This window comes from Anomaloglossus baeobatrachus (genome assembly GCF_048569485.1).
Source record: "Anomaloglossus baeobatrachus isolate aAnoBae1 chromosome 5 unlocalized genomic scaffold, aAnoBae1.hap1 SUPER_5_unloc_15, whole genome shotgun sequence".
NCBI classification, from domain to species: domain Eukaryota; kingdom Metazoa; phylum Chordata; class Amphibia; order Anura; family Aromobatidae; genus Anomaloglossus; species Anomaloglossus baeobatrachus.
In genome coordinates this window covers 173764-245852 of record NW_027441790.1, presented here as the reverse complement: position 1 = coordinate 245852, position 72089 = coordinate 173764, and the positions used below count along the sequence as shown (strand labels likewise).

The window sequence follows — 72089 nt, the reverse complement described above, 5'->3', positions numbered from 1 at the left end:
ATGTCTCTCTCTGAAAGACCACCCAGCTGTTGCTGGCTATCAAATCCTAACCCAGGGAAAGAATCTGTACAAGACACCTGTTTCTGGTTTTCAAAGCTTTTACTCATCATTTGTCTGGGATCCTCAATCCCAGTGATCGATCCCGTCACTGGTGACAAGGGTTTTTCCTGTGGAAAAAGACTTTTAGATGACAGAAATTGGGGTGGATTGTATGGTTTGTAACACGTATGCATCTTCCTCCGAACTGCATACACCCTGTCACAGAAATATCTGGATCTGGGAGACACTGTTGGTTTTTCACAAAAACTCTCCCTTTTTTGTATTTGTTTTTCATAATTAATTAATTTCTGTTTTGATTGACTTTGGCGACTTCTAACAAAATCGATAAATGTCGTACATTCGAATAGGGACTTTTTATTTAATGCCACCGCACTGGCTGCATTGTCAAGGAAATGAAATTTCTTGATGAATAAACGTATCATTCCATCCAATCTGACATTTGGAATGACCGCCCTATACAAACGTTCAAAAACGGACATAAATGAGAACGTACTCTCATTCTGTTCAATTTGTAATTCCTTCAACATCTCATAGTTTGGATCAGATTCATTCCTTGTACAGAAAATGAGATTTTTCAGCCTTATGATATCATTATCATTTGAACAATCCAATGTCTCATTGTCAGAACAAGTAAAATATATCTTTGTACCGTGTTAGCCAGTAGAGATAAAAAAAATTGTTTAAAAGAACAGAGAGTCCTCAGTGGTTGATACCTTTTAATGGCTAACTGAAAAGATGGTAATAATTGCAAGCTTTCGAGACTACTCAGGTCTCTTCATCAGGCATGGTATGGTAATACCATGCCTGATGAAGAGACCTGAGTAGTCTCGAAAGCTTGCAATTATTACCATCTTTTCAGTTAGCCATTAAAAGGTATCAACCACTGAGGACTCTCTGTTCTTTTAAACAATTTTTTTCATTGTCAGAAGACTTTTTTAATGCCAATTGTCTAAAAAAATGCTGAGGTATCCACATACGGAATAACTGATTCGTCTCACTATTGGTTAAATTTAACTTCTCGATGGAACTTTCAAATATCTCTGAATTTCTGCAAACATGTATTTTAGGATTATATGCGGGAATTAATTTGCATATGTCCAATAAATTTTTTCTAAGTGTAATCCCTAACTTAGCCTGTTCTATTTTTAGAAACTGATCGTCGCCATTTTCTCTCTCCACGTGTCCTTTCTGCACGTCTCCCACTCTGGCTCCTCCCCCTTCTGGCTTCTCTACGTCATTTCCTGCTTCTTTCCCAGTGTCCTGAAAATGACCTTGATTACGTAACACATGTCTGCCGCCATTATCAAAATTCTGATTTACAAAATTACAGCCAACATTACAGTCAGAATTCACCATATCACTGACTGACATTCCAAGTTCTAAGCAGTCTTTGGATTTCTCTGTCACTGACTCTCCTGACAATTCAGGTTGTCTATTTCCACCATTTTTACACTTTTCTACGATTAACTTGTGAAAATCATAGACTAAATGACAGACATTTCTGATTTTCTGTTTCTCTCTATTAAAAGACCTTGCACATTCTATACGTGAATTCTCAAGTTCACACTCCTCATAAAAGCGTAACCAAATCTCTTCCACATTAGAAATATCTGGATAAGTGAACTGAAGTTTACTTTGCTTAACATATGAAGAGATAAAATCAATTTTCTTACCTGAAATGATCAGATGATCTGATGGATGATCCTGTAAGACTTGATTCACCTTGTTCAACCCGTCCAATACTTCTTATGGACTGACTCTATCTTTCTTGCTCAAAAATACGTCAAAAGTTAACTTCTGTGGCTTTATAAAGTCTTTAAAGTTCATTTAAAAAAAAAAACATTCATGCAACTTGACTTATACGTATTTCCTAGGTTCTGCGTGATTTTTATAAATTGTCGATTCCTGATCTTTTGCAGGAGATATATGTCTCTGTCTCTCCCCCCGTATGCAAAGTGAAGGAAGAAGCACAAAAAATGTAGAAAAAACACGAATGACCTGGCTCGCCAAAATGTTAAAAAATATACTCTTAAATATATTTTTCGTCAAATACGTAAAAGCGCATGAAAGAAAGAAACTTCAAAAATGTAAAAAATAAATATATTTTATCTATTTAAAAATGGTTGCCAGGGTTCAGTTACAGAAAGGAAAAATAATATACTTTGATAGCTTATGTAAAAAGAGTTCATTTAGTCCATACTGAACAATGGGAAGTCTTTACCCATCTCTCTTTGGCTCCTGAATGGCAAGGCAGGAGATGTCATCTCTTAGCGTGTCTTCATCTTTTCAGCCTCGAGTCTTCACACAGCAGGCAATGTGGAGCAGCCCCCCCAATACCCCCCTCCATCGTGTATTATATACCAGCTGCTCAGTCCATATAGGGTGTTCTAGTGGAACATAGTTGAATATAGTTCCACATTACGTAACCTTCTGGAAGCTTCGGGAAGAATATATAAATATCCTTCCATGTCAGTACACAAGTATACTCATTATAGATATTTTAATGCTTATCCCTTATAAAACTTAATTAATAAACTATGCCCTCCAACATAAACAGAAGTGTGAATTTATATGTCTTACTATAACATATTTGATAACTAGATGTATTAATTTTAATGCTTTTTAACAACTTTCAAGATAATATCATTAAAAAATAATAACATTGTGTTTATTTTTAGCCGATGACCGTAATGGGAATTCAGATGGAAATCTTATATCTTCAGAATTTATAACAGATGCTGAAAGTATCACACATGATACATATGAAGAGCATGCTGCTGTCCCAGATATACCTCCAGTCCTTCCTCGGAAAGCTCTATCATCTGATCTTTTCAAAGAAGTCCAAAATTCCGATTTATCACAGACTTGTCAGCAAAATAAAACTTACGGAAGGGATGTGGAACATGAAATGGCTCATACAAAGGAGAAACCATTTTCATGTTCAAAATGTGGGAAATGTTTTACCAAGAAATCACATCTTGTTAACCTTCAAAAAGTTCAGATACATGAAAATCCGTTTTCATCTCCTGAATGTGAGAAATGTTTTGCTCGAAAATCAAACCTTATTGATTATCAAAAATATCAGACTGGGAAAAAGCTATTTTCATGTTCAGAGTGTGGGAATTGTTTTAATTGGAAATTAGAACTTGTCCAGCATCAAAGATTTCATACAGGGAAGAAGCCATTTTCATGTTCAGAATGTGGGAAATGTTTCAACCAAAAATCAAGTCTTATTAGACATCAAAGCTCTCACACAGGGGAGAAACCATTTTCATGTTCAGAGTGTGGTAAATGTTTTATTCGGAAATCAGATCTTGTTATACATCAAAGATCTCACACAGGGGAGAAACCATTTTCATGTTCAGAGTGTGGGAAATGTTTTATTCGAAAATCAGAACTTGTTGAGCATCAAAGATCTCCCACAGGAGAGAAGCCATTTTCATGTTCAGAGTGTGGGAAATGTTTTATTCAGAAAGCAGAACTTGTTTGGCATCAAAGACTTCACACTGGAGAGAAGCCATTTTCATGTTCAGCGTGTGGGAAATGTTTTATTCGGAATTCAGATTTTCTTAGACATCAAAGATCTCACACAGGGGAGAAACCATTTTCATGTTCAGAGTGTGGGAAAGGTTTTAGTGAGAAATCATACCTTGTTAGACATCAGAAACGTCAGACAAGGAAGAATCTATTTTCATGTTCAGACTGGGAAATGTTTTAATTGGAAATCAGAACTTGTTGGGCATCAAAGATCTCACACAGTTGAGATAGCAGGGACAATTGTAATATCCACTTTTGAAGATCATGAGCATTGTTCTGTCTCGTGGTTTTTGGCTTTGGTTTGTACTGTGTGGTTTAGGGAAAAAGTAGCTTGACTACCAGCTTCTGTAGTGGAGCCCAGTGTAAGAGGCGGCTGTTTTGCAGAGGATCTCACAGAGACTATTAGTAACAAGTCTAAAAGAATTACAAAGAGACAGGGAGAATTATCATGTACTATCCAAACAGGATATTCCTCAACCTACTCCGAAAAACCCTACTATTGGTGAGCCAATATGCTCCACCATGAGTGGTTCTAATCATACAAGAGGTTTCACCAACAGTAGATATAAAAAGACTAGGTTTCAGCAATTCAGTAGCATTACAGTCATGGCCAAACGTTTTTAGAATGACACCAAAATTATTTTTTCACATGATCTGTTGCCCTCTGGTTTTTAATTGTGTTTGTCTGATGTTTATGTCGTGGGCGTGGAGGGGTGCCGCTGCGCTCACCGTGCTCGGGTCCGGAGGAGCCCCTTTTGCCCGCAGGCTCTGGCCCTGGGAATTCTAGCTGTGGCGGTAGCTGTATTTCCCTTTTCTCGGTTTGGACAGTTGCCTTCTATCGGGTCTTTGCTGCTAGGAAACCCCGGAGGTTGCAGTCGCTAACGGATTTGACCGGTTTAACGGCGACTCCAAGCCTGGTCGGGGTCCGTAGGCCATGCCGGTTTGTGCTGGCTTCTCTTCGCTCCCCGGTTCGGTACCGGCGAACTACCGCCCGTCCCCGGTCCTACAGTTCCGCGTCGATCGGCCTCTCCTGCAGACGGCCACCACCGTCCGCCAACCTTGCTGTATGTGCCCGGGCCACGTACCCGGACACGGTCAGTCTGCTCTTTCTCCTCAACTACTACTTCTTGCTCCTTCACTTTCACTTCACTCTCCTTAACTGAACTCTCCTCCACTACACTGACTTCCTTTCCCGCCTCCAGGACTGTGAACTCCTCAGTGGGTGGGGCCAACTGCCTGGCTCCACCCCACCTGGTGTGGACATCAGCCCCTGGAGGGAGGCAACAAGGATTTGTGTGTGACTGATGTACCTATCTTGGGGTGTGGGGTGTATTGTTGCAGTACCTGTGACGACCTGGCTTGTCCAGGGCGCCACATTTACATCACATACAGAAATATAATTTCAATCATATTATGAGCACCAAAAGGTTATATTGACAGTTAGAATGAGTTAATGCAGCAAGTCAATATTTGCAGTGTTGACCCTTCTTCTTCAGGACCTCTGCAATTCTCCCTGGCATGCTCTCAATCAACTTCTGGACCAAATCCTGACTGATAGCTGTCCATTCTTGCATAAGCAATGCTTGCATTTTGCCAGAATTTGTTGGTTTTTGTTTGTCCACCCGTCTCTTGATGATTGCCCACAAGTTCTCAATGGGATTAAGATCTGGGGAGTTTCCAGGCTATGGACCCAAAATCTCTATGTTCTGTTCCATGAGCCATTTAGTGATCACCTTTGCTTTATGGCAAGGTGCTCCATCATGCTGGAAAAGGCATTGTTGGGCGCCAAACTGCTCTTAGACAGTTGGGAGAAGTTGCTCTTGGAGGACATTCTGGTACCATTCTTTATTCATGGCTGTGTTTTTAGGCAAGACTGTGAGTGAGCCGATTCCCTTGGCTGAGAAGCAACCTCACACATGAATCGTTTCAGGATGCTTAACAGTTGGCATGAGACAAGACTGGTGGTAGCGCTCACCTCTTCTTCTCCTAATATGCTGTTTTCCAGATGTCCCAAGCAATCGAAAAGGGGATTCATCTGAGAAAATGACTTTACCTCAGTCCTCAGCAGTCCACTCCCTGTACCTTTTGAAGAATATCAGTCGGTCCCTGATGTTTTTTCTTGAGAGAAGTGGCTTCTTTGCTGCCCTCCTTGAAACCAGACCTTGCTCAAGCAGTCTCCGCCTCAGTGCGTGCAGAAGCACTCACACCAGCCTGCTGCCATTGCTGAGCTAGCTCGGCACTGCTGGTAGTCCGATCCTGCAGCTGAAACAGTTTTAAGATACGGTCCTGGCATTTGCTGGTCCTTCTTGGGCGCCCTGGAGCCTTTTTGGCAACAATGGAAGTTCTCTCCTTGAAGTTCTTGATGATGCGATAGATTGTTGACTGAGGTGCAACCTTTGTAGCTGCGATACTCTTCCCTGTTAGGCCATTTTTGGGCAGAGCAATGATGGCTGCACGTGATTCTTTAGAGATAACCATGGTTAACTGAAGAGAAACAATGATACCAAGAACCAGCCTCCTTTTAAAGTGACCAGTGGTGTCATTCTTACTTAATCATGACTGACTGATCGCCAGCCCTGTCCTCATCAACACCCATACCTGCATTAATGGAACAATCACTAAAACAATGTTAGCTGCTCCTTTTAATGCAGGAATGCAATGATGTTGAAATGTGTTTTGTGGGGTTAAAGTTCATTTTCTTAGCCAATATTGACTTTGCAAGTAATTGCTGTTAAGCTGATCACTCTTTATGACATTCTGGAGTATATGCAAATTGACATTAGAAAAACCTAAGCAGTAGACTTTGTAAAAATTAATATTTGTAGCATTCTCAAAACTTTTGGCCATGACTGTAGATCACATTCTGCTGATCCTAGTGTGTCTTCTCCACCGCTAGCCAGTGTTGGAGACAATAGTTCACAAAACATTGTCCAAGCGACCCCTCCTGTATGGACCACTACCCCCCTACAGTCCTTGAGAAATACTCATCTCTTCCTTCTTCTATTGAGGTTATTAAAGTACACATTTCTTCTATTGCTCTTATCACTACTAGAACAACACTTATGGGGGCAAATACTCTGTCCTTGGATGTTAATAAGGTTTTTGATACCAATACAGACAAATTGAACACTGATACACAAGAGTATTTGGCTATCATTCAGACGCAAGTTGATAAATTGAGGAAAGAGAGATCTGTGGTTTCTTTGATGGCAGCTAATTCCTTTAAGGTGATGGAATAGTTGACTCTGTATCTAACCCTCTGGCATCTGATACATATACTAAACCTCTAGTATCTAACACATGTAACATTACTTCATTTGATTTGCTTGATCTCACCATTCATGATAATATAGAGGATTTTACTGCAACCCCTGGTTCATCCTCTACACTACCTGATCATAATAAACTTATCACTATTGATAATTCCACTAATGCTGCAGCATTGGTGCCTTTTTTACCGAAGGCCACCCTCGGTCAGAACAATGTGATAACCAATTATCTAACTCCCAAGTCAGTAAAAAGAAAAAACGTAACAGAGGGACCAGATCTGGAGCCAAAACAAAGCAAAAAAGGGAAAAAAGTTTATCTGCTGGATGCTTAAATAAGATAAATAATATATTTCATCTTTCAGATTATACACCTACTACTACTGAAACTTCTTTACTTAATAAGGGCTTTTCTTTTTTCCCTACTTTTAATATAAAGGAATTTGATTTATTTACCGATCTACAGACATTTATTAGAAAATTGACTCTGCAGAAACACTATACCATTATGGCGGGTAGGGCGACATCCAATAGTGCACTTTTAGGTGATTCGGTCACTGGTCAATTCTTACACACTGACCTTAGAAGGACCTCTAATTTTTATCCTACGAAAAGTAAAGGACATAATTTACACACATTCTGTGAAATGGCGCTTCAGGATTTCAACCTGTTAAAAACCCGATGCGTAAATATTCCTTATAACTTATCCAGATCTGAAAAGAGGGCATTAAACTCCCTAAAAGGGAATAATGATATCATCATCAGACCAGCGGATAAAGTGGGGTTGTCCTACAGAATAAATCAGACTGTATAGAAGAGGCTTTCAGAATCCTATCCGATCCCACAAATTACCGGCGGGCGACACAAAAGGATTATCAACTAGCTGTTTTAGAATATAACAACATGATTAAAGGAGCCATTGCCTCTAATATCTTAAGACAGAGAAGAAAATTCCTCACGGTAGTTATCCCTACTATGGCATTTTTCTACCATCTAACAAAAATACACAAAGATTTATCCAAACCTCCGGGTCGTCCGATAACCTCAGGGATCGGTTCCTTAACATCCAATTTAGCGTCATACATCGACTATATAATGCACCCCCATGTGAATAGAATGGACAGCTATCTAAGGGATTCTACCCAACTTATAGGCTTGGTTAATGACATTCTATGGAAAGATTCTTTTGTTTTCTTCTCCATGGATGTCTCTGTCTCTATTCTAATATTCCAGACAATTTAGGTTTATTATGTTTTGATTTTTTTCTGGAAACGGATGACAGGATTCCTCCAATACAGAAACTGTTTATTTTGCAAGTCATGTCATTCATTCTAAATAATAATTACTTCACATTCATTGATAACATGTGCCAACAGACATTCGGGACTGCAATGGGCTTGAAGCTGGCACCTACTTGTGCAAATTTGTTTATGGCCACCTTCAAGGCCATTTTTATCTATAACAACGATTTATCAGGTCAAATTGTGCAATATAAACGGTACATTGATGACCTTTTTATTATTTGGGACTACTCTGCCAATAATATAGATATTTTCATGTCTGAAATAGATAACAACAATTGGGGCCTAAAATTTTCACCAATCTTGAGCAATACTAGTGTAGACTTCCTAGATCTCACCATTTTTCATGATGGGAATTGCATTCTCACCAAAACGTTTTTTAAAGAGGTCGATGCTAACAGTTATGTTCACTATAATAGTGGGCACTACTATACATGGATGCGCAACATACCATCCAATCAGTTTAAGCGAATAAGAAAAAATTGTACCCTGCACGCTGATTTTGTGAAACAGTCTAAGATCCTTTCTGAGAGGTTTTTGGACAAGCAATATCCCAAAATGCTAATCAAGAAAGCTTTTGTTGATTCTAGCAAATTGAAGCAGGGGGATTTAATTACATACAAAACTGATTGTGATTATTCCCACAGTACCAATTTTGTCACTACATATTGTTCTGACAGCATACAAATAAGGAACATTTTACAAAAACACTGGGGCATTTGGACTAATGACCCAATATTGGGTAAAATGCTTCCCTGGTTTCCTGCACTTACGTTTAGAAGAGCACCAACACTTCACAATCTTTTGGCCCCCAGCAGCTTAAAGGTTGGGGGTGACAGTAGTGGACCGGTTATTAGAACAGGGGATCGTACAAATCTATGACACCGCGATGCATGTGCTGCAAATCCATTTGTCACAACAGGAACACTTTTTGTTCGCCTGTTGATACATTTTTGGGTTATCCAATTAAACACCTCAATTGCCAATCGAGTTTTATGATCTACCTGATAGACTGTGAATGTGGTAAACAGTATATAGGTAGGACGACACAACCCCTACATCGGAGGATTAATTCTCATAGGCACAATTTTGCCAAAGGGTTTATGCTCCATGGACTCTCGAGGCATTGTACTCTGGTTCACAATAAGACAGTAAAGCTCAGTTTTACCCCAAATGAGCAAATCCCAGTGGAAGCTCCTAACCGTATTCAGGCTTTGAATCGGAAGGAAACCTTCTGGATCCATAAATTGAAGACTTTGAATCCATTGGGTCTAAATGAAGTAACAGATCTTTTTAATTAATTATTTTAACTAATTAATATATGTAAGTCCTTTATCTATTCTCCATGTGGAAGTCTAATAGTGCTTCTTGTCCCCCCCCCTCTCCCCGCCCTGGACTGAATGCTGGATTCTATTGTTACATCTTTTAACTTTTTAATGATTTATCATTGCATGATATTAAACAATGAAATATATTGATATTTTTACCAACCAATTTAATAAATACGTAGATACTATTTATTTTTTATACTATTACCTTTTATTGGTCTTAATAGTATTTACTCTGTCTCTTTGAGGGTGGGTACTACTATTTGTTTTATTTTATATGATTTTGCATTCTCTTCATCAGTAGATAATCATATGAGATTTATCGCTTTTAAATCCACGCGATTGTGCGCAACTGATTCCACAAGCTGCCCCTTTAAATATTAATACAACAGTTTTGATGCATTCAAAGATCATCCTGCCTTACTACTTCTGGAATGAATGATGGATGTATACACAGGGTCTACACAGGTTCTATGTATCTCTTACCTTTATTTGGTTCCCTCCTCCAGAATGTTTCCTGCTGTGATGGTTTCATTACTATGTTGGAGCTGTTTTTTCTTTCTATCTGAATGGGGGACCACTGTGGGTTAATTGCGTTGGTTCGCTTTCTTTATCACCCTCCTGACCGGGTGAAGCCCTACACTGGTCCTGGGCTCATTCCTTTCTATACCACCTCTAAGGGACTGGCGTCACAGTTTGGGGAGTTCTCATACACTCTCCTCACGATGTTTTCCCCTTTTTATTTTTGCTTCATGTTTGTTGATACATTTTACCTGATGTTAATTAGGGGTTTTTATAAATAATTTTTATCAGATATTAATTTCCTGAGCAGATCTATAGGTTTTTGTTTTTTTTACTATTAACAAGTTCAGAGAGAGGAGAATGAGAAAAGAAGCTGTTGCTGGAGCTAAATGGCTGATTTCAGCTAATATGTGTATTTATAAGAACTATTCATTTGTGTTTGCACTAATTTCTGTTCTGGTATTCACAATTTAGTTTCTCATGATTACGAGCGATTTGGATTATAACACCGATCTTCTCTGGTGGCTCCTATGGTTAATGGATAAATACACTCGTCCTTTTTCCCTTTTTATTTTGGGGTTCTGATCCCCACTGATTTGTATTTATCTATTTTATTTATTTGGTGCTTATCACATTGTATGTCTTTACAGTGGTTTTCTGAGAATTATTAACAACATATTTGTGTTATTTTTCTGTAACGTGTCATTTGATTCTTTTTTCTCTGATCATTGTGAACACCTGCCCACCCTCATTTACTAGACCATATATATATATATATATATATATATACACACCGTATTTTTCGCTTTATAAGACGCACCTGATTATAAGACGCACCCCCAAATTTGGTGAAGGAAAAGAGAATTTTTTTTTTTATGTTAAATGGGGTCCATCTTATAATGTCAGTGTCCCTCTAACAAATCATTTAGGGTATATGTCCCTCATAGCCACCCATCCTAAAATTAGCCCCCTTAATCTGGATATGGCCCCCTTTATATTGAATATAGCCCCCTTGTGATGGCACACGTTCCCCTGTGCTGCCTATGGTCCCCTATGGATTGCATACGTTCCCCTGTGCTGCCTATGGCCCCCTATGGATTTCATACTTTCCCCTGTGCTGCCTATGGTCCCCTATGGATTGCACACGTTTCTCTGTGCTGCCTATGGTCCCCTATGGATTGCACACATTCCCCTGTGTTGCCTGTGGTCCCCTATGGATTGCATACGTCCCCCTGTGCTGTCTATGGCCCCCTATGGATTGCACACCTCCCAGGTGTTAGATAGCGCCCCCATGCTGCTGCTCATGGCCCCTATAGATCGCACAAGTCCCCCTGTGTTAGATATCGCCCCCATGGTGCTGCCCATGGCCCCTATATAGATCGCACAAGTCCCCCTGTGTTAGATATCGCCCCCATGGTGCTGCCCATGGCCCCTATAGATCACACAAGTCCCCCTGTGTTAGATATCGCCCCCATAGTGCTGCCCATGACCCCTATAGATCGCACAAGTCACCCTGTGTTAGATATCGCCCCCAGGCTACTGCCCATAGTAAAATAAAACACTCTTTCCTTACCTCCTCCAGCGCTAATCTCCCTCCGTGCTTCTCTTCCTTACTTCCTGGTTCTCGGCCGGTCATGTGATCGGCACAGCAGACTGAGATCTCTGCGTGCCTGATCACAGTGGAAGCAGGGACACGGGGAGAAACGCTGGAGGGGGTAAGTAAAGCTTTTTTATTTTAGAATGAGTAGCAGCATGGGGGCCATATCTAACACGGGTGGGGCATGTGCCATCACAGGGGGGCGCAGGGACAAATAATATGCACCGCTCCCCCAGCCCGTCACTGCGGTGCGATTTCAGCACCACCGGAGATGGACAGCGGCTGTGCATATTATATGAGCGGGAGCAGGAGATCAAACGCTGCAGCCCGCAGCGTTCACCTGCCCCCAGCAGCGTCCCCACCTCCCCTGGTCCCTGCAGTGTATGTGTATATATATATATATATATATATATATATATATATATATATATACATCCCCCCTATATTCGGCTTATAAGACGCACCCCCTACTTTCCCCCAAAATTTGGGGAACAAAAGTGCGTCTTATAAAGCGAAAAATACGGTATGTGCCTTTTACCTGTATATGATTGTCTTGATGAAGAAGCCTCTGAGGGCTTTGAAACTCATTGACCAATAAATCACATTTTATCTACATTATTTGGACTGGTTTGGCGGCGCAGGAGATTAACCCTTTTCTTCCTTCCATTGTTTGTATCTCCACATGGGTTCTGCAGCGGCCTCAGGCATTTTATGCTGGTTGTGACTTGCACAACCACACAAGCTGAGCCTTTCTGAGATGTTTCACTTTTGATTTTATTTGGATAAGACCCTATTTTGCACGATTTCTCTTTCCAGCTCCTATTTACTGCAGAGTATCTCACAGCAGATGAGCCTTCAGCTGTTGAGCCAGTTTCTCTTTGAGACCCAAGTGTAGGGAGTTCTCTCTGACTTTTCTTCATAGCTAACCCTGTTGACGTTGGTGGGCGCACACTGGAAACCGTCTCGGCACTTGTCACATCATGCAGATGCAGAAGTGCATTCTAGCCTCCAATAGACAATTGTCTAGCGCTACCTGGGACCCCCAATCGTAATGGTGGTCTAACAGATGGAGGGGCAGGTGGTAATTGTGAATGAGTCACAGTCAACTTTACCCTTACGGCAGCGGCTTTTGGAGTTACGTATTGCCTTCCAGTACGCTTGTTTATTAAACTGTTTCTTCCTATGACCTCCATGGTTTGTTTTAGATTTCCCAGTCTAGCCTTTGGTAAACTCTGGCGAGCCATGGGGGGGGAATAAAAGGTATCACAACTTCAAGATTATAATTTTGTTTCTCTCACTGCAAGCAATCAATCAGAAAATCCTAGAGATTGGCAGCACCTGTTATCTGACAGTTCTCTGTTTCTGGAGTAGCGGACTCGGTTGCCCGTCTCTGACTTCCTTTATAAACCTTATCATGGGGTGCTTTGATTGTGGTTTATAGTTGTTCCTGGCTGTGGTCTGCAGCGGTCATCTCCTCTTATTGTTTCAGAGGCTTCTGTGGTAACTGCTCTTAAGAATAGTGTTTGACTTTTTCTATGTACCTGGGCTCACGTGGTAGCATCTCTTTTTCCCCTGTATTGTTTCCTTTTGTCTCCCTTAGCATTGGTGGTGTTGACTAAGAGCTCATACCCACCATCCTTACATAGGGCCCAGATCAGGGTTTGCCTAGTGTGAGGTATTCCTGCTCGGCGAAATGTGCAGGACCACTATAGGGTTGGTGAGGGTGAGCTGCAGGTTATTGTAAGGGGTCACCACTTCCCCCTTTCCCTACTAATAGGGCATTTTCCCCCCCCTTCCCTTTGTATTGTACTATATGGCTGGTAAAGCTTTTATCACCAGCCGTGACAGGGGAGAATTGAATCATACTATGCATCTTAGATATGTGGAAGTTGTTAAGACCCTTTGGTCCCAATTTATCAAAGCTTTTATGCCAAAAAAAGTGTCAGGAAAGCTTTGAAAAGTCACAAAAATTAATAGTTGTTCCAAATTTCGGCAGCTTTTGGCATTTTCACTGCAAAATTGGCAGAGATTGGGTCGAATGTGGCATGACCGCAAAGCTCCTTAAATTCATGACAAGTTGTGGCATTCCCTATGTGAGAAATCTCACTCCAGTCCCTGATGGGAGTAATATTTCTAGCATGGTACAAGGAGGCACATGCCACTCGTCAAACGCTCCAGATTCATGAAGAGGCATACATCACTTCATGAATCAGGAGTGGTCCCCGCATAAATTGGGCCCTTTATGTTATAAAAACGATCCCTTTACAAAGGATAATTGTTGTAATAAAAAAAAGTAAAGGATTTTATATGTCTGATATCCAAGGAATTCTTTTTTTGCAGGGCTACCCACAAATTGAGATGAACGGAACCGATGACGTTCGGGTTCGGCTTTTTCAGATGGACTTTATCTAAAGTTCAGTTTGGGAACCGGACTTAACCTGAATCCCAATGGAAGTCACTGATTGGGCAGTTCAGTCTTTGCCCACATGCATCCAGCCATAAACAGAGCATTTCCAGGAGAGTAAAGTCTATAACAGACTTGGGCAAGGGGCGGCCCGCATCCGGCCCGCCTGCTCTCTGTGACCGGCCCACCCGTCTTCAGCCGGTGCAGTGGAGCCGGGCTGCAGCGTGCCGAGCAGGAAGAGATCCTGTGCAGGTCCGCACTGTCAGTGCAGGCAGCGGAACGCAGGAGTCTTTCCTCTGTTCCCTGCCGCCACTAATTGTCAGTGACACACACGCGCGCTCTGACGTTGTCAGTACTGCTCTGCGTGTGTCATTTCAAAAGTTCCCGCCGGGCAGGAGAAGAAGCAGCACAGCAGATGGAATAATTCATCTTGCAGGACCTGTGATGATGTCACGCCCATGTGACTGTGTGGGAAGAGACACAGGATGCCGGGCAGAAAGCAAAGATAGTGAATCCTGAAGGAGATGTGGACACATGATGACTGGTAATGAGAAAAGTGGGGACATGAGGGGGAGGGGGGCTGCAGGGTGAGTGGCATATGAGGGAAGATGGAGTTGCAGGGTGAGTGGCATATGAGGGAAGATGGAGTTGCAGGGTGAGTGCATATGAGGAAAGATGGAGTTGCAGGGTGAGTGGCATATGTGGGAAGATGGAGTTGCAGGGTGAGTGGCATATGTGGGAAGATGGAGTTGCAGGGTGAGTGGCATATGAGGGAAGATGGAGTTGCAGGGTGAGTGGCATATGAGGGAAGATGGAGTTGCAGGGTGAGTGGCATATGAGGGAAGATGGAGTTGCAGGGTGAGTGCATATGAGGGAAGATGGAGTTGCAGGGTGAGTGGCATATGAGGGAAGATGGAGTTGCAGGGTGAGTGGCATATGTGGGAAGATGGAGTTGCAGGGTGAGTGGCATATGAGGGAAGATGGAGTTGCAGGGTGAGGGGCATATGAGGGAAGATGGAGTTGCAGGGTGAGTGGCATATGAGGGAAGATGGAGTTGCAGGGTGAGTGGCATATGTGGGAAGATGGAGTTGCAGGGTGAGTGGCATATGAGGAAAGATGGAGTTGCAGGGTGAGTGGCATATGAGGGAAGATGGAGTTGCAGGGTGAGTGGCATATGTGGGAAGATGGAGTTGCAGGGTGAGTGGCATATGTGGGAAGATGGAGTTGCAGGGTGAGTGGCATATGTGGGAAGATGGAGTTGCAGGGTGAGTGGCATATGAGGGAAGATGGAGTTGCAGGGTGAGGTGCATATGAGGGAAGATGGAGTTGCAGGGTGAGTGGCATATGTGGGAAGATGGAGTTGCAGGGTGAGTGGCATATGAGGGAAGATGGAGTTGCAGGGTGAGTGCATATGAGGGAAGATGGAGTTGCAGGGTGAGTGCATATGAGGGAAGATGGAGTTGCAGGGTGAGTGCATATGAGGGAAGATGGAGTTGCAGGGTGAGTGGCATATGAGGGAAGATGGAGTTGCAGGGTGAGTGGCATATGTGGGAAGATGGAGTTGCAGGGTGAGTGGCATATGAGGGAAGATGGAGTTGCAGGGTGAGGGGCATATGAGGGAAGATGGAGTTGCAGGGTGAGTGGCATATGAGGGAAGATGGAGTTGCAGGGTGAGTGGCATATGTGGGAAGATGGAGTTGCAGGGTGAGTGGCATATGAGGGAAGATGGAGTTGCAGGGTGAGGTGCATATGAGGGAAGATGGAGTTGCAGGGTGAGTGACATATGTGGGAAGATGGAGTTGCAGGGTGAGTGGCATATGAGGGAAGATGGAGTTGCAGGGTGAGTGCATATGAGGGAAGATGGAGTTGCAGGGTGAGTGCATATGAGGGAAGATGGAGTTGCAGGGTGAGTGCATATGAGGGAAGATGGAGTTGCAGGGTGAGTGGCATATGAGGGAAGATGGAGTTGCAGGGTGAGTGGCATATGTGGGAAGATGGAGTTGCAGGGTGAGTGGCATATGAGGGAAGATGGAGTTGCAGGGTGAGGGGCATATGAGGGAAGATGGAGTTGCAGGGTGAGTGGCATATGAGGGAAGATGGAGTTGCAGGGTGAGTGGCATATGTGGGAAGATGGAGTTGCAGGGTGAGTGGCATATGAGGAAAGATGGAGTTGCAGGGTGAGTGGCATATGAGGGAAGATGGAGTTGCAGGGTGAGTGGCATATGTGGGAAGATGGAGTTGCAGGGTGAGTGGCATATGTGGGAAGATGGAGTTGCAGGGTGAGTGGCATATGTGGGAAGATGGAGTTGCAGGGTGAGTGGCATATGTGGGAAGATGGAGTTGCAGGGTGAGTGGCATATGAGGGAAGATGGAGTTGCAGGGTGAGGGGCATATGAGGGAAGATGGAGTTGCAGGGTGAGTGGCATATGAGGGAAGATGGAGTTGTAGGGTGAGTGGCATATGAGGGAAGATGGAGTTGTAGGGTGAGTGGCATATGTGGGAAGATGGAGTTGCAGGGTGAGTGGCATATGAGGGAAGATGGAGTTGCAGGGTGAGGGGCATATGAGGGAAGATGGAGTTGCAGGGTGAGTGGCATATGAGGGAAGATGGAGTTGCAGGGTGAGTGGCATATGTGGGAAGATGGAGTTGCAGGGTGAGTGGCATATGAGGAAAGATGGAGTTGCAGGGTGAGTGGCATATGAGGAAAGATGGAGTTGCAGGGTGAGTGGCATATGAGGAAAGATGGAGTTGCAGGGTGAGTGGCATATGAGGAAAGATGGAGTTGCAGGGTGAGTGGCATATGAGGGAAGATGGAGCTGCAGGGTGAGTGGTATATGAGGGCTGCAGACTGTCAGAAGGATGTGAAGGGGTGCAGAGTGTTTGAGAGGGGTAAGTTGGGGTACAGGCAGGGTGAGATATGTGGGCAGGGTGTGTGATATGGGGGTGCAGGCTGTATGGGGTGTAGTGTGTGTGATATGGGGGTGCAGGCTGTATGGGGAGCAGGGAGTGTGACATATGGCGGTGTAGTATATTACAGGTGTGCTATATGGAGGTGTATATAGTGGTGTAGTATATGGGGGTATAGTGATGTAGTATATTACAGGTGTACCATATGGAGGCGTAGTATATTACAGGTGTGCTATATGGAGGTGTATATTACAGGTGTGCTCTATGGAGGTGTAGTATATTACAGGTGTGCTATATGGAGGTGTAGTATATTACAGGTGTACTATATGGGGGTGTACTATAGTACAGGTGTAGTATATGGGGTGTAGTGATGTAGTATATTACAGGTGTACTATATGGAGTTGTAGTATATTACAGGTGTGCTATATGGAGGTGTAGTATATTACAGGTGTACTATATGGGGGTGTACTATATTACAGGTGTAGTATATGGGGTGTAGTGATGTAGTATATTACAGGTGTAGTATATAGGGGTGTAATGATGTAGTATATCGGAGGTGTATTATATAGTGGTGTAGTATAATACAGGTGTATATGGGGGTGTAGTATATTACAGGTATATGGAGGGAGTGTAGTATAATACAGGTGTAGTATATAGGGGTGTAGTGATGTAGTATATTACAGGTGTAGTATATGGAGGGGGTGTAGTGATGTAGTATATTGGGTAGAACTGAGGTAATTATATTAGTCCGGCCCTCTAAACCAATCCCAATTTCTCATGCGGCCCCATGGGAAAATTAATTGCCCACCCCTGGTCTATAAAGATGTTTTTACCCCCAGGGAAAGCCATTGAAACACTGCAAGCGGCTCGCACTGTGGTTAGTACCGAGTGTACCCGAGCACACTGATGCTAGATAGTGGTTAGGATACATAAAGCACCCGAACTCGATCACTGATTTATATTTTTTATAAAGTCTGTGTTCTGTACAAACTTTACTATTTAGGTCCACTCGTCTCTGCCCACAAACCTTTATGGGTGTAGAACAGACCAGAACTGAAAGGGGCCTATCTCCTAATGAAGAGTAAGTAACATTTATGATACCTATGCTGGGGTTTTGTGAAGGGATTCTGTCACTAAGTGTTTATTTCTTAATTAAAAATCAGAATAATATAAAGTCAGTGTCATGCTAGGTATGAGGAAGTACCAGGTGAAAGGGAAACCCTGTGTCTAGGGAAGAGGGAGATAGTGACCCCTGACAAAGCCTACCGCTGGGCCATGGATTCCCTCACCGCCCTTGATAGGTTCCACACCTATGCACCGAGCCGGATACCTGACTCTAGGCTGACCCTGATCTGAGCCCTAGGTGGGATGAGCTCTTCGTCAACCCCACTAGGCACTGAAGGACACAAATAGATAACAAACAAGGGAAAACAATAACTGATCTCTAGACGACTCAGTAAGAAGTTCAGTAAACTGAGCAGCAACGATCCTACTGATGCGTGCAAGCCACCTGCTTGCATCCAGGGCTTGTAATCCACCTCTTCCGACAAGCCTACAACCTGCAGTAACCTTCAGTCCATTACACCACTGCGAAACCAGCTCTGTCCTCACCTATTGTACCCTCACCCATTCCCTGTAGACTGTGAGCCCTTGCGGGCAGGTTCTTCTCTCCTGTACCAGTCTGTTTTCATAATGTTCATGATTGTTGTACTAGTTTTTTATCTATACCCTTTTCACTTGTAAAGCGCCATAGAATAAATGGCGCTAATTATTATTATTAATAATAATAATAATAATAACAACTGAATATCACAGGGAAAATTAATGAATTTAAGCGCAAGGGGAAATACAGATAATTACAGCTGAAAGGAAGAGGAGCCCCACTGGATCCTAAATGGAAAAGGATGAAAACCTGGGAGAAAAACTACCTAGTACACTGAATACTGACAGCAGGAACAATAGAAAGTCAAGGACCATTTTGCACAGTCAGACGCTGTGACCTTCTATTGCCGGACACCACAGGACTGTCTGTCACCTGTGACAGACAGAGACTCTGATTCCAATGATGTGTAATTTTCTGAGCTTCTTCCTGTAGTTTTGATAAAGTCACTGTATTATCGCTAGGGGCTTATCACTAGAGAACTAGTAAATCTGCTGCCATGTATCCTCCGTCTCCATAAGCTCTGCATGACCCCACCCCACCCCTGATTGGCAGCTTTCTGTCTGTGCTCACTGTATACAACTGAAAATCAGTGGTGTGGATGAGGTTATACACAGAGCAGTATTTCGAGAACTGGTAGATCTTAAGCAGATAAAACTGATTTTTATGAAAACTTCAGCAAGCAGCCAAGTAAGTGACACATCGCTGGCATCAGGGTCTCTGCATATACAGGTGGATTGGACACACGTTACAGGTAGCTTTGTCCCTCCTAATCTAGAAAACACATCCCGAAGCCATACACTACTAAAAGGTTGTTATATATTTAATCTGAAAAGTAGGCAGGAAATTAACTCCTGCTAGTCCGATCACTAATGAGCACATGGCTGTTCGCGTCTCCAACTCAGAAGCACAAGAGAAAGTATAGTGTGGAGTGACACAGTCTGTGGTCTGAACAGCGTCTGATGCCGCCATCACACCCGGCAAGTTTACAGAAAAACACCTTGGACATTTTTTTAAAAGTAATTTTATTGTAAGTTTATTTAAAATACCATTTTCAAACCTTCATCCAACATATTTATAAGGATTTAGAAAATACATCAGCTGCATTGATTGCAATCTACGGTAAGTATTATTGTCATATGTCATATTCTCATTTTATATAAAGAGGCATCAATAGCTCTATACATCCCGCCTTGTCTGACTTACGTATAACCAAATAGTTGTTATTTTTTAGTTCACAATCAGCATTTAATTGAATTTTTTTGTAAATTATATACTTTATTTTTATTGGAGGAGACATAACGGTGCGGAGCCAACTGGTCCTTTTCTATCATATTCTGGAACATGTGTAATGATGATACGCGAGATGTTACTGGATAATAATGAGGGTGGGAGACCTTTGGTTTTACATCATGGTCCCCATCAATTCTTCCTAATTACAATCCTCATCCATTTAGTTTAGCATTACAATGGCTTCTGTTCAGAGAAGGAGAATCCTTCCAATTCATTAAAGGTTGTAAATTTATTAGATAAATTCTGACCTGAAACATTTTTATTCTCAGGAAAAATATGCCACTGACAAAATTTAAGCCCCTATTCAGGACTTCGATCTGCTCAACCGATAAGACTGTGGGTGTCAAAACCAAAACATTATGTCACGCCAGAGCGTACAGTCACTCAGCGTGCAGTGTAACACAAGAGTAACAATGGAAATGGTAGAAAAAATAAGGCCCTTACGATAGGGAGAGGAGACATCTGCTACTCACCTGAGTCTGTACCCTATGCTCCCTAATGTCCCTATATGGGTCCTTCCCCCCCATCGTCATCACATGCCTAGGCCCTCATTCACTCGGGCTAGTGAGAAGGCCGGTGAGAGCAGTAGTCTCACCACAGCAATAGCACAACAGGTAAAGGAGATAAAGAGAAAATAGACAGAAAGGAAAAACATTTGAAGCTCTTCCAACTCAGCTAAAAACCACAGCTGCAATAGTCACAACTCCTCAGCTTCTTCCAGAAACAGGCTCCTTCTAAAGAGATCTGCATGGAATGATAATCTATAACCAACATCAGATGGTAAGATACATGACTTTTGTATATTGAAGGGAAGTGGTCACATTAGAGATGCACCTGAGATTAAGGCTACAAAGGATAGCCAGATTGGAAAGAGTCTTTAACCCTTACAGCACTAAAAAAAAGTAGATTCACTGAAATCAAGTTGTAGACCTGTGAACAATAAGGCGCTGTGACCTTCTGATCCCAGACTCGCCAGAGGTCTCCCCAGAGCGGGACACACTCATTACACATTATCCATAAATACATTCACAGGCAAGTTCATTTTTTCTTGTTCTGTATTGGAGATCTTCTCATATCCTTCGTATTGGTTCTCCTTCCTCCTCTTCATTTTTTGAATTCCAAAACCCTCTGAATGACGTATTAGGCTCTGTGCGCACTAGGCCGTTTTGCCCGCGGATTTACCCGCGGATTTGCTGCGGAAATTTCTTGAGAAATGTGTGCAATCTTTGTGCAGACATTTCCCAGCAAAACCTAGGTGAAAAAAAATAGCTGTGCGGACGCTGCGGATTTTTCTCAAGAAACTTTCTTGAGAAAATGATCATGTCCATTATTTTCCGCAGGTACCTGCAGAATACCCCCGGAATTTCACTCCATTCACTGTAATGTAATCGCGAAATTCCGGGGGTATACCGCAGGTAGCAAATGATGTGTGGCATACCCCCAGTATAGCTGCCATTTACCTGCGGTAATGCTCATCGCTTCCTGCGGTTTTGCAGGAAGCGATGTCATTATGCAAGGAAGAGGAAGCGGAGCAGAGTAAACACACACGTCACATTCCCTGGACGCCGCACAGAAGCACTTCCGTGCGACCTCCAGGTGCCCGTGCAGTCTGTGTCCCGCTCCAGCCCCGCCGCTGCCTGCACAGCAGTGTCAGTGTCTGCCCGCAGAATCGACAGCTTGTCACGCGGCAGCGCAGGCAGGAGGTGAGATCATTACCTGCTGTGACGATCTCCTGCCTCCTGACGTCACCGCGGTCACTGCTGTCTATGCCCGTCTCGCGGGCGGCCCGAGACTGTCACTAGCGGTGATGTCACGGGCTCTCGCGATACTTCTGACAACGCGGCGGGCATAGAAGTCAGTGACAGCGGTGACGTCAGCAGTACAGGAGATGATCACAGCAGGTAATGATCTCATCTATGCTCCTGATGGCAGCGCTCGGCATCCCCTGCAGTGATCTGGGCTATTGATGTTAGCTCAGGTCACTGCATTGCTCTCCCTGCCAATGGTGAACATTCTGTTCTTCATTGACTGGGACAGCGACTATGGTATGGATCGCCGTGGGACCCCCCCCCTTTATTGGATTACGCCGGACGTGGAATTGATTGTTCTTTTCAATAAATTGGTGAAAGAGGGAATGTGGGGAGTGTTTTTTCAAATAAAACTTTTTTTGTTGTCTATTTTTTATTTCTTACTGACTGGGTTGGTGATGTCGGGTATGTGATAGACGCCTGACCTCACCAACCCCAGGGCTTGATGCCAGGTGACATTACACATCTGGCATCAACCCCATATATTACCTCGTTTGCCAACGCACCAGGGCAACGGGATGAGTTGGGGCGAAGTGCCAGGATTGGCACGTCTAATGGATGCGCCACTTCTGGGGCAGCTGCGGCCTGCTATTTTTAGGCTGGGGGGTGTCCAATAACAGTGGACCTCCCTAGTCTGAGAATACCAGACCACAGCTGTCCACTTTACCTTGGCTGGTGATCCAATTTGGGGGGGACCCCACGTTTTTTGTTTTAAATTATTTATTTAATGTAAAATAACAGTTTTGGATTACCAGCCAAGGTGAAGCTGCCATCTGTGGTTTGCAGGCTGCAGCCGTCTGCTTTACCCTAGCTGACTACAAAAAATGGGGGGACCTCACGTCGTTTTTTTTTTTTTAAATTATTTATTTATTTTATGGCTAAATACAAGGCTAAGCACCCTTTAGTGCCACATGAAAGTCACTAAAGGGTGCCAGCTTAGAAAATGCAGGGAGGTGGGACATTATATAGTTCTTTCTCATCTATCTATTCATCTATCCATCTTTCCCTCTATCCATTATCTGTCTATCGATTATCTATGCGGGTGGTGTTCTTATTCCTGTAGGGGTCATTTGGATTGTCTTTTATTACATGTGTTGTTTACCTATTCTTTTAAATTGAGCGTGTTTCTTTTAAATTTTATATGTCTAACATATGTCCTTTATCCACATGTTTTATATGATTGTAATCAACATTTCTTTTTCACAGATAATGTTTTTATAAGTGTGTTTGTTTTAATGGAGCATCGTGTGTTTTCAGTACCCAAGTGTACATGTATTTCTTTTTCTTTTTCACTATACATTTTCCTCTTTGTTCAAACCCCGCACATCTGTATTTCTATCAGGTATTTTTATACCCTTATTCTGTTCTCTCTCTTTTTGTTTTAATTCCTTAACACCCTTTTATCTGCTTTCTTTCCCTGCTCCTGAGCAGTTTCATTCCCTACCACGGGCATATGCTGCAAAGCAGCAGCACCAATTGAAATTTTTTTTTTTTTTTCTTTGAACTCCGTTCACCCCTTAAGGAGTGCCGGTGTTCTAGCAATGAGCGTGGTGCGCACGCGCATTTCATTTTTTCCCACGCTCCTGACCTTTTTTTACCTTTCTCAGTCAATTGGTCTCCTTCTTTCTAGGAACCTTTGCCTGCGCACGAGCGATGGGTTTTTCATGTTACGTTTATCTTTCTCACTCAACACTTCTGTCTGGATACACATGCATATTGCATATTTCACATTAAATTTATCATGATTCCCCCTTTTTATATGGAAAGTTTTTTTACCTGTTCCTTTTTAAAGGTTTAATACTTGAAAATTGGGCACAGCTTTTCTCTAGTTCACAAGGTTTCATCTTTTCTGCACTTTAAACCATCATAGGACACACTCACTGTATATGAATATGTATATATATATTTTTATATGTATATATTTTAAAAAAAAAAAAAAATTTCAATATTTTTTTTTTCATTTCATTTTTGATTTTTATTTTTTCTTATTTATATTTTTACTGGTAACAATTTCTCTTCACTTACACCAATTTACTTTTTTCCCTTATGCATAGACTTCCCCTATATTTTTTTCACTCTTTTCTGTTTGCTTCATGTGCAGCTTAGTCATTTGACAGATGATGTCATTTCTGCATACATGACCACTCCCTTTTAGTGGTATATATGTATCCTCTGGGTGCAGCATGTGTTAGGCTGTTCTTTTATTTTTCCTTGTCCTGATGAAGAAGGCGGACATGCCTTTGAAACGCGTAGACCTTTGGAAATAAAGAAAAAGTTTTTTTACAACCTTGGATATTGTGGTTTTTAGCGCAGCATCAAACCCGATTCTTTATCTCAATTGTTTTTTATCGATTATCTATATTATTTATTGCAAAACCGCAGGGACCAACCTGCGGTAAATCCGCGGCAAATCCGCATGCGTTTTTCCCGTGGATTTTTCCGCAGGTGCGGAAATCTTCAACTCCCAGAAGTTTCTCAAGAAATTTTCTTGAGAAAAATCACTTTTCTAGTGCGCACAGAGCCTTAGAATGAACATTTTCTCTTTGATAATCACTTAAATTCTCAGGATTACAGTCTGAAGATTCCAGATCTGTAGATTTTGCAGCGTCCGTGCAATAATTATTGTGAGGGTTTTTCTCCAAGATTTACTTCAGTGAAAGAAGGTGTTTGCCCGACATTGTGCTATGAGCCAAATGTCTATCATGGTGCAGAGAAAGGCGGCAATCGATCTCCCCCTAGAAGTGGGACTCCTGGGACAAACAGGGGACAAATGTGGAGTGGGAAATGTGTGATCAGTGTTGGACAGAAATAAAATCCATTTTAGTATAGGTTATTACTTATGTTGTGCTCTGATCTGGAAGAACAGGAATTGTGAGCACTTTGGGAATGTCACAGAATGGATTGATAAAGGTGTAACTAGATTGTCCCCATTATTAGAGGAATGTGATATGTACATTGTGTAATGTTCAGCAGAGATTTGGGTAACAGAAGAATGACTTTCACTATCTGCAATTATTATTTTACTTGATAAAGGATAAAAATAAATGGTATTCACTGATAAAGGAGAGAATAGATCAATAGAAAATTAATCAATAGATGTAAGGGGAAGAAAATGCAGAGTTGTCACAATTTTATGGCTCATTGTTGGAGATTTGGCTGACAACATCCACTTGTTACACGCCTGTCCCGTGTCTGGGATCTGCCCCTTCCCCCGCTCTGCTAAACTTTCCTGTGCTCCATGTTGGGCTTTGTAAGTAGCCGGACACGCTCCATGTGCTGAGCTTAACTGGCCTATATAAGGCTACCAAAGTACACACCTGTGTCCTGGTATTAAGACTATTAGTGTGTGTGTGCGCACAGCGACCTGTCTGCAGTCTCCAGAACATCTCCAGACTATCTGTGGCCTCCAGCACCTCAGCTACCAATCTGCCTGTGGCTTCCAGTATGTCTGCACCTGTCTGAGGTCTCCAGGACGTCTGCGGCTTCCAATACCTCAGTTACCTGTCTGCCTGTGGGTGTCAGTACCTCTGCAGCCTGTCTGCAGTCTCCAGGGCTTCTGCTGTATGCCTGTGACTGGTAGTGCCTCTGCTACTCGTCCCAGGTTTTCCAGGATATCTGCTCCATGTCCGTCCACGGCTTTCAGTCTCCTGTCTCCCTACAGCCTCCATTACCTCACTGTGACCCCCTGACAGAAAACCAAGACCATGGCTCCCAATGACGCAGTTACACACTCTTTTGGAAGAGTCTCTACACGGCTCCGCTCCGTACACCTCATACACACACGGCTCCGCTCCGTACACCTCGTACACACACGGCTCCGCTCCGTACACCTCGTACACACACGGCTCCGCTCCGTACACCTCGTACACACACGGCTCCGCTCCGTACACCTCGTACACACGGCTCCGCTCCGTACACCTCGTACACACACGGCTCCGCTCCGTACACTTCGTACACACACGGCTCCGCTCCGTACACCTCGTACACACACGGCTCCGCTCCGTACACCTCGTACACACACGGCTCCGCTCCGTACACCTCGTACACACGGCTCCGCTCCGTACACCTCGTACACACGGCTCCGCTCCGTACACCTCGTACACACACGGCTCCGCTCCGTACACCTCGTACACACACGGCTCCGCTCCGTACACCTCGTACACACGCGGCTCCGTACACCTCGTACACACACGGCTCCGCTCCGTACACCTCGTACACACACGGCTCCGCTCCGTACACACACGGCTCCGCTCCGTACACCTCGTACACACACGGCTCCGCTCCGTACACCTCGTACACACACGGCTCCGCTCCGTACACCTCGTACACACACGGCTCCGCTCCGTACACCTCGTACACACGCGGCTATGCTCCGTACACCTCGTACACACGCGGCTCTGCTCCGTACACCTCGTACACACGCGGCTCTGCTCCGTACACCTCGTACACACACGGCTCCGCTCCGTACACCTCGTACACACACGGCTCCACTCCGTACACCTCGTACACACGCGGCTCTGCTCCGTACACCTCGTACACACACAGCTCCGCTCCGTACACCTCGTACACACACGGCTCCGCTCCGTACACCTCGTACACACACGGCTCCGCTCCGTACACCTCGTACACACACGGCTCCGCTCCGTACACCTCGTACACACACGGCTCCGCTCCGTACACCTCGTACACACACAGCTATGCTCCGTACACCTCGTACACACACGGCTCCGCTCCGTACACCTCGTACACACACGGCTCCGCTCCGTACACCTCGTACACACACAGCTATGCTCCGTACACCTCGTACACACACGGCTCTGCTACATCCACACTGTAAACCCCTCCTGACCCCACACATAAAGTTCCCCTCATCCAGCACCATGACAACCAGCACAGCAGAGTCCTGCATACACTGAGGAGCTGATGATGTGACCCCTGACTCCTCCCCTCCATGTGACATCATCACAGGTCCTGTAAGCACAGAGCAGCCATATATCTAGTGTGCGGCTCTGCAGGTGGAGGTAGGTGCAGGGTATTATATATCTAGTGTGCGGCTCTGCAGGTGGAGGTAGGTGCAGGGTATTATATATCTAGTGTGCGGCTCTGCAGGTGGAGGTAGGTGCAGGGTATTATATATCTAGTGTGCGGCTCTGCAGGTGGAGGTAGGTGCAGGGTATTATATATCTAGTGTGCGGCTCTGCAGGTGGAGGTAGGTGCAGGGTATTATATATCTAGTGTGCGGCTCTGCAGGTGGAGGTAGGTGCAGGGTATTATATATCTAGTGTGCGGCTCTGCAGGTGGAGGTAGGTGCAGGGTATTATATATCTAGTGTGCGGCTCTGCAGGTGGAGGTAGGTGCAGGGTATTATATATCTAGTGTGCGGCTCTGCAGGTGGAGGTAGGTGCAGGTTATTATATATCTAGTGTGCGGCTCTGCAGGTGGAGGTAGGTGCAGGGTATTATATATCTAGTGTGCGGCTCTGCAGGTGGAGGTAGGTGCAGGTTATTATATATCTAGTGTGCGGCTCTGCAGGTGGAGGTAGGTGCAGGGTATTATATATCTAGTGTGCGGCTCTGCAGGTGGAGGTAGGTGCAGGTTATTATATATCTAGTGTGCGGCTCTGCAGGTGGAGGTAGGTGCAGGGTATTATATATCTGTGTGCGGCTCTGCAGGTGGAGGTAGGTGCAGGGTATTATATATCTAGTGTGCGGCTCTGCAGGTGGAGGTAGGTGCAGGGTATTATATATCTAGTGTGCGGCTCTGCAGGTGGAGGTAGGTGCAGGGTATTATATATCTAGTGTGCGGCTCTGCAGGTGGAGGTAGGTGCAGGGTATTATATATCTAGTGTGCGGCTCTGCAGGTGGAGGTAGGTGCAGGGTATTATATATCTAGTGTGCGGCTCTGCAGGTGGAGGTAGGTGCACGGTATTATATATCTAGTGTGCGGCTCTGCAGGTGGAGGTAGGTGCAGGGTATTATATATCTAGTGTGCGGCTCTGCAGGTGGAGGTAGGTGCAGGGTATTATATATCTAGTGTGCGGCTCTGCAGGTGGAGGTAGGTGCAGGGTATTATATATCTAGTGTGCGGCTCTGCAGGTGGAGGTAGGTGCAGGTTATTATATATCTAGTGTGCGGCTCTGCAGGTGGAGGTAGGTGCAGGGTATTATATATCTAGTGTGCGGCTCTGCAGGTGGAGGTAGGTGCAGGGTATTATATATCTAGTGTGCGGCTCTGCAGGTGGAGGTAGGTGCAGGGTATTATATATCTAGTGTGCGGCTCTGCAGGTGGAGGTAGCTGCAGGGTATTATATATCTAGTGTGCGGCTCTGCAGGTGGAGGTAGCTGCAGGGTATTATATATCTAGTGTGCGGCTCTGCAGGTGGAGGTAGGTGCAGGGTATTATATATCTAGTGTGCGACTCTGCAGGTGGAGGTAGCTGCAGGGTATTATATATCTAGTGTGCGGCTCTGCAGGTGGAGGTAGGTGCAGGTTATTATATATCTAGTGTGCGGCTCTGCAGGTGGAGGTAGGTGCAGGTTATTATATATCTAGTGTGCGGCTCTGCAGGTGGAGGTAGGTGCAGGGTATTATATATCTAGTGTGCGGCTCTGCAGGTGGAGGTAGGTGCAGGGTATTATATATCTAGTGTGCGGCTCTGCAGGTGGAGGTAGCTGCAGGGTATTATATATCTAGTGTGCGGCTCTGCAGGTGGAGGTAGGTGCAGGGTATTATATATCTAGTGTGCGGCTCTGCAGGTGGAGGTAGGTGCAGGGTATTATATATCTAGTGTGCGGCTCTGCAGGTGGAGGTAGCTGCAGGGTGTTATATATCTAGTGTGCGGCTCTGCAGGTGGAGGTAGGTGCAGGGTGTTATATATCTAGTGTGCGGCTCTGCAGGTGGAGGTAGGTGCAGGGTATTATATATCTAGTGTGCGGCTCTGCAGGTGGAGGTAGGTGCAGGGTATTATATATCTAGTGTGCGGCTCTGCAGGTGGAGGTAGGTGCAGGGTATTATATATCTAGTGTGCGGCTCTGCAGGTGGAGGTAGGTGCAGGGTATTATATATCTAGTGTGCGGCTCTGCAGGTGGAGGTAGGTGCAGGGTATTATATATCTAGTGTGCGGCTCTGCAGGTGGAGGTAGGTGCAGGGTATTATATATCTAGTGTGCGGCTCTGCAGGTGGAGGTAGGTGCAGGGTATTATATATCTAGTGTGCGGCTCTGCAGGTGGAGGTAGGTGCAGGGTATTATATATCTAGTGTGCGGCTCTGCAGGTGGAGGTAGGTGCAGGGTATTATATATCTAGTGTGCGGCTCTGCAGGTGGAGGTAGCTGCAGGGTATTATATATCTAGTGTGCGGCTCTGCAGGTGGAGGTAGGTGCAGGGTATTATATATCTAGTGTGCGGCTCTGCAGGTGGAGGTAGGTGCAGGGTATTATATATCTAGTGTGCGGCTCTGCAGGTGGAGGTAGGTGCAGGGTATTATATATCTAGTGTGCGGCTCTGCAGGAGGAGGTAGGTGCAGGGTATTATATATCTAGTGTGCGGCTCTGCAGGTGGAGGTAGGTGCAGGGTATTATATATCTAGTGTGCGGCTCTGCAGGTGGAGGTAGGTGCAGGGTATTATATATCTAGTGTGCGGCTCTGCAGGTGGAGGTAGGTGCAGGGTATTATATATCTAGTGTGCGGCTCTGCAGGTGGAGGTAGGTGCAGGGTATTATATATCTAGTGTGCGGCTCTGCAGGTGGAGGTAGGTGCAGGGTATTATATATCTAGTGTGCGGCTCTGCAGGTGGAGGTAGGTGCAGGGTATTATATATCTAGTGTGCGGCTCTGCAGGTGGAGGTAGCTGCAGGGTATTATATATCTAGTGTGCGGCTCTGCAGGAGGAGGTAGGTGCAGGGTATTATATATCTAGTGTGCGGCTCTGCAGGTGGAGGTAGGTGCAGGGTATTATATATCTAGTGTGCGGCTCTGCAGGTGGAGGTAGCTGCAGGGTATTATATATCTAGTGTGCGGCTCTGCAGGAGGAGGTAGGTGCAGGGTATTATATATCTAGTGTGCGGCTCTGCAGGTGGAGGTAGGTGCAGGGTATTATATATCTAGTGTGCGGCTCTGCAGGTGGAGGTAGGTGCAGAGTCTCTGTTATTTTGGGGTCATCATTATCATTAACCCCTTCGTTTCTCAACTATTTTCACCTTTAACCAGTTCAGGACCAGTTTCCCGCTCTTCCTGACCGGCTCATTTACATTCACTTTAACCCCTTAAGGACGGAGCCAGTTTTGCACTTCATGACTCGGCCATTTCTTGCAATTCTGACCTGTGTTACTTTGCTTTGACAGGTTGTGGACCCCACGGTTTATTACCCACTTTCTTAAGAGCGCGGTAATACCCCACATATTGTCAGAAACCTCAGTTTGGACAAATGGGAGGAGCCGGAACAGAAGGAGCAATATTTGAATTTTGGAAAGCAAATTTGGCTGAAATAGATCGCGGGCCCCATGTAGCATTTGTAGGGCCCTTAAGGTACCTAAACAGCAGAAGCCCCCACAAGTGACCCCAGTTTAGAAAATAGACCCCTCAAGGATTTTATCTACATGTTTGGTGAGCACCTGGAACCCCCAAAGGCTTTACAGAATTTTATAATGTTGAGCCGGGAAAGTAAAAAAAATACATTTTTACCACAACATGATTACTTCAATCAGACAATTAGTCACAAGGGTAACAGGAAAAAATGCACGATACAATTTATTGTGTAGTTTTTCCTGAGTTAGCAGATACCTCATATGTGGTGGAAATCAACTATTTGGGTGCACGGCAGGGCTCGGAAGGGAAGGAGCGCCATTTGACTGTAAAATTGGCTGGATTCATTAGCGAATGCCATGTCGCGTTTGGAGAGCCCCTAAGGTGCCTAAACAGTGGAGCTCCCCCACAAATGATCCCATTTTGGAAACTAGACCCCTAATGAATTTTATCCAGGTGTGTATGGAGCATTTGAATCCACAGGTACTTCACAGAATTTGATAACCTTAGGTCTTCATATTGAAAATGTTCATTTTTTTTTTTTTTTACACAAATGTTGCTTTAGCACCAAATTTTTCACTTTTTCAAGAGGAAACACCAAAAAGTGGACACCACAGTTTGTTATACAAATTTCTTTTGAGCTCATTGATATGTCACCAAAAACCTATGTTTAGACAAACGAGAGGGCTCAGAACGGAAGGAGCACCATGTGAATTTTGGAAAAGTTGAATTAAATTGCGGGCACCATGTCGCATTTCAGCGACGCAGTGTTATCCCTTCTGCAGAGATACGAGTGTTGTCCACACGAGAATGCAGCTGCCCGTGCCCACGATCCGGGTTCAGGCCGCTGCAGACTTTATTCTCCCTGCGAAGAACACTCTCATCTCCACAGCATAATCTGACATCCTGCGTCTCAGGAAGACGCACCGCTGGTGAGTTTATGCTGCAGAGAAAAGAAGCACAATGGGCATGAGATTTCTAAACATCCCGCTACTGCGCTTGTACTGCACAACATCGCAGTCAAACCACTTCAAATCCTGATCATGGGCACACACCCTAATAAGCTAGGATAGATAGATGGATAGATAATAGACGTCAAACACATATAAAGTCCCACCCCTCTGTATATTCTAAGCTGGCACCATTTAGTGACTTTCATGTGGCACTAAAGGGTGCTTAGCCTTGTATTTAGCTAAAAAAAAAAAAACACAGCTAGGGTAAAGCAGACGGCTGCAGACCACAGCTGGCAGCTTCACCTTGGCTGGTATTCCAAAATGAAGGTCTCCCCATGCTGTTTTTTAATATATAAATAATTAAAAAAAAAGTGGGGTCCCCCTGTGAAGGGGTCTTTTTCCCATATCACATAATTAACAGAGCGAGAGATGAGTGAACAATCCAAAGCATATTTATTCCTTGCAATATAGAATGACCATCAAATAATCCACCACACGGAGGGTAAAACGAGTCCAGGAATGGCATAAATGTCCTGGAGTTCAGTCACACTCCTCCAGCAGTCCTTCTCCAGGGAAATCGGGGTTTCTCACAGCGTCTTTGGGGTGCTGGCCGCAGCCTCGGCGTCTCACTCAGAGGTTCAATCTAGCTTCCTCTCTCTTGTAAGTCTCACCCAGAATCACTAATCTCTCGGGTAAACCATGTTTAGGTGGATTCCAGGCCCCCTCCCCCAGACCTAGGCACAGAATTACTTCAAGGGAATATAACCTGACTTAACAGGACAAGCAATATATCGAATAGACAGACCACCACGCCCAAAATATGAACCCACACAAAATGGTACATAATGCACAATATCACAACATGACACCCCCCAAATTGGATTTCCAGGCAAGGTAAAGTGGACAGCTGTGGTCTGATATTCTCAGAGTGGAAAGACCCATGGTTATTTGGCCCTTCCCAGCCTAAAAATAGTAGGCCGCTGCCACCCAGAAGTGGCGCATCCATTGGATGCGCTAATACTAGCGCTTGCCCCAACACTTCCCATTGCCCTAATGCAGTGGCAAATGGGGAAATAAATGGGGTTGTTGGGGTTAGGGTTAATGATGTCACGGCGTCTATCAGATACTTGACATCACTAACCTAGTAAGTAATAAAAAAAAGACAAAAAAAAAATTTATTTGAAAAAACACTCCCCAACAAATTCCCTCTTTCAGCAATTTATTGAAAAGAAAAAAAAATCCGGTCCGCCATAATCCATTTTGGAGGTCCTACGATGATTTTGTACCTTCCACAATATGGGTGGTACACTTTGAGAACGTATCCCCCATTTTTTGGAAGTGCAAACCCTCCATGTGAGGAGTGTGGGTGCAGTGATACTGCACTCACACTCCCCGGGTCCAAAGCATGGCAGTGTGAGCTGCAGTAAGCTCAGTGTCACTACTAGCAGCCAGCCGGCTGAGAGCCGCTCTGCACATGTGGCCAAAATCTTCTGAGAAGGAAGAGGAGGGATCGTGGGGTATCGTCGCTGCAGGAGGTAACGGGAGACCGGGGATTGACAGGGGGTGATCTGGCTGGACCTGGGGAGAACTTTGATGTTGCATCTGACAGACACGACAGAACTCAGAGGAGGAGGATGATCCATTTTAGTTGATTGGGTGGGGGGGCATTTTGGCCACATTCGGGGACCGGGGGAGGCGACTTATCTCCCATCTGACATGATTAATCATGCCAGGTGGGAGATAAATCATTTTTTTCGGCCCGAATCGTGATCTCCAGGGTCTGAGCTTCCCTTGGTAGCTGAAACCACTGAAATTTTCCGATGCTGGGGGCGGTATACACTTGATTTCTTTATTGATTGCCGGCAGCAGTGGGAGGGGATTAACACTGACCGCTAGGACATAATTTTACTGCCCACGGTTGTTAAGGGGTTAAAGAATACAAGCTCCGAAACCAGTTTAGAATATCTAAACTTTTTGGGGAACTGGGAAATTATTTGTTTTTGCACTTTTTTATTTTCCTACTCTTATTCCAGGAGCAATTACTCTTTTATTTTTACATTAACATTGTCGTGTGAAGGATTGTTTTTTATAACGATAATGTGCTACTTTTACAGTTATACTATTTACATAGCACATTTCATATTGAATATTTTTTAGTACCCAAATGATATCTCACCTCCCTTATCTCCATTAATTTTACATATCGGCTCATCTCCTTCCCATTCAGGTCCCTACAATATCGGATCCTCTCAGTGGAGATCTTCTATAGAAGAGAATTCTCCTGATTACCCCGTGAAGGATGGATATGGACAGGGACAAGATGGCGGAGAGGATATTACACCTCACCCTAGAGATCCTCTTCCGGCTTACTGGAGAGGTGAGAGATTCTGATGACGTCACATTACATCATTCTTATCTATGGGAATAACAGATGGACAGAACTGGAGAGGTGAGGACTCTGTAAATGTCTGGAGTGAGATTTATTACTGTGTCTCTCCATAACCAGGATTACACAGTAGTGAAGAAGACCTCTAGTGAGCGCTGTCAGGCCCCTGTGTCTGAGGGATGGGGAAGACCCCTGAGCCCAATCACGGGGCCTCCACCTCACCCCCCGATACAAGAGGACATCAGTGATCAGAAGATCCTAGAACTCACCTACAAGATGATTGAGCTGCTGACTGGAGAGGTGACACTGCTGGGAATGCTGGGACATTATACAGTAACGCTATGAAGGAATCGGGGGTGACGGTATCATTGTATGTGTCAGGTTCCTATGAGGTGTCAGGACGTCACCGTCTATTTCTCCATGGAGGAGTGGGAGTATTTAGAAGGACACAAAGATCTGTACAAGGACGTCATGATGGAGGTTCCCCAGCCCCTCACATCACCAGGTAATAGACAGGACTAAATACACACGGCCTATAATTATCTGTATGTAAGGAATGAATTCAGTCCCTGTATGTGTTTCCTCCAGCTCTATCCAGTAAGAGGACAACACCAGAGAGATGTCCCCGTCCTCTTCTCCCACAGGACTGTAAACAAGAAGATCCCGATGTTCCTCAGGATCATCAGGTATATGGAGAGAAGGTGCCATGAAATCTCCCTATGATGTGTAGACGGCTGTGAAGGTCTTGTGCTCAGTCTTGTTTTATCGTCCAGTATTATATGTTTTGTACTTCTGTAATGAGAGCGGTGGAGATGGCAGGATTATTGCTGAACATAGATGGGACTTCTCCATCTGGCTGTAACTTTTGGATCACATTTATCCTGTTCTCTACACTGAACACTTACATCAGGGTTTCGACACCACGTTATCAGAGAGAGAGATAGGTCTCCCCTATCCCATGGGTCAGAAGGTCACAGCGCACGCCAGCACTAGTTGGATCTCCTTTGCCTTCCACGTAGCTGTGCAGACTATCCTTGTGCTGGTGCTGCTAATGTTAAGAAGACCCTTGTGTCTTTCTTGGCTTACCATCCTGAGTAGAGTTGATCGGACGGCCAATAATCCGGTACCGGCGGATCACTGCCAGATTTAAAAAAAGAGTCCGATTCGCTCCGGAATCCGGTGCCCATATAAGTCAATGGGGACCGGAATCCGGAGGTTAAAAACGTTTGTGGAGAGGCTAGGGGGCTAGGAGCAAGCGTGGCATACTCACCGAGGCACTGTCATGGCGGTACACTCCTTCCGGGTCACGCTGTTACCTTCCGGAGCCGACACTTCAATATTCATTGTTTTCCCCTCCCACCGGCGCGTGTTGGTTGCAGCTAGACGCGCCCCCCACCCTGAGTGTCAGCGTGTCAGCTAACTGCAACCAATCACAGGCGCCAGGACGGCCGGTGGGCGGGGAAGGCAGTGCACTGTCGGTCAGTTCACAGTGGTAAAGATAAACACTCGGCAGCACAGTTATAGCGCGCGTCTGCAGCCCCAGCTGTTGCGCTGTATCTGTGCTGCTGTGAATACAGTGCCCAGAATCACACGTGCAAGGCTTTGCCGGGTGCTGCCATGGCAGACTCGCATGAGCCTCTCGCATGTGTGATTCCGGTGAAAGTAAAAAAAAAAAATCGACGTGTGGTTTCCGCTATTTTCATCACCAGGCAAGATAACGCCGGCTGGGGGCTGGTATATCCCCAGCCCGCAACCGCCCGGTATTGCCGCATCTATTGGATGTGACCATACCGGTGAGCGCTACTGGCTCTTCCCGCAGTCATGATGCGGTGCCAGTCGGGGTAATAGCAGGGGTTAATAGCGGCACATGGCTGCTACTAAACCCTAGCTTTGTTCGTTGGCACAGGCGTCTATCAGATACCTGCATCACACTAACCTGTAAGTGACAGTAAATAAACACAGACACAGAGAACAATCCTTTATTTGGAATAAAATACAAACATCCCCTGCTTCACCACTTTATTAAGCCCAAACACCCTGCAGCGCCGACGTAATCCACAGGAGAAGTCCCACGCCGCTTCAGCTCTGCTACATCTGAATATCACAGAGAGCGGCACGACCGACCGCTCTCTGTGAGCTCCAGAGAATGAATGAGCTGCGCAGTGAGCGCTGATGTCACTCAGGTCATTTGCGGTCACAGCTGGAGATTCCCAAGGTCCTTCATCTGTGATCGCAGGTAACCTGACCTCAGGTGGAGGTCACTGAGTTCACAGACCTGCATCTCCTAGCAGAAAAAACGCAGTTTTTTTGGCCAAGAGATGCAGATTTAGTGCTGAAATTTTTATACCATATTTCTGCATCCAATCTACACGTTTTTGCCTCGGTTATTGTTAGGCGATTTTTGCTGCGGTTTTTTGCCAGGAGGTGCACATTTGGTGCTGAAATCGTCTGCACCAGCTTTCAGCACCAAATTTCCACCTGCTGGTAGAATTATTTTTTTTTAATTTTTGGGGGCCAAGGGATGCAAATTTGATGCTGAGATTTTTTACACCATATTTCTGCATCCAATCTACACCTCCTGGCAAAAAAATGCGGTGTTTTGACGCAATTTGATTGCCGCGGTTTTTGCTGTGGTTATTTTTCCGTGATTTTTGCCGCGGTTTTTTGCCAGGAGGTGCACATTTGGTGCTGAAATCGTCTGCACCAGCTTTCAGCACCAAATTTCCACCTGCTGGCAGAATTTTTTTTTTCATCCCCAGTCATGATAACGTCGGCTGGGGGCTGGCATAATCTCAGCCTGCTGCTGTCTGAACATGAGCGTGCATGTACCTAGAAACACATGCACGCTCCTGTCAGACGTTTGCAGCTGTTCTGCGATGTCAGACTCGCGGGAGTTCCTCACAAGTGTGACTGCGGTGTAGAAAAAAACGCTTGCTTTTTTTTAAAAATAAATAATTAAAAAAAAACGACGTGCGGTCCCCCCAGTTTTCATCCACAGACATAACGCCGGCTGGGAGCTGGTATATCCTCATTTCGCAGCCGCCCGGTATTGCTGCATGTATTAGATGTGACAATACCGGTGTGCGATACCGGCTCTTCCCGGAGGCGTGATGAGGTGCCAGTCGGGGTAATAGCAGGGGTTAATAGCGGCGCACGGGTGCTGCTAAACCCTAGCTTTGTGTGATGGCACAGGCGTCTATCAGATACCTGTATCACACAAACCTATAAATGACAGTAAACAAACACAGAAACAGAGAACAATCCTTTATTTGAAATAAAGTACAAAACACACCCTGTTTCACCTCTTTATTAAGCCCAAACACCCTGCAGCTCCGACGTAATCCACAGGAGAAGTCCCACGCCGACACATCCAGCGCTGCTACATCTCAGAGCGAGCAGCTATAGAGAAGACTGCCCGCTCTGAGTACAGCCTATTACTGAGCCGCGATAAGCGATGACCACAGCTGAGCTGTCACAGGCTGGGGGGCGCGTCAGCCTGCAACCAATCACAGCTGAGAAGACGGCCGGTGGGCGAGGAAAACACGGAAAGCTCTGCGATTGGGTGCACAGGAAGTGAAAGCACGACCCGGAAGCAGTGTGCCGCCATGACACCGAGTCTCGGTAAGTATGAAACGCTCATTTATTTATTTATTGGGTTTTTTTTTTCATTTTTATTAATTGCCGATTCCGGATCGTGCACCCGGAATCCTGCGCCCGGGTCCGGCCCGGAGATAGCGCTGAAACCGTGCGGATCCGGATGTTTACGGTCCGGGTCCGCTCAAAACTAAACCGGAGTTGTCTCAGCTGTTCTGATTTCTGCAGTCCCCCGTTATAAGTACTCACCACTTTACCTCAGTAGTTGCCAGTGATAACTTGCTTTTCCATGGTGCTGGCATGGAGGTGAGAGCCATGGAAAGAAAAATTGTTTTGAATTTGATCCTGGAGATTGCTGCTTGGAAATTTTCTTTGGTGTCTTCCTATTGATCATCTCCCTTTTTATTCATTTCTCTTTCCATCCCCCTTTTTTACCACTTGTTGTTTGGGAATGCAGTTTCTTTTTCCTTTGTCGTTTTCTTTTTGTGTCATTATCATAAAGCAGGACTAGTGTTCCTCCTGCCCTGCTCACTAGACACAGTTGTGATTAGGGTAAGACAGGGATAGACACGTGATTGCTGCACAAGGGGAAAGAACCTGTCTTGGGACATCGGGGAGCTCAGGGTTGCTCAGAGTAACTGACAGGGTTTATCCTTCCTGTTCTTCCCTAGAGGCAGTGGTTCCCACCCCATCTTTCTCATGATACACCGCTCAGCCTCTTGGTGGAACACAACAACCAGGGACTACCCTGTATTGGTAACTGGTACCTACTGTCAGCAAAGTCCAACCTCAGAGGCTCTGGTGATGACTGGGTAGGCATTTAATCATGTCCCTCCGGGTAAGCCTGGTTCAGGGCGCAGTGAGGCTACACCCTTCTCCTAAACCTATTAGCATGACTGGTTTACATGTAATTCTTCAAATGACATGATTCAGAAGAAACTCTCAAAGGATCCATTCACTGTAATAAGGCAGCAGAGTTAGTCTGGACTCCTCATGGCAGCGCGGCAATCATCCCTATGTAGTGCATGGTTATCTCCAGTAATTGTATTATTACAGCGGATTCTTTATGATGTTACAACGTTATCTTCTCCCCATTCAGGTCCCTACAATATCGGATCCTCTCAGTGGAGATCTTCTATATAAGAGAATTCTCCTGATTGACCCATCAGGGATGGATATGGGCAGGGACAAGATGGCGGAGAGGATATTACACCTCACCCTAGAGATCCTCTTCCGGCTGACTGGAGAGGTGAGAGATTCTGATGACGTCACATTACATCATTCTTATCTATGGGAATAACAGATGGACAGAACTGGAGAGGTGAGGACTCTGGAAATGTCTGGAGTGAGATTTATTACTGTGTCTCTCCATAACCAGGATTACACAGTAGTGAAGAAGACCTCTAGTGAGCGCTGTCAGGCCCCTGTGTCTGAGGGATGGGGAAGACCCCTGAGCCCAATCACGGGGCCTCCACCTCACCCCCCGATACATGAGGACATCAATGACCAGAAGATCCTAGAACTCACCTACAAGATGATTGAGCTGCTGACTGGAGAGGTGACACTGCTGGGAATGCTGGGACATTATACAGTAGCGCTATGAAGGGATCGGGGGTGACGGTATCATTGTATGTGTCAGGTTCCTATAAGATGTCAGGACGTCACCGTCTATTTCTCCATGGAGGAGTGGGAGTATTTAGAAGGACACAAAGATCTGTACAAGGACGTCATGATGGAGGCTCCCCAGCTTCTCACATCACCAGGTAATAGACAGGACTAAATACACACGGCCTATAATTATCTGTATGTAAGGAATGAATTCAGTCCCTGTATGTGTCTCCTCCAGTTCTATCCAGTAAGAGGACAACACCAGAGAGATGTCCCCGTCCTCTTCTCCCACAGGACTGTAAACAAGAAGACCCCGATGTTCCTCAGGATGTGTTTCCTCCAGCTCTATCCAGTAAGAGATATCTACTCATGTACTTTCTGCATTAATTTTGTGTTTACATTTTTAGGCTTTCTGCTCTGTTTTTTTCAGCTGTATTTTCTTTGTTTTTGCTTCTTCTGCTGTTTGTTTCTAGTGTCTTCTCTATGTTGTTATGAAGGCAACTCAAAGACCTGCAGAGGGTTCATGAATAACCTGTTTCCCCGAAAATACGACCTGCACCGAAAATAAGACCTAGCATGATTTTATGGGATTTTAAGAGAATACTTGAAATATAAGCCCTAGTCCAAAAATAAGCCCTAGTTACAGTCAGGGCCAGTGTTGGGAGAGTCAATTCTCCTAGCGGCCCCAGTGTTTATATGCCAATTATAGGACTGCTTAAGGACCTTTTTGACATAACGTCATGTGACCAAAGGCTGGTGTGTGTGTGTGTGTGTGTGTGTGTGTGTGTTTTCACGCCAATTTTAACCAGCTTTGCCAAAATGGGTAGAGCTTGGCCAGAAGAAGGGTGTGATGCTTCCGCTTCTCTAATTCATAACAAACTGCAGCGTTCCCTATGCCAGAAATCTCACTCCAGTCCCTGGTGTCATTTGTCAGTGTCCATTGCCGGTATTGATGAATTGGAGCACTAATGTTTATCTGCACAGACTGCAAAACCCTGCTACTTGCTTTGGTTACAAAGCCTAATGTTAGGCCATCAACGTTATAGTCCCGGACAATCCCGTTAAATATCCAGCATCTGTCTCTAACTATTTTATGTTAGTTTTTAAAAAAAAATTCTTTGAAATTGTCTATGTTGTGGATCAATGTTACAAGGAGATTGTTGCAGGTTTTGCCAACTGTCATGGCGGCGTCAGAATCTGTGGAAATGATAGATTCTGGTACTCTGCATGTTAACTGCTGTGATGTCTGTGAGTAGCGCAGGGAGACGCAGGCTTTAAACTACAGGCTTGGGCAGGCTAGCAAAAGTTATTATCTGCTGGTCTGATTGTTAATGTCTTTGATCACATGCTGTAGAGGAGAAAGTATCTATCACTCCCTTTCTGTATATGCTGGCTGGACTATTTCATTAATGCCAGCTATTGGTTACCTATACTGATCTGGATAGGTGTTGAGATCCAGACTTATGGGTGGTTGTTTTGTATTATTGCTGTGAGCTGTTGTGGTTTTAACCCTTGTTGTGTTTTTGTTGCTGCCTTTCTGCTCTTGCTTTTCTCCTTAGTCTCTCACTGTTTATTTCTGTGAGTTTGCAATGTGTCCTGTCTGTCTTAATATTTGTTTCCATCATATTCCTGCCCCATCCTTCCCCGGGGGATAACAGATTAGATCTAGTCAGGAGAATAGTAAGGCATGGGACTCGGGCATCTCCATATTCAGGGGTAATCAAGAGGTTAGAAACAGTTTAGGGTCCCCTAGCGTGAGGGACGGTATAGTACCCCCCTATCCCTCATTATCCTGCAGTCACATTGTGACAATCAATCAGATTATTTACTGTAGCACATTCCAGAGAACTGGTGCTAGTAATGGGAGATTCAAATTAACGAAGATGTAACTCTTAGATAGGGATGGGAGATCCCGATTTGTAAAGATCGGAGATCGTACCGATCACATAGTGATCGTGTGCACGATCCCACTCATGAGCTTTCCTGGAAAGCTCGTGTTACAGATCGGTCCAGATCGGGACCAGGGGCTGTAAAAAGAAAGCACATTATTAAAATAAAAAACTTTATGATCATACTTACTGGTCACATGACTATGACGTTTTCAAAGGTCCTCTTAACTTCCGAGGGTATTCACTGCACTGCTCGTCACTTGGCTGTTTTCGGCCGTGTTCGCGGTGATGTCAGGGTTCACCCGAGTCCATGGCTCATAGACTCGATTGAACTTTGACTGTGACTGTGTGAGTGTCGCATCGCATCACGGCGCTCATTCTCAAGACAGCAGCGGGTCTGCTGCTTGTGTTTCCATGCAGCTGAAGCGCTCCTGTCCTGAGATCAGTCCGTGAGGGGTTATGCCCATGCGAGACGCAAGTGCAATCATCCCCTCACTGTCAGCCTGCTTCTTGCTCTGTACAGAGTGATTTACCAGAGCTGGCAATGCTCTTCTTCTCACTGTGTAAAGACTGTGTCTGTAAAGAGTGATGAAGCTGACAATGCTCTACCTGTGGATTACGTCGGACTAAGGATTTTTTTTATTATAAAGATGGATTCTCTAAATGTTTTTTTTTGTTATATTTCTAATAAAAAAAATTCTCTGTTGTATTTTTTTTTTGTTTACTAGAAATTCATGGTGGCCATGTCTAATTTGGCGTGAAACCATGAATTTTGGACTTAGTACCATCTGAGAATACAAAGCTGGTATTAACCCCTTTATTACCCAGCATGCCACCTCCACGAGGGCCACTGGATGATCCGGGTAAAGCGCCTGGAAAAGGCGCTAAGGAACAATGAGCCATTTCCAGGGGCGGGTGCGGACTGCCGAGAATCCCAGCCCCCAGCTGACTGGCTGTACTTGACTGGCGATCAAAATACAGCGGAAGCCCACGCATTTTTTTTTATAATTTTTTTTTAAATAATTAAAAAATAATAATGGGTTTCTCTGTATTTTGATTGCCAGTCAGGCAAAGCCAGGCAAATGGGGTGAAGGTGGCAGCCCGTAGCTGTCCGCTTTCATCTGCGCCGAGTATCAAAAATATAGCGGAGCGCTACATCATTTTTAAAAATCATTTATTTTCATAAAATTATATATTGTGCTCACTTTTTTTTGTTTTTATGTATTTTTTTTTTGTATTCAGTACAAACAGGGAGTGGCCCCTTTCTCAGTGAGCTGGGCATTTCATTCTGTGCATCCCCTGACTGTGTGACCTGTTGGGACCCGGTCACTCTCAGACCTTAGCCACATTGAGGCCTATTTTAGACCTATGGTAAGGTTTTAATATTAGAGTGTAGGTACTATCCCAACTGGGTACACCTTGACGTTTGGTGGGATAGCTTTATGCTTTTTTTTTTATCAAAAACAGTGTTTACTAAGTACCCTATGTTTATATGCACTATGCTTTTATTTAGTTACAGCAGGGTATGTTTTCACAATTTTTTCCTTGGTTTCTCTTTATTAGAAATAAATACACAGACACACTTAGGGAGTCCATCTTTATTACTCCCTCTCACCCCTCCACGATCCTGGTCTTCTGTTACTCATCTAGCTCTGCTATATCAGAATGCACGAGGGGGAGGAAGAGCGCTGCTGCTCCCGCACTGTCTAATCACTCAATGAGTGATCAGAGGCTTTGGGTTGGTAAGCGGGGATTTCACCGCTGCCACCGTTGCCATAGTAGTCTAACGAACGGGTTACTATACTATAGTAACGGTGATCTCTGATTACCTGATTCTGGCGCCGCTAGTCATCACCGGCTGTGGCAACCAATCCCTGCATGTGGGCTGATTGTGTAAAGAGCGCCAACATGCAGGGAGGGGGAGCCGAGCATGTGCCTGAGCATCTCGCCGGTACACTGCGGTCGCTGAGTTTACAGAGTACTGAGCTGCTTGGAAAAGCACCGTGTACCGGCGAGCATGCTGACACTACAGGACCTTTGCACGATGTCATAATCATGTGACCCAGTCTGTAGCCAATGGGATAATACAACATTCCCATGTGACTGATCATATGGCTATGACGTCACGGAAGGTCCTTTGGTTACCGGGAGGACACCGCGATGATCGTACTCGGAAGCAGAAGCAGCGGGAGACAGAGTGCAGGATACGTCGCGGGACCTGTAAGTATAATGATAATGTTTATTATTAACTGTATTCTTTTTTTTACAGCCCCCCGCCCCATCCCATAACTGTAAAGTCCAAGATCGGTGATTGGATGCACGATCATGTTATCTCGATCCCGATCTCGAACTTCACAAAATGATTCGATGAGTCTCCCCGATCCCGACCATCTGGGGGGATCACTCATCACTACTCTTAAGCCTGCTTTACACGTATCAATTTCTCGTGCGATAGCATTTGCGATCGCATCCGCTCCCTTCGTTTGTGTGATATGGGTAATTTGTTGCCCGTGTCGCACAAAGTCGTAAACCTCCGTCACACGTACTTACCTTCCAAACGATCTCGCTGTTGGCGGCGAACATCCTCTTCCTGAAGGGGGAAGGACTTTCGGCGTCACAGCGACGTCACACAGCGGCCGGCCAATAGAAGCGGAGGGGCGGAGATGAGCGGGAAGTAAACATCCCGCCCACCTCCTTCCTTCCGCATTGGCGGCGGGACGCAGGTAAGCTGCAGTTCAGCGTTCCCGGGGTGTCACACGGAGCGATGTGTGCTGCCCCGAGAACGATGAACAACCGGCGCGCAGTAGGACGTGCGATTTTTAGAAAATGAGCGACGTGTCAACGAGCAATGATAAGGTGAGTAATTTTGCTCGTTAACAGGCGCTCGTAGCTGTCACACGCTACGATATGTCAAATGGCGCCGGATGTGCGTCACTTACGACGTGACCCTGAAGATGTATCGTTTCATATATCGTAGCGTGTAAAGCCCGCTTTAGATCGAAATTGGACAACAGATTCAGGATACATTTATTTCTAATTTAATTTCTGATGTTATGGTTTAAAAAAAAATGTACTTTCAAGATAATATCATAAAAAATTATAACACTGTGTTTATTTTTAGCAGATGCCTGTATTGGGAGTTCAGATGGAAATCTATTATCTTCAGAATTTAAAACAGATGATGAAAGTATCACACATGATACATATGAAGAGCATGCTGTTGTCCCAAATATGCCTCATGTCCTTCCTCGGAAAGCTTCATCATCAGATCTTTTCAAGCAAGTCCAAAATTCCGATTTATCACAGAATTGTAAGCAAAATAAAGGTTACAGAAGGGATGTGGAACATGAAACTGCTCCTGCAAGGGTGAAGCCATTTTCATGTTCAGAATGTGGGAAATGTTTTATTCAGAAATCAAATCTTGTTATGCATAAGAAAAATCACACAGGGGCGAAGATATTCTTATGCTTGGAATGTGGTAAATGCTTTACTAGTAAATTAAGTCTTGACCATGGAAAACTTCACACAGGGGAGAAGACATTTTCATGTTCAGAGTGTGGGAAATGTTTTATTCAGAAATCAGATCTTGTTAGGCATCAAAGATGTCACACTGGGGAGAAGCCATTTTCATGTTTAGAATGTGGGAAATGTTTTATTCAAAAATCAAAACTTGTTCAGCATCAAAGATCTCACACTGGGGAGAAGCCATTTTCATGTTCAGAATGTGGGAAATGTTTTATTCAAAAATCAGATCTTGTTGTGCATCAAAGATGTCACACAGGGGAGAAGCCATTTTCATGTTTAGAATGTGGGAAATGTTTTATTCAGAAACCAAATCTTGTTGTGCATCAAAGATCTCACACCGGGGAGAAGCCATTTTCATGTTCAGAATGTGGGAAATGTTTTATTCAAAAATCAGATCTTGTTAGGCATCAAAGATGTCACACCGGGGAGAAGCCATTTTCATGTTTAGAATGTGAGAAATGTTTTATCCAGAAATCAAAACTTGTTCAGCATCAAAGATCTCACACCGGGGAGAAGCCATTTTCATGTTCAGAATGTGGGAAACATTTTAATTGGAAATCAGAACTTGTTGTGCATCAAAGAATTCACACAGGGGAGAAGCCATTTTCATGTTCAGAATGTGGGAAACATTTTAATTGGAAATCAGAACTTGTTGTGCATCAAAGAATTCACACCGGGGAGAAGCCATTTTCATGTTCAGAATGTGGGAAATGTTTTATTCAAAAATCAGATCTTGTTGTACATCAAAGATGTCACAGTGGGGAGAAGCCATTTTCATGTTCAGACTGTGGGAAATGTTTTATTCGGAAATCAAATCTTGTTCAGCATCAAAGATCTCACACCGGGGAGAAGCCATTTTCATGTTCAGAATGTGGGAAATGTTTTATTAAAAAATCAGATCTTGTTGTGCATCAAAGATGTCACACCGGGGAGAAGCTATTTTCATGCTCAGAATGTGGAAAATGTTTTACTCAGAAAATAACCTTTGCTAACCATCAAAAATATCACACAGGGGAGAAGCCATTTTCATGTTCAGAATGTGGGAAATGTTTTATTCAGAAATCAAATCTTGTTAGGCATAAGAAAAATCACACAGGGGAGAAGCCATTTTCATGCTTGGAATGTGGTAAATGTTTTACTAGGAAATCAAGTCTTGTTGACCATGGAAAACTTCACACAGGGGAGAAGCCATTTTCATGTTCAGAGTGTGGGAAATGTTTTATTCAGAAATCAGATCTTGTTAGGCATCAAAGATGTCACACTGGGGAGAAGCCATTTTCATGTTTAGAATGTGGGAAATGTTTTACTCAAAAATCAAAACTTGTTCAGCATCAAAAATCTCACACCGGGGAGAAGCCATTTTCATGTTCAAAATGTGGGAAATGTTTTATTCAGAAATCAAATCTTGTTCAGCATCAAAGATCTCACACCGGGAAGAAGCCATTTTCATGTTCAGAATGTGGGAAACATTTTAATTGGAAATCAGAACTTGTTGTGCATCAAAGATCTCACACCGGGGAGAAGCCATTTTCATGTTCAGAATGTGGGAAATGTTTTATTCGGAAATCAGGTCTTGTTAGGCATCAAAGATCTCACACAGGGGAGAAGCCGTTGTTATGCCCAGATTGTGGTAAATGTTTTACTAGGAAATCAGGTCTTGTTTACCATCAAAAAAATCACACAAAATAAATTAATTTTTATGTTCTGAATGTGGGAAATGTAATTTTCATAAATCACATCTTGTTAAACATGTGAAGAAGCCACACAGGGAAGGAACCTTTTTCATGTTGTGAATAATTGAAATGTATAACTGGTAAATCAAGTCTTGCCCACATCAGAAAACCAACAGAGCAGAGCAGCCAATATTGGTTTCAGAATTTGCCAAATGTTTTTATCATTAATCAGGTCCTGTTGTCAGATGAGTCACACGGGAGAAGCCATCATGATGTATCATAATTCAAAGGATTTTATCCTAATTTCGGCTACAATTCCTTAAGTAAGAATTTGTGAGGAAAAGAACCATTTTCTTTCTTTTTATAAATTATTGTATTGTTTGAACCATAAGACACACCTAGGTTTTAAAGGAGGAATATAGTGAAAAAATTAACGCAAAAAATGTGGTCATCAAGCACTGTAAGGCCTGTTTCACACGTCAGTGATTCTGGTACGTTTGTGCTTTTTTTTTTCTACATACCAGAATCACTGACATACGCAGACCCACTACAATGAATGGGTCTGCTCACACATCAGTGATTTGTCACTGAACGTGTCTCCGTGCAGCGTGCACGTGTGGCCGTGATTGCCGCACGGAGACATGTCCATTTTTTTTCTGACATCACGGATGTCCCACGGAACACGCAGTGGTGTGATCCGGGAAACACGTGCCAGAAAAAAACGTGCTTCTAAAATAAAAAACATTTTTACTCACCCGGCTTCAGCGTCGCTCTCTGCAGCCTGATCTTCCTGCTGCTTCTGAGCCGGCTCATTACTGTCGTGCATATTCATGATGCACGACACAGCCGACCCGGAAGCAGCTGCTGCGGGGGTCAGCGCCGGCCGGATGCTGCACCGTGGGAGCGATCAGCACCATGGAGAGCGGGAGCGGGCACAGGTGAGTTGATTTCTAAGTGCAATCACGGGCCACGGAGAACGGAGCCCGGATTGCACTTAGACAACCCACGTGTGCCGTGAATCACAGCACACGGAGGGACATGTGCGTGTTTTACACGTCAGTGAAGAACGTCAATGTTTTTCACTGACGTGTGAAACGGGCCTTATGGGTAGGATCTGCTGCTGACACTGTTACAGGGATAAAATCCCCCAATTCTGTACTAATGTCCCCCATACTGGGCCCCTTCCAGGTATATGTGTCTCCCATACTCGTATATAGGTCTTTTATCCTGGTATATATGTTGCCCATCTCTATCCCATCCTGGAATATATGATCCCCATCCTGGTATATATGGCTCTTGTCCTAGTATATATGTCCCTGTAGGGGCGTGGCCTGGACCTCATGTAGGGAGGAAGCAGCACGGGAGAGCTCCTGCCTGGATCCAATCAAAAATCCTGATTACCGGCCCTGTTGACGGCCATAACTGACCTGGACAGCTGCAATATCCCCTGGGCATCTGGGAAACAGAGGATCCTCGCACCATGCCGATTCGTTTCAGCAAGAAAGATAAGGAAGCGTTGGAGCGTGTCCCTGCAGAAGCCAGGATGGCGCCGGCCAAAACCACGTTGTCCTGTAGTGGAGCAGCGATTTCCGCGAGCAGGCTGGAGCGTTATGCTAGGGTGCCTCCTGCTAATGATATGTCCTCCGGTGCAAAGTCTGAGGGAAGCGCTGATCACACCTTGGAGCTGGAAGATCGTGCACCCAGGGAGGGGGCCGTGAGTAACTTGAACTCTGTGTGCTTAGCAGCCCAGCAAATGCAGACGCCAGGGCCTGTAATAGAGGGTGGGGGAGGGGGGGGATGTGGAACAACCAGAGACTGAACACACACTAAGAGAAATCCTTACAGCAGTTAATACTTGCAATACCACACTGGCCACTCTAAGTAATCAAATGGGAACTGTCACCTTGAATATAGCCTGTATCAAACATGAGCTGCAGGGGGCTGACTGCCAGAGTGGGAGAGCTGGAGGAACGTGTGAGTGCAGCAGAGGATAAATTGCCACCAATGACACGGGAGCTGGGAAAAGCTGCGCAAAATATCACAACACTGCTGAACAAGGTGGACAACTTAGAGAACCGTTCCCGTAGAAGTAATCTGCGCCTGGTGGGGTTCCAATGACTCACTGTTTTTTTTTTTGAAAAATGGCTAATGGACACATTTGGCAAAGATGTTCTATCCCCATTCTTTACTATTGAGAGAGAGCGCAGGGTCCCTACTCGTACCCCCCAGCCAGGACCACACCCATGTCCTATTTTGCTCAAACTTCTGCATTTTAAAGACAGGGATGCAATTCTGCGCAGATCCAGAGATATTAAGGAACTTGCTATTAATGGGAGGAAGATCTCTATTTTCCCTGATTTTTCCATGGAGGTACAACGTAAAAGGGCGCAATTTATTGAGATTAAGAAACGCCTGGGCGGCTTACAAGTGCCATATTCCATGATGTATCCTGCTAGGGACTATCAGCAAAAGTAGTGGGGATAATTGATTGCCACCAATGGTACCTCTGGATCAAGGTTAATTATCAGCAAAGTTGAAAAGAGGAATTTAATACATAACCTTTAATAAAGTATTAGTTAAAACGTTGCTCAGTGATGCAACTATACAATTTGTGCAAACAAACAGAAAACCCAATTCAAGTCCGTCTGGACCAAATCACAATGAACTAATGCAGGAGCTAGCACACCGATTAGGAGTGATTACTGTCAATAATGTATAAGTATACTTCGGACAAGCTCCATAGGTTCAAATATTCAAAAGGTATCCGAGGTTTACAGATACTCCTAATTAATTGATATGATCTGATTGCTAGGCCAAAGAAACCTATACCCGTTAATGTGCTAGTTCAACCAATATGCTCCAGTGGGAACAAAAAATAATAGTACTCTCCCAGACTTATATTAATGCTGCATGATGGTACATTGTTAGTATCATACAAGAGTACCCTCTCATAGTTATATAAAAATGCATTACATTAGAATTGTTATTTCATTCAATCTGACCCTATTTAAGCTGGCCCTTTCATAGCTTCAACAGCCTCCCAGTTGAAGCTATGACAGGGCCAGCTTAAATAGGGTCAGATTGGTACTGCCCTTATAAGGGTTGGAGTCTATGGGGTTTTTGAGGGTATATAGAGTTCACCTAGGGAGAGATCGTATGCCCGGTTGTGGACAGCTTTCCGACCCTATGGGAATATTGACCCCCTCCAACGACTGACCCGGATCCGTAAATGGGTGAGACCAACCCTTTTTTTCAAGTTATCATTTGTGTAAATGCACACTGATATGATTTTGTTGATCTGTATACATAATTATTGGGCATAAAGAACGTTAGTTCAGCCATTTTGAGATTACTTTGGATAAACCCACAGTACACCACTGTTTGGGTTTGTGCCTTATTGGTAATATCTCAGTCTCCTAGAATAATATTTGTAAAACACCTAGGTTGTCTTTTACAATGAAATAACAATTCTAATGTAATGCATTTTTATATAACTATGAGAGGGTACTCTTGTATGATACTAACAATGTACCATCATGCAGCATTAATATAAGTTTGGGAGAGTACTATTATTTTTTGTTCCCACTGGAGCATATTGGTTGAACTAGCACATTAATGGGTATAGGTTTCTTTGGCCTAGCAATCAGATCATATCAATTAATTAGGAGTATCTGTAAACCTTGGATACCTTTTGAATATTTGAACCTATGGAGCTTGTCCGAAGTATACTTATACATTATTGACAGTAATCACTCCTAATCGGTGTGCTAGCTCCTGCATTAGTTCATTGTGATTTGGTCCAGATGGACTTGAATTGGGTTTTCTGTTTGTCTGCACAAATTTTATAGTTGCATCACTGAGCAACGTTTTAACTAATACTTTATTAAAGGTTATGTATTAAATTCCTCTTTTCAACTTTGCTGATAATTAATGATGTATCCTGCTAGACTTCGAATTGAGGTGAATGGAGAAACTCACTTTTTTGATACAGCAGGGGCGGCGCTGTCTTGGCTGGATATTAATGAGAGGTCCATGAGGAGGAAGAATACTTGAAGATCACCCTTTCTACCGCCAGGTGCTGCTGTTTCTTATTGTCTGAGACGCTATGCTGGTATTATTACTACTGATCATTTCATTTTGGATCCAGGGCGGGAGATGACCGGTTCACTGTGGACACTCGTTACGGGAACAAGCTGTGGACCCATCTCCCTGCAAGGACTCTGGGCGAGTTTTTTAGCCCTGATTCTCTCTTTCTGAGAGAAATGTGCAAGATACACTTGTTTTTGAGGGCGGGGGTGCTGTACACTGGTGTGCAGGGCTCTATTTCCCTCCTTGTTTTTTTCATTTATTGTTGTATTTTGCAATTAATATGGGGGGGGTGGCGTACCTCAGTCATGCCGCTCAAGCTAATGCTAACAGGAATTGTTGGAGATTGCCTCTCTCCCCCAGGAAGGGAGTATGATTCCGGTTTATTAATTTTTAACCTGCTCTTATGGCGACATCACTTAATATTGTAGCGTGGAATGTTAGGGGGCTCGGGGATGCGAATAAGAGGTGTGCTATATTTACTCATTTGCAAAAGTTTTTCCCAGCTATTCTATGTTTATCTGAGACCCACATGGTGAGAGATAATGTTCATTGGCTGAGAAAGGGATGGATCACACATGAATATCATTCCACATACTCGACCCATGCACGGGGTGTCAGTGTGTTGGTGCACAAATCGATCCCGTTCTCATGTACCAAATCAGTGGTTGACCCTGGGGGCAGATTTGTTTGTTTACTTTGCACGCTGTATGGTATACAATTTATTTTGGTTGCGGTATACATCCCTCCACCGTACTCAGTCGAAGCAGTAAGAAGAATCTTGTCTGTTTTAGACTCCTTCCCCCTTGTGCCGACTCTTCTGATAGGGGATTTTAACACATATTTACATCCTTATCTAGATAAGCTACATTCGGGGGAACATATTAGAGGATGCTGCCCCAACTTCATTTGCTAGAATGTTGACAGAGTTGGGTTTGGTAGACCTTTGGCGTGTCCAAAACCTCACATCCAAACAGTTTTCCTGCTACTCTAGGTCCCACCACACTATGTCACGGATTGACCTGGCTATTAGGAACATACTTATGACCTCATATGTACAAACGGTGGCCTATCTACCTAGAAGCGTATCTGATCACTCACCACTCCATGTTACACTTTCATGGGGAAACCCCCTCACCTTGTCTAGACCTATCTGGCAACTTAACCCCTTCTGGATTCAGCTCATAGGGGGATCTTTACATGATACTATTTTAGAATATTTTCAACTTAATGAGTGCTCTGCACCATAACATATAGTCTGTGACTATAAAAGCCATGGTGAGGGGCATCTTTATTAGAGAAATATGCATACGTAAAAACCAAAACAGACGCTACACTCAAAGTCTGATTCAGGAAGTATCTGTTGCGGAGGCTGCGGTGGTGCTCAACCCGACAAAGCACCACCGCCTGTAGAGAAGGCACAAACGTCACTGAAAGAAAATCTCATGTTGGCGGCAGCAAATAAACGTTACTTCCTCAAACAGAAATATCTCATAGAGGGAGTAGGGCACTTACTAGTCACGGTCGTTAGGGTACAGGAGGGATCTTCATATATAAATAGGCTGAAGACGGAGTCGGGTGACCTTGTAATGGAGAGTGAGGAAATAGTGAGGGAGATAAAGAGGTATTATATGCGACTATACACATCAGACTGTGACCTCACAGAGACTGAGAGCAATATTTGGATGCTCTCTCTCTCTCCCCACACTAGCCAACGAAGAAAGGGATTTTTTGGATCGAGACATCCCGTTGGAAGAATTGGAGGAAGCACTTGGCCAGACACAAAATGAAAAAGCTCCGGGAACGGATGGCCTGCCTGGTGAGTTTTATAAAACTTATGCACCCTTACTGCTACCTAAAGTACTTAAGGTATTTGAAGTGGCTGAAAGGCAGAGGGTCCACCCGCCCTCGTATGAGGGAAGCTTTAATAGTCTTAATATTAAAACCAGGAAAAGATCCAGAGATCCTGGATTCGTACCGCCCAATCTCTCTACAACCAACAGATGTTAAATTACTGGCCAAGGTGCTCACCAATAGGATGTCCCGAGTCATCTCATCTATTATACAGAATGATCAAACAGGATTTATTCCATGTAGAGCCACATCTATGAATCTCAGGAAATTATACTTAGGGATTCAACATAATTCTGAGAAACCAGGGGAAAGGACAATTTTGTCCTTGGACGCCGCTAAGGCAATCGATAGCTTGGAGTGGGGGTATCTGTGGGCGGTACTTCGGAAAATGGGTTTTGGATACAGATTTATAAATTGGATGAAGTTGCTATATGAGTCACTAGTGGCGAAGGTTAGGGCTAATGGCAGGGTCTCTGAGTCCCGCTCTCGCCCTTGCTATTTGCTACTGCAGTGGAGCCATTGGCAGTTGAAATACAGAAGTCCAGGGAGATAACGGGATTTAGGTGTGGAACCGTGGAGCAGAAGATATTATATGTGGACGACCTACTTTTATATTTAGACAGGGTACATTCCTCGATTTTGCCGATAATGGATATTATTCAAGAATTTGGGCAGAAGTCTGGCCTTCGGATTAATTGGTCCAAATTGGCTTTAATGCTGTTAGACCCTCTCCCGGTGGATTTCTCGGACTTGCAAATACCGGTTCCTGTAGTCCGAGAGTTTAAGTATCTGGGAGTAACTGTTCGCCCAATTCAGAAGGATTTCCAGGCCCTAAATCTGCAGCGGTTCAGAGCAAAGGTACATACCTGGTGCCGCTTGCCACTATCAAATATCGGTAGATCTAACTTAATCAAAATCGTAATGATGCCACAATTACTATATTTTATACATAATTCTCCAGTGTGGATACGTAGGGAATTTTTTGCAAAAATTAATACATTATTACGGGAACTTCTCTGGAAGAAAAAACAGGCTAGGATTTCATTGGAAGTGCTACAGCGGGGAAAGGAGGAGGGAGGATTGGCGGTACCAAACCCATATATATATATATATATATATATATATATATATATATATATATATATATATATATATATATATATATATATACTATATAGCCTGCCAGATGCAACATCTTAGGGGTTGGGGCAAAGAAGGAGCGTATGATAATAGTGTTGATATAGTGAGAGAGGGATCTGTATGGACATTTCAAAGTTGCCGGTTGGATGTGGGACAAAGACGGATAAATGGGGCACGATATCCCATGCTGGCTGTGATATTTAGGGTATGGGACAGAGGTTAGGCTCTTTTTAAGATAAATGGGCCTACAGAGTTCTGGCCACTGTGGCGGAATCCGGATTTGCCAGAAATTAAAAAATTAGTAGGGTTCAGAGGATGGGAAGATAAAGGGATCTATTTAGTGTCACAAGTACTACGAAATAATGCTCTTAAGAGTTTTGAGCAATTGAGAATGGAGTTTCACCTCCCGCATGTCTTCTTTTATTAATACTTACAGCTGAGACACGCACTGGAAAGACAGGGGAGGACAAATCCGGTGACAGTGACACATAATCAAACATTATATATGCTACTTACATCTGAGTCCTCTAAAGGTCTTATTTCGGAATTAAACAAAAGATTATTACCTGCCCATCTGGAGACATACCCATTGACTGTTAAAAGCAAATGGGAATGGGATGTTGGCCCCTTGACGGAAGACCAGTGGTCTGACATTCTACAACAGGTCCCTAAACTGGCGGTCTCTGAGTGCCAAAGGCTTTCTCAAGTATATCTCATCCACAGGATATATAAAACTCCCAGCCTACTATTCAGGATGGATAAATAAAGGAATAACGTTTGCAACACCATTCTAAGTCTGAACTGGGTGAAAAAAACTAAAAAAAATCACTATATGGAGAGAAGGTATGCACACCAGTGACCATGCAAGGGGAATATATGTAATAGCAGAAACTGCTGTGTGAATACTGACATGAAAAATCCAATAGCTATATGTAAGAATGAAAATATGAAAATGGAATCTGCATTACTGCCATCAACATATGAACAAAGAGACATTTAGCTATTGAATTGATCAATGCAACAGAGCCCCAACACTACGCCAAAGTATTTCTCTACGTTGGGGTCCCAAGCTTGTGTGTGTCCCCTCATGCAGTTAAAAAACTGATGTTTTTTTAGGTTTTTGCACCCAGTTTAGACTTACAATGGTGTTCCAAACGTTATTCCTTTATTTGTTAGTATTCTTTCGTTTGTGAACCCGACCCCACCCACACCTATTTCCAGTCCATATTATACGCATATATAGCCTGGGTCTCAGCTTCCCATACACGGTAAGTTTTTTAACTGCATGAGAGGACACACACAAGCTAGGGACCCCAACGTAGAGAAATACTTTGGCGTAGTGTTGGGGTTCTGTTGCATTGATCAATTCAATAGCAAAATTTCTCTTTATTTATATGTTCATGGCAGTAATGCAGATTCCATTTTCATATTTTCATTCTTACATATAGCTATTGGATTTTTCATGTCAGTATTCACACAGCAGTTTCTGCTATTACATTTATTCCCCTTGCATAGTCACTGGTGTGCATACTTTTCAGGATGGGACTTAGACCAAATACACAATGTGTAAGGCTAGTTTCACACTTGCGTTGAACGGTATCTGTTGCATTGCATTGTGTAACGGATGCAACGGATGTGTTGCATATAGTGGCACAACGGATGCTGCAAAACAACGCAATTCGTTTTGATTTTTTTTTTTTTTTTTACAGTTTTACCAGCGGCAGACTATTGTGAACGATCAGCTGATCGCTCCCTGCAGCCGGCCGCCGGGTGATTAGCTGATCGCTCCCTGCAGCTGGCCGCCGGGTGATCAGCTGATCGCTCCCTGCAGCCGGCCGCCGGGTGATTAGCTGATCGCTCCCTGCAGCTGGCCGCCGGGTGATCAGCTGATCGCTCCCTGCAGCCGGCCGCCGGGTGATTAGCTGATCGCTCCCTGCAGTCGACCGCCGGGTGATCAGCTGAGCGCTGTCACTTGCCGGCGGCCGGGCATGCCAGCGGGCGGGCGCTCAGCTGAGCTCTGTCACTTGCCGGCGGCCGGGCGCTCAGCTGAACGTTTGGCCACCACGAGCCAAAATAAAGTTTGATTTAAAAAAAAAAAAAAAAAAAAGAGCATGCGCAGTGAAATCCAGAGGATTCCGCTGCTCAAAACAACGTTACATGCTGCGTTCCTCCCGCTGGGCGGAAGCAATGGAGCGTCGCCAAGCGGAAGCAACGCAGGTCCTTTTGGTACAATCCGTCACCCATACAAGTCTATGGGAAACAGCGGAATCCGTTAACGGATTCCGCTGTTTTCCAAAAGGGCGGATTGTAACGGAAGGAAATAAACGCAAGTGTGAAAGAACCCTTAGGTGTGGACAGGATGATGCCCATTTCATGCATGTTATGTGAGAGTGTGGACACATTGGTGATTTCTGGAAACAAACCCTGGGACTCATAGACCAAATATATCATATCACAATACAACTGTTGCCTCGTCTATGTTTGTTGAGTCCATGGGAGGGAGGAGTAGACCCGAACTCTCCAACAGTCCTGGGAATAGCCCGTATCCTGTATTAAGCAAGAAAGATACTGGCATACCATTGGTTAGATCCTCTACCACCAACATTATCAGAGCTTAAAAATAAATTAAATAATGTCATTAGATTGGAAAGGTGAGTTTATTTAAAAAGAAAAACACTGAGAAAGTTTTACAAAAATTGGCAGCCATGGATGGAGTCGCCGGGCCTCCCCTCTGGTGCACTAGAGCAGGATGCAATGTTGGACCAGTTACTGTTGTGCTTGCAGTGAATGGAATGTTTGGGGGGTAAAAGTTAAAACTAGTGTTTTCTGTGGCGAAGTGGACTTTGAGCGGCGCTGTGGGAGGGAGCCGGAAGGGTTTAATTGATGACTAAACAGGGAGAGAGAAGCAAGCGGGTATGGAAATATAATGCGGAGCGACACGGCTGATGGAGGAGGCTTTCCTATTAGACTGAGGCATTGTTGCATAATTTAATTTTTGTTTATCTGTGGAGCCAAGTTGTTTGTAGGCTCAATTTATATAATATAACTGATTTGAGAATTCCTTTTTTTATATACAGAGGAAGAACCTGATTTATAGACAGCATATGCTTTTTCAATGTACACCCTTACTAGTTATATAAATCAAAAAATCAAATCAAATCTTAATTTTTAGATAGCGCTAACATATTCCGCAGCGCTTTACATACATCAGGAACACTGTCCCCATTGGGGCTCACATTCTAAAGTCCCTATCAGCATATGTTTGGAGTATGTAGTATATAGGATATAAGATGCAATATATTTTCTCTGTATTGATTCCTAATTGTTTAATAAAAAAAGATCTGATTAAAAAAAAATATATGTCCCTGTAACAGGGTGAAAATGTACATAAGATAAACTTGTATGTTTGTTAATGAAGTATTGTATATATATGCTATAACTTAAATGGACACTAGTTGTCACTAGAGGGCAGGCACACTGCTAGACAGTAAGGGGTTACATAAGGTTTCCTTGGTAACGTAAACAGATAGACAGTTAAAAGTTCAGTTGAGATCTGGAGACTACACGAGCAAGAAGAGTGACATGAAGAAGGCTGCGAGAAAGGGAGAAGGTTGTTAAACTCCTGTGTTCTGGACAAATAGGATTGCCTGTTTCTTTCTTTGGAGCTCCTACTGCCCCTGATGAGGAGAATTCATCTGAGCGAACTTTTCTCCAGAAAGTGATTGGATAAGGTCATCTAAGAGTGAATCAGAAGCAGTCTGAGGGAGACCAGCGCCATCTTGAGTGGAAGAGGTCTGTGAATAGCAACTGACGTGAGACCGATCGGTGCACTAATAGTCAGTTAGGGACAGACAGATAGGAAGAGGACGCATTGAAGGAAGACTATTCTTTGAAACAGTGTTCGCTGACAAGGAGCTTTGCTTGCTTGTTTATCCGGAGGCATTTGCTCTGACTCAAAATTTATCAGAAGCTAAGCTGTGTTGTGCTGATAATAACAGACTATTCTGCCGTTGCTTCATCACACTGTCTGGGGGCAGTGAGGTACAGAGTATTGCATAGAGGCACATGTACATAAATCCACTTGTTTCTTATTGTATATGCGAAGTTGGCTGGGTACCCTGATTAAATTGTAAACATAAGGGGAGGTGGTTGTAAGATTATATCCTTGGAGGGATCACATGCCGTTATCTGTAGTAGTGCACTCGGGTAAGCCCCATTAATAGATAGGGGAGGGAGCGGTATAGCCGGGGGGGAAAAAAATATAGTCCAGTTCATCTCTACAGACTGACACTTGAAGTCCTCTAAGTTGCATAAATTGTTATTGTTTACTCCGGGCTGTTGTGGCCCATAAGTTGTAAGAGAACTGGTTTTGTAAATTTTTTTAGACTTATAAAGAAAACTGTTATTCACTATCTTTGTGTCCCTGGGTTTTCCATAGTGCCATCGTACCTTAATAGTCATAATGACCAGCATTTGGCGTAGTCGGCAGGATACAGTGTTCACTATGGATAACCCTGAGAAAGTGGGAGACGCTGCAACACCCCCTGTAGTACTTCACCCCCTTCCCCCTTGGTGACCAGCAGTGAGCGGCTAATAAGGTGCTGTGCAACGGGCACGCTACTAAATCACCTGGCTAAGTTCGATGGGTATAACTTACTGTTCAGTGATTGGGTGGGCCGGCTGAAGAAAACCGTTGCCTTGCACAGCGTACACCCCAAACTGCAGCCCGAGGTCGCACTGAATGCTCTGGAAAGAGATGTTGCAAGATTGTTCTGCTGAAACCAGGAAGCCAGCGGAAGACAATAGATGAAATAATTCAGATCTTGGAAAAAGCTTTTGACCTTGTGGCGGCGGCTGGACAACTGCGAGTACAGTTTTTCACTCAGATCCAGAGGAGCAGAGAGAGTCTCATTCAGTATGGCATCTCATTGGAAAAATTGCATCATAAGAAGAAGTCGAATATAACGGTGGGTGCTGAGTAGAGTTGAGCGTGGTTCGTGGTTCGTGGTTCTCCAGTTCTAGGCTCGAGTGATTTTGGGGCCTGTTCTAGATCGAACTAGAACTCGAGCTTTTTGCAAAAGCTCGATAGTTCTAGAAACGTTCGAGAACGGTTCTAGCAGCAAAAAAACAGCAAATTCCTAGCTGGCTTTCCGCTGTAATAGTGTAAGTCACTCTGTGACTCACACTATTATGACATTTCAGTGTATAGTGTGCGTGAACAGCGCCTTCAGATCACTCCTGTTTGTATAATGGCGATCGCCATTTTTTTTTTTTTCCTTGTCTTCCTTCCCTAAGCGCGCGCGTCTTGTGGGGCGGGCCAGCATGTCAGCCAATCCCAGACACACACACAGCTAAGTGGACTTTTAGCCAGAGAAGCAACGGCATGTGTGATAGGATGTCCATGTCACATGTCCCTGCATTATAAAACCGGACATTTTCCTCCAGGACGCCATTATCTCTTCTGCGTCCTTGGCGTCAGACATCACTTGGGCAGCTCCGTCCTGAGTCCTATCGCTGATACAGCTGTATGCGCTCCATACACAGCGCTGGACAGCATAGGGAGAGCACTTTCTATCAGTCCTTTTAAGGGCTCGTACGGGCAGGGTCAGAGTTAAGGTGACAGGTCCTGAAAACAGCGACAGCGTCTGTGTAGCAAAGGTCAGGGATTTCGTCGCTGCATTTCCCCATTAGGAGGGAATAGAAAGGCAGGCTTCCATTCCTCTACCCAGAGCCCCACAATCCTGGCATTGTATCCTCCTGTCCTCTGCACACTCCAACTCATTATAACTAAGCCATTATACTAGCAAACACTCAGTGTACCTAGTGGCATCCTAAACGTGGCTATTAGACTTTGCTATAGTCCCACTAGTGCAAAGACATTTGCAGCACCTCTACCTGCATTGCACACTCAAACTCTTTTTAACTAAGCCATTATACTAGCAAACAGTCAGTGTACCTAGTGGCATCCTAAACGTGGCTATTGGACTTTTGTCTAGTCACACTAGTGCAAAGATATTTGCAGCACGTCTGCCTGCATTGCACACTCAAACTCTTTTTAACTAAGCCATTATACTAGCAAACAGTCAGTGTACCTAGTGGCATCCTAAACGTGGCTATTGGACTTTTGTCTAGTCACACTAGTGCAAAGATATTTGCAGCACGTCTGCCTGCATTGCACACTCAAACTCTTTTTAACTAAGCCATTATACTAGCAAACAGTCAGTGTACCTAGTGGCATCCTAAACGTGGCTATTGGACTTTGCTATAGTCCCAGTAGTGCAAAGACATTTGCAGCACCTCTACCTGCATTGCACACGCAAACTCTTTTTAATTAAGCCATTATACTAGCAAACAGTCAGTGTACCTAGTGGCATCCTAAACGTGGCTATTGGACTTTTGTCTAGTCACACTAGTGCAAAGATATTTGCAGCACGTCTGCCTGCATTGCACACTCAAACTCTTTTTAAATAAGCCATTATACTAGCAAACAGTCAGTGTACCTATTGGCATCCTAAACGTGGCTATTGGACTTTGCTATAGTCCCAGTAGTGCAAAGACATTTGCAGCACCTCTACCTGCATTGCACACTCAAACTCTTTTTAACTAAGCCATTATACTAGCAAACAGTCAGTGTACCTAGTGGCATCCTAAACGTGGCTATTGGACTTTGCTATAGTCCCAGTAGTGCAAAGACATTTGCAGCACCTCTACCTGCATTGCACACTACAACTCATTATAACTAAGCCATTATACTAGCAAACAGTCAGTGTACCTAGTGGCATCCTAAACGTGGCTATTGGACTTTGCTATAGTCACACTAGTGCAAAGACATTTGCAGCACCTCTACCTGCATTGCACACTCAAACTCTTTTTAACTAAGCCATTATACTAGCAAACAGTCAGTGTACCTATTGGCATCCTAAACGTGGCTATTGGACTTTGCTATAGTCCCAGTAGTGCAAAGATATTTGCAGCACCTCTACCTGCATTGCACACTCAAACTCTTTTTAACTAAGCCATTATACTAGCAAACAGTCAGTGTACCTAGTGGCATCCTAAACGTGGCTATTGTACTTTTGTGTAGTCACACTAGTGCAAAGACATTTGCAGCACCTCTACCTGCATTGCACACTCAAACTCTTTTTAACTAAGCCATTATACTAGCAAACAGTCAGTGTACCTAGTGGCATCCTAAACGTGGCTATTGGACTTTTGTGTAGTCACACTAGTGCAAAGATATTTGCAGCACGTCTGCCTGCATTGCACACTCAAACTCTTTTTAACTAAGCCATTATACTAGCAAACAGTCAGTGTACCTAGTGGCATCCTAAACGTGGCTATTGGACTTTTGTCTAGTCCCACTAGTGCAAACACATTTGCAGCACCTCTACCTGCATTGCACACTCAAACTCTTTTTAACTAAGCCATTATACTAGCAAACAGTCAGTGTACCTAGTGGCATCCTAAACGTGGCTATTGGACTTTTGTCTAGTCACACTAGTGCAAAGATATTTGCAGCACGTCTGCCTGCATTGCACACTCAAACTCATTGTTACTAATACATTATAATACCAAAAATTGAGTAAACTTAGTGTCATACAAGAAGTGGCTGTTGTACTCCATTAATGCCCCACTGGTGCAAATCTATGTGCAGCACCTCTGCAGGACACCCTCCTGCTCTGTTTTTAATAAGCTATTATGATAGCAAAAAATACTGCCATTTAGTGGCATCATAGAACTGGATGTTGTATTTCATTATTGTCCCACTGGTGCCAAGCTATTTCTAGCACCTGTGCAGGACACCCTCATGCAGATTTTGCTACGCTAATGTTATAGCAAACTCAGGGAATTCATTGCTGCATTTGATAATTTGGAGGGATATAAAGTGAGGCTTTCTTTAGCTTTTCCTTCTGTTCATAGACAGCATCTCCAAGTCCACACCCGAAGAGCAATTTCTCCTCCACGTTTAAGTGTGGAGAGGCAGCTAGTGCGCATGCGTGTGCCGATTTACCCCAGCTGCAGCCTAACTACAGTGTTTCGCCTAGTGAGTATGCTCAGCCTGACTGTGCCATTCCTGACGCTAAGTCTTCATTTCGGGATACAGCGCATGCTCCCACACTTAGTGTGAAAACCCTCTTTGCACAGGTACTTGCATTCCGTGCCGGGTCTAAGTCCTGTTTTGTGCCTAGACACCATGCTAAAGCTGATAGTCTTTTTTCAGAGACTCTATTTCATGCAACTGACCATGCTCAGGCACTTACTGCATCAGAGACTAGGTCCGGTAATGAACTCTTTGGCCCTGCCCCTGATGTGGGGGGGCCCATATAGACCACAGGGCATCAGGTGTCCTGACGATGTGGCCAGGCCACTCCCAAATGGCTTGCAGAGGCCCGCCCCTATGACTTGTCACCTCATTATTGATGGTCAGACGATGACTGGTGAGGTGTTTGGGTCATGACAGCCATGAGGTCATCATTGAAGTTGCGGTTCCAAATAGGACGCTAGTTATGCCACTCATGACGTGTCACTCTGCTTTTGTCTCCAGGAGGTGCATTGTGGTCCACCCTGGTTTGGGGCGGACCCAGGTTATAGAAGGGGCTGGAGACAACAAGGAGGTGCGCAGTCTTCTATTATGCTCCGAAAGAGCACACCTCCATGTGTTGAACCCATTGCGGCTTTAGGCCAGAGGTAGGCAGGGATAGGGCGTCGATGCAGGCCGCCACCACAGTTGGTAACGCAGAACGGTTAAGACCAGCTCCTGTCCTACAAGTCCTGCTTGTGCAGCCCAGTGGCATTAACAGGCCTGCTGCTGCTGATGCGCCTGCTGTTCACAGGTGTGGCCCCAATGCACACGGTCAGCCTACTGAATGGCCCCTGTGATGTTAACAGGGAGTTCCTGGGCTGGGTGGGCGTGTGGACCCTGTGATGCTAACAGGGCTCCCAGTCTCAAGATCCGAGTGGTGTCTAACTTTGTTCAGGCTACTATTAGTTTCATAGCCACACAGCTCTGTATCCTCCACCGAACCTTCCAGTTGCCAACCTCTCCTTTTCCATCTGGGAGCACGGTGGACACTGACTGCTGATGGGGATATATACCTTTCTCTTTCTTTTCTTATTAATTTTCGTTATATAGCGGTAACATAGTATATACCACCTTATCCAAATCTGCCAGTCCCACCGTAACAGATGGTGTTTCTTCATCAAATGTTACTTTTGCTTAACCACCAAACCCACGGACCAAAACTTTTTTCCCCTTTCCAACACACCTGTTCCCCTTTTCACCCGCATCTGTCCTTTTTCAACTCATTTTGTATATGACCAAAAGTGCAACTCTGCAGGGACACCGTACTCAATGGCATCTCAGCACAACAGCCACCCCTCGGTCCCTCAGATGTGGACAAGTAAAAGACCATTTCCTCCTATCCATGACAAACCGTTGAGATTCACTCTGTGCAGCACTGGTGTTTAGTGGAAAAGCAGATCTAAGATTGCGTACCACATTCTGCAGATACTCCTGTATACGTGCGTCCATTTCTATGGCAGGAATTATTTCGCCAAATTTTGTCTTGTACCGGGGATCTAACAGTGTGGCAACCCAGTAGTCAGGATTACTTTGAATTCGTACAATCTGAGGGTCATGTTGTAGGTAGTGCAGCAAGAAGGCGCTCATGTGTCTTGTGCATCCAGGAGGACCAAGTCCTTGGTGTGTTGGTGGCAGAGAGGTGAGAATCGTGCCTCCTTCCTCTGCCCTCTCCCCACAACCTCGCACAACCGAAATGTGAGCAAGCTCTCACTCATCTGCTGAGTCTTCCATGCCCATCGCCAGTTCGTCCTCCATTTCTTCATGGGCTCCTGCACCTTCCTCAACACTTTTTGCTGATACTATGCGCCCTTGTTAATCCCTCTCCCTCACCCTGACTGCCGCCTAGGTGCCGCTGACCATCTGGACCTCGTAGATCTTGTTATCCCTTCCGCATATGACTCCTCCTGTACTTCCTCCCCTTCCTCTTGTCCCAACACCTGACTCCGAATAATAATTACAGTGTGCTCCATCATGTAGATGACCAGAATTGTCACGCTGAGAATGACATTGCCAGTGCTAAACATCTTCGTCGACATTTGTAAACTGTGTAGCAGGGTGCATAGGTCCTTGATCTGACACCACTCCAGCAGCGTGATCTGCACCACCTCTGGATCAAGTTATCCCAGGCTATATGTCATAACGTATTGCAGCAGGGTTCGGCGGTGCTGCCACAAACGCTGCAACATGTGCAGATTCAAATTCCTGCGTGTGGGCACATCGCATTTCAGGCGTTTAACCGCCAGACCTAAAGACTTCTGTAGCGACGAAAGTTGTTGAGCTGCTGTGTGCGCACGATGGAAGTGAGCACATAGCGAGCGTGCCCGCTGCACAAGGCCATGTAGGCCGTGATGGTGTTTTAAAAATTGCTGGAGAATTAGGTTCAACACGTGAGCCATACAAGGCACGTGTGTCACATTGCCCTGTCGATGGCCCGCAGCCAGGTTTGCATCATTGCCGCACACGGCTGTTAAGTCACCAACGGAGTACGCTCCGTCAATTTGTACTCCGGTCGCCAGGTGACAACGTGTTCCTTTCATGCATAGTGCTGATGATGGGAGAGGAGTCGATGCCAGCGGCGCAGGTGGACGCAGGTTATGCTCACCCACTGGGCTGCATTACCTTGACAGATGCAGAATCTCTGGCTGAATGTAGCTGGTGGGTATCTCACAGATGAAATACCATCATTCAGCTACAACCAATGGGAAGACACCACACCCTTTTTTATGCCCATCCTGTCTGCAGACCACTGCCAGACATAGCTCTGCTTTTACCCCCAGTTCAGTTTTATGATTTTGTGTGCTTGTTACCTGACTACTTTTCCTGCTTGCTGTTTATGTACCTTGTTGGCCGATCCGCATTTCACCTCTGCTTGTTTTCTGATTAAGTCCTGGCCGTCCCATTCTGTTCCTGTTCCTCAATTAATGTTTTGACCCTGCCTGACTACTATTCTCTGGAACTGCAGCCTTCCACAGGTATTAATCACCTTGGGCCCTATGTAATTCCTAATCCAAGTATAGGGGTTAAAGGGTTTCATGGTTCTAGGGGTCCTGCTTGGTGAGTGGCTTCCCTCTAGCCTATCATTTACAGCCCATCTGAGTGTGTGGATCAAGGAAGGCGTTACACCGTGCTCTCTGCAGAAGGCCATGTGGGCCAGGATAGTGCTTTAAAAATTGCTGGACAACCAGGTTCAACACGTGAACCACACAAGGCACGTGTGTCACATTGTCACAGCGAAGGGCCGCACCCATGTTTGCATCATTGTCGCACCCGGCCTTCCCTGGCTGCTGGTTGAGTGGAGACAACCATTGATGAAACTCGGTCTCCAGAGCTAACCGTCCACAACTTCTCAGCGGTGTGACTCACATTTCCCATACATTTCAAAGTAAACCTTTGACCGCCTGATGGCATTGAGCTCTGCTGCCAGCATAGTAAGGACGTGTGTGGTATTCCTTGTGCGCAGTTACAAGGAAGGGTGGCCTGACCACACAGGGTTTGCGCCAAGGTGGAGGACCCACACGAGGTTGAAGAGGCAGAAGCAGTGTATTAACTTCTACATACAGAAGAAGGATTGAAACAACTCGTGGGGACGGCAAGACTTGTACAGCAGACCCTTCTACATCTCTCCCCACAGTAACCCATTGCCCAGTCAGCGACATGTAACGCCCCTGTCCATGCTTACTGGGCCAATTATCTGTGGTGAAATGCACCCTGTCACACAGAGTTTCTCAAGGAATCAGTGATGTTTTGTGCGACATGCTGGTGTAGCGCGTGCACGCCTTTGTTGGAGAAGGAGCGGCGCCTGGGCATCGGCTCTTGGGGCACTGCGATGGGCATAAGGTCTCGTAAATCCTCGGTTAAAAAGGTTGGAAAGGCAGCATTTTGGTAGCCAACAGTTTCCAGATGCTGAAAGTCAACCTCTAAGCCATGTCATGCCCTTCTAAAAGCATGTAAAACACAGCGAGGGGACTCCAACCACAGTCTCCCTCGTTTCCACTAACTGGACCACACACACCCCACTTGACTGGCATGGGTTGACCCCCCTTTTGAATAAGAAACAGATGCTTTGCATGAAGCACTCTCAAAAATACGCGTGCCTTTCCCGTCCCCTGGCTGACCCAGGGGAAGAAAAGTCCTCTGAGAGCCATGACTTGTTCATCTTGGTTCTTTTAGAAACACAGCGAGGGGACTCCAACCACAGTCTCCCTCGTTTCCACTAACTGGGCCACACACACCCCACTTGACTAGCATGGGTTGACCCCCCTTTTGAATAAGAAACAGATGCTTTGCATGAAGCACTCTCAAAAATACGCGTGCCTTTCCCGTCCCCTGGCTGACCCAGGGGAAGAAAAGTCCTCTGAGAGCCATGACTTGTTCATCTTGGTTCTTTTAGAAACACAGCGAGGGGACTCCAACCACAGTCTCCCTCGTTGCCACTAACTGGGCCACACACACCCCACTTGACTGGCATGGGTTGACCCCCCTTTTGAATAAGAAACAGATGCTTTGCATGAAGCACTCTCAAAAATACGCGTGCCTTTCCCGTCCCCTGGCTGACCCAGGGGAAGAAAAGTCCTCTGAGAGCCATGACTTGTTCATCTTGGTTCTTTTAGAAACACAGCGAGGGGACTCCAACCACAGTCTCCCTCATTGCCACTAATTGGGCCACACACACCCCACTTGACTGGCATCAGTTGACCCAATTTTCAAGATGAAAAAGATGCTTTGCATGAAGCACTCTCAAAAATACGCGTGCCTTTTCCGTCCCCTGGCTGACCCAGGGGAAGAAAAGTCCTCTGAGAGCCATGATTTGTTCATTTTGGTTCTTTTAGAAACACAGCGAGGGGACTCCAACCACAGTCTCCCTCGTTGCCACTAACTGGGCCACACACACCCCACTTGACTGGCATGGGTTGACCCCCCTTTTGAATAAGAAACAGATGCTTTGCATGAAGACCTCTCAAAAATACGCGTGCCTTTGCTGTCCCCTGGCTGACCCAGGGGAAGAAAAGTCCTCTGAGAGCCATGATTTGTTCATTTTGGTTCTTTTAGAAACACAGCGAGGGGACTCCAACCACAGTCTCCCTCGTTGCCACTAACTGGGCCACACACACCCCACTTGACTGGCATGGGTTGACCCCCCTTTTGAATAAGAAACAGATGCTTTGCATGAAGCACTCTCAAAAATACGCGTGCCTTTGCCGTCCCCTGGCTGACCCAGGGGAAGAAAAGTCCTCTGAGAGCCATGTCCACATTGTCAGTGGACAGACACGTGTGCTTATCTGCCAGCAGACCCCCAGCAGCACTGAAGACAGGTTCCGAGAGAACGCTGGCTGCAGGACACGACAAGATCCCCAAGGCGTACGTAGCGAGCTCAGGCAATTTATCCAGATTGGAAGCCTAAAATGAGCAGGGCTCAAGTTGCACAATAATGGATTCGATGTTTCCTTGCATATACTCATATATCTGTGTGTCCTCCTCTTTTTCCTTGTCCAGCTCTTTTGTTTTCGCATGAGTATATGTCCTTGTCACTTTCCCATGTGTTTGTGTTGTGTTGTGAGTTGTTTATCACCTTTTGGACACCTTTGAGGGTGTTTTCTAGGTGTTTTTATGTGTTTGTGATTGCCTGCCATTGTTTCCTATGCAGTTCGAGTTCGGTTCGTCGAACGTTCGACGAGCCGAACTCGAACGGGACCTCCGTTCGGCGAGCCGACCTCGAGCCGAACCGGGACCGGTTCGCTCATCTCTAGTGCTGAGGCTGAGGTTGATCGCATTTTACGTGATCAGTTCATTGAGGGGATCCAAAATGAAATGTTAAGGAGTGAACTACTGTTAAAGGCAAGGAGTACCCCTGGTGTTACCTACGCTGAAATTCAACAAGAGGCAGTTGCAAGGACCCTGGAGGGGAAATCTGCTCCGATATGGAGTCACATGCAAAGAGTTGACACAATGGAATTGAGTCGAGACTTTGTCCAAGTACAGCTAGCAGCCTTGCAGAAGTCTGTGGAGGGTCTGGCGGAACAGAGGCAACAAATGCGGGTTTTGCGGACGCCACCAACATACCCGGCACCGATATGCCCCTATACTCCCATGCCTGGACAAATGCCGCCTCCTATGGTGGAAATGTAGTCACAGCATTATACACAATGAGGAACAACGGCTGGCCCCAGAACAGAGGTAGTGTTGAGAATGGAGACTACAAAGGGTCTCTTAAGGTCTGACTGCCATGTCCAAATTATCTGGAATGTCGTGTGTGCACGCGAGGTAGATAATAATTGAATAGACCAATTATGACTCTCTCTCTCACGACTGGCGCAAACAACTCTACTTCTTGATTCCCAGACAAAGCTTTCATAGTAAGGGTGTAGACAAAAGTATAATCCAATCAAGTATCGCAGGTTGTGCTCAGGACGTATAGGAATTTGCATTGTCTCTGCTGGATTGGTCAGTCCAAACTTCATCTGTCTTCCATATGGTAGTCATTAGTTCGGCGCTGGACAGGATGCAGCAGACATCTTCAAGTTACATGTGCTGGTATATTGTATTAAGGAAAATCACTGAATATGCAGTATATATATATATATCTATATGTGTTAGTAAAAAACAAAAGCATGCATAAATATGTATTAAGTTACACCAATCTAAACTACATACCTAAGTCTATGAAATGGCTGAATTAAGTATTTTTGGTTACTCAATTCTTATCCTCAACAGTCCCCCCCTAAAGACTTATTTCTGCCATTTTTTGAATTCTAAGGATACTGTAATCCCTTAAGAAGAGAGGTAGAGATGTGTCTGTGCGAAAGACCTGCCTAACCAAACGTTGAGGCATGGGCGGAGAGGGGAAAGGGTTTTCTTCTTCACCGGTTTGAGACCAAGGATTCCTAGGCGAGTCCTCACCCTTTGTAGTGGAACTTTCCCATGTCCCAAGGTTCTCTAAGTCCTCTCTTCTTCTGTTTATTCTAGCAAAGTCATTTTGTAACTGGGGGAAAGGGTCGTGTTAGTCTTTATGGGCATATCGTCTGTCATACTTAGGTCTTATGTTTTGAGTAAAGGAAAGGTCCCTCCTAATTAGAGTTGAGCGCGGTTCGAGGTTCTCCAGTTCGCGTCTCGAGTGATTTTGGGGGCTGTTCTAGATCGAACTAGAACTCGAGCTTTTTGCCCCTCTTGAAAAAGCTGGCGCGAAACGTACGTCGGGGAAAGGAGAGAGTCATCCACTGCTCAGGTATTTACTGAAGTCAGGTTAACGCTTAAACTTATAATGATGTTAAATTGGTAAAAGCGATGTGGTGTGGAATATGTGATTTGTGCGGTGCCATGTGATATTGTCAGGCATATATTGGGAATTTACATTGGTTACGGCCACACTTATTGTAGCCTTGTGTGGCTTAAGGCTGGTTACGGATTTATTAGCCGACTGATAGGTAGAGGTGTGTCACTATTTCATATGCCTAAGCTTAGGTGAAATCGCAAATATTGGCTGGTAGTAGGATTTTTCTTGCCAGAGAGGCACTTTGAATACAATATTAGTTCATTTGGCACGGAAATTCCTCCCCTAATCGTCTGGCTTTATTTCTTGACATATGTCTTTAAAATAGAGGCCGATGTCCCATGCCCCTATTCACTGCTTTCCATATGTGAAAATTCAGCTGGTTTCAAAGATTTACAAATAGATTAATTGGTAGATATCGACTTCACTGATAAAATTGATATTTTCAGAGGTAAAATCAAGAAATTTCGTGTATTTGTCTGCAGATAGGAAAGGAGTAATTTCTTGCTATTTATTCCTTGATTTTTCATATATTTAATAACATATTTAATAACAACTAATAAGATGGTGAAGCACTACTAAGATAGCCAAATAATGAAACTAAAGTTTGGGGATGATTAAGATTTATTATACCACTATATTGTTATATAGATGAGTGTATTTCTTTGCCAGTATGATGAGCCGCTGCACCGTATGAATCTAATCATATTAAAAAATTGATGTTTATTGTTCAGTAGGATATGTATTGCCAAACCTTTTCTAACCTGAGGCAGTTTTTTGGATGTAACATGATCTCCTTTGTGGTGTGGTTTATGTTTGAATAAAAAATGATGGAATAAAAATATTTTGAATTTATTCTATGATATTTTCATTATTTCTTAGCGTTGCTTCAAAATACCCAGGTAGTTTACCTAAGGGTGCTTTTTGTGATATAGTTGCTTCTTTGAAGGCTAATTTGACATGTTTTTGGACTTTGTGTGTTTCTAATAAATATGTATTAGGTTACACCAATCTAAACTACATACCTAAGTCTATGAAATGGCTGAATTAAGTATTTTTGGTTACTCAATTCTTATCCTCAACAGTCCCCCCTAAAGACTTATTTCTGCCATTTCTGAATTCTAAGGATACTGTAATCCCTTAAGAAGAGAGGTAGAGATGTGTCTGTGCGAAAGACCTGCCTAACCAAACGTTGAAGCATGGGCGGAGAGGGGAAAGGGTTTTCTTCTTCACCGGTTTGAGACCAAGGATTCCTAGGCGAGTCTTCACCCTTTGTAGTGGAACTTTCCCATGTCCCAAGGTTCTCTAAGTCCTCTCTTCTTCTGTTTATTCTAGCAAAGTCATTTTGTAACTGGGAGAAAGGGTCGTGTTAGTCTTTATGGGCATATCGTCTGTCATACTTAGGTCTTATGTTTTGAGTAAAGGAAAGGTCCCTCCTAATTAGAGTTGAGCGCGGTTCGAGGTTCTCCAGTTCGCGGCTCGAGTGATTTTGGGGGCTGTTCTAGATCGAACTAGAACTCGAGCTTTTTGCTAAAGCTCGATAGTTCTAGATACGTTCGAGAACGGTTCTAGTAGCAAAAAGACAAGCTAATTACTAGCTGGCTTTCCGCTGTAATAGTGTAAGTCACTCTGTGACTCACACTATTATGAAATTTCAGCGTATAGTGTGCACAGCTGTTTGGATAATGGCGATCGCCATTTTTTTTTTTTTTTCCTTGTCTTCCTTCCCTAAGCGCACGCGTGTAGTGGGGCGGGCCAGCATGTCAGCCAATCCCAAACACAGACACAGCTAAGTGGACGTTTAGCCAGAGAAGCAACGGCATGTGTGATAGGATGTCCATGTCACATGTCCATGCATTATAAAAACGGACATTTTCCTCCAGCACGCCATTATCTGTCCACTGCGTCTTGGTGTCAGTCACCGCTGGCGTAGCTCCTGTCTCCGATACTGCTGTGTACGCTCTATACACAGCGCTATACAGAATAGGGATAGAAGTTTCTATTAGTCCTTTTAAGGGCTAATACCGGCAGGGTCAGAGCCATAGGTGACAGTCAGGTCTGTGAAAACAGATTTTAACAGCTACACAAGATGACAGCGTCTGTGTAGCTAAGGTCAGGGATTTTCTCGCTGCATTTCCCCATTAGGAGGGATAGAAAGGGAGGCTTCCTTTCCTCTACCCAGACTCACAACCCTGCCACTGTACCCTCCTGTCCTCTGCACACTCAAGCTCATTGTTACTAAGCCATTATACTAGCAAACACTGGGTAAACTTAGTGGCATCTAAAAGTGGCTGTTGGACTTCCATTAGTGTCCCACTAGTGCAAATCTATGTGCAGCACCTCTGCATTGCACACTCAAACTCATTGTTACAAAGCCATTATAGTAGCAAACACTGAGTAAACTTAGTGGCATCCTAAAAGTGGCTGTTGGACTTCCATTAGTGTCCCACTGGTGCAAATCTATGTGCATCACCTCTGCATTACACATTCAAACTCATTGTTACTAAGCCATTATACTAGCAAACACTGAGTAAACTTAGTGGCATCCTAAAAGTGGCTGTTGGACTTCCATTAGTGTCCCACTAGTGCAAATCTATGTGCATCACCTCTGCATTGCACACTCAAACTCATTGTTACTAAGCCATTATACTAGCAAAGACTGAGTAAACTTAGTGGCATCCTAAAAGTGGCTGTTGGACTTCCATTAGTGTCCCACTGGTGCAAATCTATGTGCAGCACCTCTGCATTGCACACTCAAACTCATTGTTACTAAGCCATTATACTATCAAACACTGAGTAAACTTAGTGGCATCCTAAAAGTGGCTGTTGGACTTCCATTAGTGTCCCACTGGTGCAAACCTATGTGCAGCACCTCTGCATTGCACACTTAAACTCATTGTTACTAAGCCATTATACTAGCAAACACTGAGTAAACTTAGTGGCATCCTAAAAGTGGCTGTTGGACAACCATTAGTGTCCCACTGGTGCAAATCTATGTGCATCACCTCTGCATTACACATTCAAACTCATTGTTACTAAGCCATTATACTAGCAAACACTGAGTAAACTTAGTGGCATCCTAAAAGTGGCTGTTGGACTTCCATTAGTGTCCCACTGGTGCAAACCTATGTGCAGCACCTCTGCATTGCACACTTAAACTCATTGTTACTAAGCCATTATACTAGCAAACACTGAGTAAACTTAGTGGCATCCTAAAAGTGGCTGTTGGACAACCATTAGTGTCCCACTGGTGCAAACCTATGTGCAGCACCTCTGCATTGCACACTCAAACTCATTGTTACTAAGCCATTATACTAGCAAACACTGAGTAAACTTAGTGGCATCCTAAAAGTGGCTGTTGGACTTCCATTAGTGTCTCACTGGTGCAAATCTATGTGCATCACCTCTGCATTGCACACTCAAACTCATTGTTACTAAGCCATTATACTAGCAAACACTGAGTAAACTTAGTGAACTTAGTGGCATCCTAAAAGTGGCTGTTGGACTTCCATTATTGTCCCACTGGTGCAAACCTATGTGCAGCACCTCTGCATTGCACACTCAAACTCATTGTTACCAAGCCATTATACTAGCAAACACTGAGTAAACTTAGTGGCATCCTAAAAGTGGCTGTTGGACTTCCATTAGTGTCTCACTGGTGCAAATCTATGTGCATCACCTCTGCATTGCACACTCAAACTCATTGTTACTAAGCCATTATACTAGCAAACAATGAGTAAACTTAGTGAACTTAGTGGCATCCTAAAAGTGGCTGTTGGACTTCCATTATTGTCCCACTGGTGCAAACCTATTTGCAGCACCTCTGCATT

General features: G+C 44.6%; 1 protein-coding gene across 1 annotated transcript; it reads left to right on the top strand.

Moving 5' to 3' along the window:
• Positions 1 to 39010: 39010 nt before the first annotated feature.
• LOC142258873 (uncharacterized) lies at positions 39011 to 45845 on the top strand. The gene is made up of 2 exons (XM_075331443.1): positions 39011 to 39094; positions 43756 to 45845. The coding sequence occupies exon 2, from the start codon at positions 43863 to 43865 to the stop codon at positions 45843 to 45845; it is 1983 nt and encodes a 660-aa protein (XP_075187558.1). The 5' UTR covers positions 39011 to 39094; positions 43756 to 43862.
• The last annotated feature ends 26244 nt before the right edge of the window (positions 45846 to 72089 follow it).

Bases quoted from the DNA above. Each gene is read 5' to 3' on its own strand.
- LOC142258873 (XM_075331443.1), top strand. From the start codon at position 43,863: ATGCCTCATGTCCTTCCTCGGAAAGCTTCATCATCAGATCTTTTCAAG.